At 35.3% G+C, this 72,089-nt stretch overlaps 3 protein-coding genes across 5 annotated transcripts; all 3 read right to left on the bottom strand.

The window, feature by feature from the left end:
- Nucleotides 1-30,576: 30,576 nt before the first annotated feature.
- Nucleotides 30,577-36,927, bottom strand: LOC141719455 (uncharacterized). 2 transcript variants are annotated; one of them, XM_074521838.1, is made up of 3 exons: nt 36,253-36,927; nt 32,842-32,878; nt 30,577-31,022 (listed from the first exon to the last, which is right to left on the bottom strand). In XM_074521838.1, the coding sequence occupies exons 1-3, from the start codon at nt 36,841-36,843 to the stop codon at nt 30,787-30,789; spliced, it is 864 nt and encodes a 287-aa protein (XP_074377939.1). In that variant the 5' UTR covers nt 36,844-36,927; the 3' UTR covers nt 30,577-30,786. The 2 variants fall into 2 exon arrangements, with proteins under 2 accessions (XP_074377939.1, XP_074377943.1); XM_074521842.1 differs by lacking the exon at nt 30,577-31,022 and adding an exon at nt 31,990-32,401.
- A 7,027-nt stretch (nt 36,928-43,954) lies between these two features.
- LOC141719445 (uncharacterized) lies at nt 43,955-50,291 on the bottom strand. Of its 2 annotated transcripts, XM_074521830.1 has the most exons (4): nt 49,618-50,291; nt 46,195-46,231; nt 45,651-45,755; nt 43,955-44,376 (listed from the first exon to the last, which is right to left on the bottom strand). In XM_074521830.1, the coding sequence occupies exons 1-3, from the start codon at nt 50,206-50,208 to the stop codon at nt 45,685-45,687; spliced, it is 699 nt and encodes a 232-aa protein (XP_074377931.1). In that variant the 5' UTR covers nt 50,209-50,291; the 3' UTR covers nt 43,955-44,376; nt 45,651-45,684. The 2 variants fall into 2 exon arrangements, with proteins under 2 accessions (XP_074377931.1, XP_074377926.1); XM_074521825.1 differs by lacking the exon at nt 45,651-45,755.
- A 3,165-nt stretch (nt 50,292-53,456) lies between these two features.
- On the bottom strand, nt 53,457-62,546 carry LOC141661399 (glutamine--fructose-6-phosphate aminotransferase [isomerizing] 1). The gene is made up of 11 exons (XM_074468403.1): nt 62,169-62,546; nt 59,912-60,084; nt 58,931-59,036; nt 58,258-58,403; nt 57,464-57,628; nt 55,981-56,341; nt 55,655-55,905; nt 55,456-55,570; nt 55,093-55,348; nt 54,852-55,020; nt 53,457-53,782 (listed from the first exon to the last, which is right to left on the bottom strand). The coding sequence occupies exons 1-11, from the start codon at nt 62,383-62,385 to the stop codon at nt 53,699-53,701; spliced, it is 2,043 nt and encodes a 680-aa protein (XP_074324504.1). The 5' UTR covers nt 62,386-62,546; the 3' UTR covers nt 53,457-53,698.
- Nucleotides 62,547-72,089: the final 9,543 nt, after the last annotated feature.

Below are 72,089 nucleotides of genomic sequence, written 5' to 3'. Positions count from 1 at the left end.
CCTCTAGGTCAGAATCATCAAAAGCCAATGTTACTTCTGTCCTGGCCCTCTTCGGGGCTTCTCCAACAATATGCATAACCTCTCTAGTATATGCCTTTCTTGAATTTTTGGACAATCCAGCAGCAGTCGGACCTCCAAATATCGTGTTTATCACAGGTCCTCGAGGGCGTCGTGGTTCTCCAAAAATTGCATTTATAACCGGCCCTCTAGGTTGGGGATTCCGCCCCTGATCGTCTTGGTCCCTCCTACGATCTTCAAAATTCTTCCTTCCACTATTATTTATGTCCCCTCCATCTCCAGTATACTTGTTCAATCTTCCTTTTCGAATCAAAAACTCAATTTCATCTTTCAATTGCCTACACTCATCGGTGTCATGGCCAACATCCTTGTGAAACCTGCAATACTTGCTCTTATCTAGCTTGGCGGGATCAGCCTTCAAGGGCTTAGGCCAGCGAATATCTCTAACTTTCTCAATCTCCATCAAAATTTGACTTCTAGGAGCATTCAGCTTAGCGTATTCAGTGAACTTTTGCCCAGGTCCTCCCTTCTTGGGGGTTGAATCAGGTTTTGTTCGGTTCTAGGATATTTGTCCTTTGCAATATATTCTAGATCAGTTTTCCGCTTCTTGCCTCCAGTGGGCTCATTACTTATGACGGTCTTCCTCATACTTTCTTCAATCTTGATATACTTCCCTGCCCTCTGTTGGAGCTGCAACATGCTTTCAGGGGGATGTTTGGCCAAGGACATCTTGAAAAACTCGTCCCTAGTTCCTTGTTGCAGTGTTATCATGGCTACCTTATCATCAAGGTCCGGGACTTTTAAAGCCTCTTTTGTGAAATGATTCAGGTAATCTCTCAAGGATTCCTTAGCTCCCTGCACAATACTCATAAGAGATGCTGAACTTTTCTCATGGACTCTCCCGCTGATGAATTGCTTAATAAAAGCCTGACTTAACTCTCTGAACGATCCAATAGAGTTTGGGGGTAAGCGACTGTACCATCTTTGAGCCATACCCGACAGGGTTTGAGGGAAGGCCCGACACTTAATAGCGTCATTCACGGGTTGCAGCAGCAGTGCATTAGAGAATGTCCTGACATGGTTAGCGGGGTCTCTGGTGCCATCGTAGGCTTTGATAGTGGGCATCTTGAATTTCCTTGAGATATGGGCATTCATTATTTCTTCTGTGAAGGGTGGAGTTGGATCATCAGGATCTCCAAGGGGAAGGAGATTGCTTGGATCAGTTCTTGGGAAGACAGCCCTTCTTCGTACCGGACCATCCAGGTCTATGACAGGAGGAGGATTTCTCCCCCTAGGAGGTATCTGGGGTCTGGTGGCCTGGTGAGCTTCCAAGTCATGCCTCAGCCTTTGGATCTCAGCCTCATGAGCCCTTATCCTTTCCTGCACTTCCTGGGGATTCGCCCCTTGGGTGCTTCGAGGGCGTTGCCTTCCATCGGCCATCGGCTCCTTGCCTGGACGTCTCCTTCTTGGGGCCACTTCATCATCCGAAGATTCGGAATCTCTCTCAGTGTAAGGACCAGAAAATTCCCGATCCTCGGGGATAGGAGCCAAACCTCGTATATAAGGGGGCGATTGCCCTCGTACTTCACTTCGCCCAGCATATCCACTTCCTCCAACCTCGGGGTAAAGGGGCATCCCATAAGGGGGGTTAGTAGTAACAACAGTTGAATATTCATACCCGACGGGTCGAGAATTCACAGGTATATGTACTTGTTGAACTTGAGGATTCATACCTTGAATAGTCGGGGGAGTCGTCCCTTGTGGTTGAGGTTGAGTTGCCCCTATCTGGATTTCCGCTTGAGTAGACGCATAAGTTGAGTGGGGAGGAATCTCCACGATTGACGAAATCACCTGAGTTGTCTCTGATGGTGTTCCCTCCTCCAGAGCGCTAGTTGTTCTCCGTGTTCTCGCCATGGTTGTTGTTCACTTCCCGCAGACGGCGCCAAATGTTATGGATAAAAAACTAAGGTTATTATTTGCTGTATTTATTACTAAAATTCGGGAGCTCAAGGCCTTTAATGGCTGCTCTCGTGTTTTGTAGCTTAATTCTGCCTTTACGAGATGTCTACGTATCTCTGTGAATTAGAGAATCAAGCCAAAAAATGTAGTTCTGATTTGTGGGGCGAGACCCCTTATATAGATGTTGAGAGTCCTTGAATTGGACTTGGTATAGGAGACTTGGTGGGCAAGTCTCATAATTAGAATGGACTTTGGAGTCCTAGATAGTAGGAAACTGATTCCTTATCCTTTTAGGTCCCCTTGAGGCCAATCTACAAGGATTTATATCCCCACTAGGACTTATCTTAATAGCTGTTTTCCTCCTTTATTTATTAATTACGAAATTAATAAATAATTAGGGCTTTTGGGCCTTCTTTGTTCCATCAGGCCTGATCTGGTCCATCAGGCCTGATCAATGTGTTGACCTTCTTGGTCTGAATGTCATACATCTTCTTATCGGGCCTAGCAGCCCTACACCTTGCGATATTTAATTATACAATCAGGATTTATTTATCCCTATCAGGTATGTCGAGTGGCTGAAGCAATCCGCTTGGCCTTTGATGTTCCGCTTTAACTCTTTGGCACGTGTAACATTTACTTATCCATTCCGCAATTTCCTTTTTCATATTTGGCCACCAATAACTTTCTTTTAAATCCTGGTACATCTTCGTACTCCCAGGGTGAATTGCAAATCTCGAGTTATGCGCTTCTTACAAAATCTCGTGCTTTAGTTCCACGACATTAGGTATCCAAATACGTGAGTTAACATGGTATATCCCTTTTCTATCCTTTTGAGCTTTAATTTCTTCTCCCGTCAACTTATCCTTTTCACGATTCATCACTTGGTCTTGACAACATTGAATCTTTTCCAAAATTTCAAGTTGAAATGACATTGCATATATAGCTTCACCTCCACATTCTGGAGTCTACACCTCTATTTCCATCTTTTCAAAGTCCTTGATTAATCCTTCCGATGACATTAACAGATTCAATCTTTCTTTTTGACTAAAAGCATCGGCTACCACATTCGCCTTTCCAGGATGATAGTTTATCGCACAATCATAATCTTTGATCAATTCCAACCACCTTGTTTGTCACATATTCAATTCTTTCTGAGTAAAGATATACTTTAAACTTTTATGATCCGTATAAATCTCACACTTTTCCCCGTACAAATAATGCCTCCAAATCTTAAGGGCAAACACAATTGCTGCCAATTCCAAATCATGCGTTGGATACTTTTGCTCGTGCGGCTTGAGTTGCCTTGACGCGTATGCTATTACCTTCCCGTGTTACATTAACACGCATCCAAGTCCTTTATACGAAGCATCACTGAATATCACAAATTCCCCTTTATCATCTGGTAATACCAACACTGGGGCGGTTACCAATCTCTTCTTTAACTCTTGAAAACTTTCCTCGCACTTTTCTGTCCAAACAAACTTTTCGTTCTTTCTTGTCAATTTTGTCAATGGAACGGCAATCTTAGAGAAATCTTGCACAAATCTTCTATAATATCCGGCTAATCCCAGAAAACTTCTTACCTCCGTTGGATTCTTGGGTCTTTCCCAATTCATTACAGCTTCTATCTTGGCTGGGTCCACTTTAATTCCTTCTTTATTAACTACATGACCAAGAAATTGCACTTCCTTTAGCCAAAATTCGCACTTTGAAAACTTAGCATACAGTTTCTCTTTTCGCAGAATTTCCAAGGAAATCCTCAGATGCTCCTTATGATCTTCTTTCGTTTTGGAGTAAATCAGTATATCGTCGATAAACACAATCACAAACTTATCCAAATACTGCTTGGATACTCTGTTCATAAGATCCATAAATGCAGCTGGCACATTCGTCAAGCCAAATGTCGTTACCAAAAACTCATAATGTCTGTATCTCGTTCGGAATGCTATCTTGGGTATATCTTCTGCTTTGATCTTTAATTGATGATACCCAGACCTTAAATCAATCTTTGAGAAACACGAAGCTCCTTTTAACTGGTCAAACAAGTCATCGATCCGCGGTAGAGGGTACTTATTTTTTATCGTCAACTTATTCAGTTCGCGGTAATCTATGCACAACCTCATACTTCCATCCTTTTTCTTTACAAATAACACCGGTGCGCCCCACGGGGATTCACTCGGTCGAATCACTCCTTTGTCCAACAATTCTTGCAACTGAGTTGCCAATTCCTTCATCTCGATCGGTGCCATACGATAGGGAGCTTTTGACACTGGTTCCGTACCAGGAGCCAAATCAATCGAAAACTCGATCTCTCTGTCTGGAGGTAGTCCAGGCAATTCATCAGGAAACACATCCGGGAAATCTCTTACTACCGAAATATCCTCGACCTTCACAGATTCTTTCTCGACGTCCACGACATGAGCCAAATAAACTTCACATCCTTGACGTATTAATCTTCTTGCCTCAATAGCCGTTAGAAATTTCTTCTCTTGCCTCTTTCCTTTAAATATCACTTCTTTACCATCCTTGATTCTTAACTTCACCTTTTTACTTTTACATTCTATTTGTGCTTCATGGTTTGACAACCAATCCATTCCTAGTATGACCTCAAATTCTCCTAACTTAAAAGGAATTAAGTCAGCAGAAAAGTGCCGACCTTCTATAGACACATCACAATCAGGACAAATCTTACTAACAACAACTTTCTCTTGATTTTCTACCTCTATAATCATATTAGGCTCTAGAGGGTACGCAATACAATTTAACTTATCGAGAATACTTTCAGAGATAAAAGATCTAGTTGCTCCAAAATCCATCAAAACTTTTACTTCTACTGAGTTTCTAACAAGCATACCTGCTACCATATCCACATCTTGCACCACGTCTTTCATTGTCATGTTAAAGGTTCTAGATCTGGGTTGAGCTGAGGGTGCTGGAAGAGACGGCGGTCCAGCAATTCTGAGAACATTAGCCTTCTGAACAGGCTCCTTGCAATTTCTAGCCATATGGCCCACTTTGCCACACTTGAAACATGCCGAATCAGGCTTCCTTACTCCACTTGGGCATTCTGAAGAATAATGCCCCTTCTGGTTACACTTAAAACACGTTATATCCAGCTTATTACACCTCCCCGGGTGTCTTTTTCCACAATTCCTGCATTCTTAAATCTGGGGTCTGCTATCCTTCCCCGGTTGTCCAGCTTTCTGGAAACGGTTCTTCTGAGCTCCATTACCGGGTCTAAACTTCTGGAACTTTTGGTTCTGACCTCCACCATTCTTCCCAAACTTTCCTTGGAACTTTAGGCTTCCTTGTTCTTGCTCAGAGTTTTCAAACTTCCTCTTTCTTCCTTCATTTTCTCTTCGGGCAGCTTCCGGCTCACCTTCCACTATCAATGCATTTTGAACCAAAGCAGCATAATTCTTGATCTCCAACATTACTATTTGACTCCTAATCCACGGCTTAAGTCCCTGTTGGAACCTCTTAGCCTTCTTCACCTCTGTATTCATGTACTCAGGTACGAATCTAGACAATTCCAAAAACTTCACTTCATATTCCGCTACTGACATTTCCTCATGTCTAAGATCCAGAAATTTCATCTCCAATTGATCTTGCATATAGTTTGGAAAATATTTCCCCAGAAACATCTCAGTGAACTTCTCCCATGTCAAGTCTTTGCCTTCCAACAACGTCTTAGAAGACTCCCACCAGAAACTTGCTTCATCTTTCAGGTAATAACTTGCATACTGAGCTTACTTATCGTCTTTAACTTCAACTAACTCAAAAGCTTTTTTCATTTCTCTCAACCACGACTGCGCTTTAATCGGGTCTGGCAAACCTAAGAACTCTGGGGGATGAACAGATTGAAAGTGCTTAAAGTTTCCAACTTTAGGGGCCACAGGTTATTGCAAAAGCTGAGCAAGTCTACTCATCATGGTGGTTTCTGGGTTTATTTCTAGGTCTTGGGTGGGAATTTCTTCTTCTTGGTGATCTAGTGAGTTGGCCATTTCTTACAAACCTGATTGAGCAATTATTTAGCAATACGATGGCGTGGCATATATATATAACAACAGTTTCTATGAAACCTCTTTTGTGGGTTTTAAGTTTTACCCAATTTGCACATGTAATCCTATTACTACATAATTCTCATATCAGTGTTGTTTTATCATGGCACAGAATAGGGTTTTATGATCCTTAAACATGGTTGTACGAAAACATGGTTGTATTAAAACATGGTATTGAGAACAGTTTATGAGTTATTCAAGTGCACAATGGAAAGCAAGATAATGGATTTATTTAAACAAGGGTACATAAAGATAATTCTGGATATCAAAAGTTCTGAGATAAGGTACAATAAATAGCAGGGTTAAACAGAGGAAAAACTGGAAAACATCCCCCTATCTACCCTTAACTTCCAACTACTACTACTACAACACTGATCTAAAATACAACAAAATAAATGAAAAGGGATCCCGACATCTGACCAAGTATCCTAAAGCCTACCGGCGTTGAAAATTAACAATCTATGGGCTCAACCAACTGTCTCATCTTATCATCTAGAATCTCTCTCAACACAACCAACATCCAGCGAATGATCTTATGCAGCCTCCGGGCCTCAGCATCAGCATCACTAGTGGATGGTCCCTCATCCAATATCCTCCTGGCAACCTGCTCCACCATCTTCACCCGAACTCGCCACTCATAATCCATAACAGAAGCACTCTGCCTAGAATCTCTGGCTAGCCTATCCACCAAAGCTCCCAACTCAGGAATACGGGAGTACACAAAGTCTCGATCCTGGGCTAACTTGCCACCAACACTGACAGGAACAGTCTTAGGCATTTCGGACTCTGGCTCAGGGGCAGGGGTCTCTGAATCTGGCCTCAAGGGTGAAATCTGCATGGGGATCTCACTACTCTCAGAAGGGTCCCCCTCTGGGTCTGAACTAACATACACAGGCTCCTCTGGAGAGGGTGGAATGGGGTCCACAGGGGTACTAGGATCCTGAGAGAAAACACAAAACAACAACCAAGAAACAATGTTAGGGTTAAATAAAGCTTCCATCTAACTCACACCCTAACTCTAGTTTCCGCTCTACCAATAAACACTTTCGTTAGACTATACCTAATAGTCTAACTCAACTCTATATGAGTCGAACTCTCTCCCGATATACATATACCCAAAATACCCCTTTTTAATCCTAACTTGTCTCAGGGACTAGATCTTGTAGCTCTGATACCAACTTGTGACGCCCTCAATCTCGGGGTTAGGAAATGAGGACTCACACACCTCTAATCTAATAATTAAATATGCATAAACCCCGATTAACTCCTAACAGGATCAACAGGATAAAGTATGAGATAAGATTACAACTACCAACCATAAAATATATTACAAACCCAAAATATCATTAAATAAACAATATTGATTTCGGTTGGGAACTGACAGATAACCCATTGTATCTTTAAACATTTCCTTCTAGGCGCGAGCTCACTCTTAATTACCACTACCTGCTTTGGCAACCGGAAGCCCTCAACACGGTAGGGACCACCAGGTACGCTCTTACGAGCAGTGCACCTAAGCCTGGCCATCTTTTTGCTTAACTGCCATGGTTAGATTAAAATAAAACAAATGAGTATAAAACTCAGCAAGTAACTATATAGCAGTTCTACAATATCAATTCACAATCTGATTTACCAAACTCAGGGCATTCTACTTTGTTTGATCTAGGTGGCAGATTTCCAGCTTTTGGGTTAAGGAAAGGTTTTTGAAGGAACAATATGGAGCTTTTAAGGAACAAGGCTCAACGTGGTTCGAAAGCCAACATTCATCACAAATCAATAAAGGATCAGAATAGACCTTTCAATAGAGGAAAGCAACAGTATTTCAATATATGGACTCAATCATATGATCAACAGATTTAAGAATCAGGGTTCTCGAGCTTTAAGCTTCACATCATAATCAACTCTTTTCAAAGCAATATAAACCATTTTTATTTTCAAAAAAATCAATTTACTGAACAGAAAGTTTCAGTTCCCTTTTTAAATAATCATTTATAACCCTTGATTGGATCACTTTATCTTTCCATTTCATATTAATACGGGTGATCAGCCCGTACCAACCTCCATCCGGTCTTTAAGGTACCAATCGGCATAATTTCAGCCTTAAGTTGGACTAGCCCCGCTAGCCTCTTACCATGACTGGACTAGTCCCACTAGCCTCTTACGTCCCAATCCAATCCATCAGGAATTCATTTGGAAAACCTTGAGTTGGAGAAACAAATAGGTTTTCTAAAATTTATTTTATCATTACCAAGCATTTGAACAACATTCTCTTTATAACCATTTACACAAGTAATCAGAGTTACTTTCCTGAATTTGCTTTCCTGAAGGTTGAACTACTGCCACCTAGTAAATCCTTTCCTTTCCTAGCCTGAATGCTCTCACGCTCCGAATCTACAATAAAACCAAAACCTTAATCAGATTCTCAACTCTCGTTCCCGGAACGATTACTATTTACGCTAATCCTATCAAACGATTGACCTTAACTATACGAGTATAGTAACACAAATACACATATCATATAATATACTTCATTCTTACCCTTTCCAAGTATTCAACGAACAACTTATATCTTAAAACACACTTTTAATTCAGCTTTAAACCAAATCAAGCAACCACAACTCACATGAGTACACATTTCATTCAAAACTCAATTCCATAATCATAACACTACTTATAACCGTTTAGAATCAAAGCGACTAATTCTTCCTTTTTAAAATTCTATAATTCGAACCAATAAAGCAAATAAGCAAATATTTTCTAAAATTTTCACATGCAATCACCTAGTTATCTTCTATAATCAAATCCATCACTTAACTTGAATTTGACTTCTTAAAAATCATGGTCCATTCGGCCTTATTATAAATACCAATCAAAATCAATCAATTTTTCATACCAAATCCACATAAACTCATAAACAATTATTTAGTCATGTAATCCAACTTGATATTCTTATGAAATAACTATACCATTCGAATTTCTCAAGAAATACAACATACATCTTTAATTTGATCTTACAAATGACATGCAAGAGTATTTACATGGTTTAAACCTAAATCCTAGTTGATTCAAGCAAGGATAACACACCAAGTTTCTATCTTTTTCTTTATTAAGCAAGAATTCGGACCAAACATAACACAATCCTGCATGCATACTCGATTTTAACCTTTAATTCAATTTAGGCCCTTAGTTGATCCAACAATTTAAAAAACAACTATCAAACAATCATTTTTATCAACCAAAAACAATTTATTCTTTGATAACCCAAAACCCTATTCGGCTTTTTACACTAATCAACACATACATGGACAATTTTGACCCTTTACACTACCAATCTCTCTAATCAAACAATAATTTCTAAGATTAAACATTAACAACTCATTTTCATCAACTAACATCAACTTAATTCTCTTAAAAATCAAAACCCATTCGGGTATTTTCAAGATTAACACATGCAACAATCAAAAGAACAAGTTTTGGTGTAATAGAGCTCAGTGTTTACATCATCACTCACCGCCGGTTTACCGGAGTTCATCACCAGTGGCAGTGGCTTTACGGTGGTGCCCTCATTCGAGGGTGTCCAACCACGAAACCCCCGTTTTCCATCAATTACTCAAAATAACTAACATGCACATCTTCTATATCATTCATTTACAAGGAATCATGCTTAAACAAGATGATATCAATAAGAACAACAAGAACCAAGTGGTTCTCGGGTGAACACACACACATCGAGCACACACAACACACATACATCTACATGCAAGTGGATATACACACATGTACATTCTTCTACCTACATATAGGTGTTTATCAAGAAGATTTAGGGATGATTGGTGAGATTAAACAAGGAAAAGAGAGGTATACCGAGAGAGATAGAAGAAAGCCGAGAGAGAGAGAGAGTGAGAGTGTTCGAGAGAGAAAGAGAGAAAAGAGAGAAGAGAAAGTGAGTGCACGGGAGGAAGAGAAAGAAAAAGAAAAGGGAAGTGGGTTTATATACCACTTAGAAACAAGGGCAAATTTGTATTCTACTAATTCCCTTTTTATTCTTATTTGTCCCTTCTTTTTACTAAAATGAAACAAGGATTAAATATAAAATATATCTCTCTCGGAAAGTCAAGAATTATTGAAAATGACAATTTTAATACGTAGGCCTCGAAATTAGCTTTTTAACCATTACTCATAATAAGATTTTGAGCGGACGATTGATTTTATATGAATTTCACAATCTTGCCTTAATAATATCATTTTCCACATAAAATCAATTTAAAAATGCAAAGACCAACAAATAAATCCACTCATCATTTTTAAAAAGTCTCTAGGACCACTATGAAGATATCAGAACAAATCCCATGTTTTTATCTTACTCGAATGATTTTATAAAAATGCGCGAAGGTTAATTAAACCTTTATTTCACTCACATAACCCCTTTAAAATTTATAAAATTGTCACAGAACACATAGTCATGCACACAGGAAACAATCTCACATATATAATCACGTAACGACTCAGGTCTGATCATAGAATTTATCCCTCTTTAATCTTTATCCTCTTTTACGCGTACCGGGTCACGTTCAGCTTGACGACCCGACGCTCGGTGTTTCGATTACGCTTCTCATTATCTTTACCAATCAACACGTCACTTAGGACGAAATACTTTATTTACATATTCATTTCATTTAATCACGCAAAATTCACATTTTATATTCTTTAACTCCTTTATTAGGACGGGTTCCGTTCTACCTGGCGGCCCGACACCACAGCTTAACTTCTAAGCTAACTCTTTAAATTGGAACATTTTTATCTACACTCCTATATTCTAATATACAGAAAAGACAATTAATCAGCACTTAGTCACATAATTATAATCACATCTCATAACACATACTTTATTGACTTAATTACGTCACAAAATCCTCAGTCGTCACATTTATCACCTGTCATATGTTTGGAACACCCACTGTCAATGATCCATATGACTTTTTTACTTTACCCTGCAGACAATGAGTTTTAAGTGTGTTTAGCAACCCAAGCAGTGTTGGGTACCTACTTTTTGTTAATTGATTTAGCAGAAGTAGAATGAGTTGTTTCAGATAAAATAGAATTTAATGACTGTTGTGTATTTTCCCTATCTGCTGTAGACCCAATTTTTGTTTCCTTGAGGTCTACTCTCAGTTTGTGACAACTTTTCATCACTTTCAAGTTGCAAGGGATGCAATCAAACTTATCACATAATGAGTAGGGATCATTTGCATCTGCTTCATTATATTTACATACTGCTTCAGCTGGCTTGCTAACAATCTTTTTACAAAGGTGAGTTAGATGATTACAGAGCCATATTTTTCACACTTCTTTCTTGGAGCATCTGCAACATAAGCAAAATTATTGCTTTTATTTATCCCAATTTTCCCATTTCTATTTTTCTTCTTCTTTCTTGTATCTTCAGTCTTGGTTTATTTGACAGGTGTCTTGGAGCTTTGATTATCCATGAGCTTCTCTTCAGTTTTGAAGGATTGAGTTGCTTCTACATCTTTCTTCTCATTGTCTTCATCAGTAATTTCTTGCTTGATAATTAACTCTTCTTCACTGAAGTTGACCTCATATGCCTTGAACATAGGTGAATCAACCTTTTTCAGGATAGTTGGAACATTTTCAGTATCTGTTGCTTTCCCTTTGTCACCTATATTCTTCTTCTTCTTGTTCAAGGCATCATAGTCAAGGCCAATGGCAATGTTTGCACATGGCTTGTTTTTCTCATGGTACTGTCCAATTAACTGAGATGCATTCTTGAAGGATTTCAATTTAACTTCATTCTTTTCCAGCTTCTCCCTTACCACTGCTTCAATTTCACTTGCACACTTGAGCTTGTTCTTCAGATATGCATTTTCATGTCTTATAGTTTCAAGCTCCACCAACAACAATTCAGTTTCTTATTTCTCACTTTCAAGCTTCTCATTTATATTTGTCAATCTGTTAACTTCTTCATTAGCAGCAACCATACTTGTATGAATGTGAAACATTTCTGTGCTCATCTTCTCTACAGTTTCCTTATATTGACTCATATTTAAATCAATGGTAGTGAGAGTTGGTACATGTGATTTTGATGAGGATGATTCTCCTTGCTCCAAGGCCATTAAAGCATAATTTCCAACTTTCTCATCTTCATCATTATTAGAATCATCCCAACTTTTTCCCTCTGCAATATAAGCTTTGCTTTGCTGTTTCTTCAGAAGAGCTTCATACTTTGCTTCCAGTTCAAGATAAGCTTTATCTTTCTTTACTTTCTTGGGTTTCCTGAATTCTGTAGCAAAATGGCCTAGTTCATCACAGTTGAAGCACCTTAACTTTGATCTGTGAACAGGTCCAGTTTTGTAACCATTTTTGCTATCAGATGTGTATTTCCCTTTTCCTTTCCAGCTGCTGTCTTTGTTGAAAGACTGTCCTTTACCCTTGAAGAATCTTGGCTTCTTTACTCTAATGTTAGAGAACTTCCTTGCCAGATAGGTCATTGACTGATCAAGCTCATCAAGTTCATCCAAGGTGTACTTCTTTGATGTTAGAGAATCTTGGCTTCTTTACTCTAATGTTAGAGAACTTCTTTGATTAGATCTAACTTCCTCAGTTGCCTCACAGATTATATCAATCTTTTCCCAGATTTGCTTAGCAGTGTCACAGTTGACAATGTTGTTGTACATTACATTATCAAGTGACTCTATCAATATTAGTTGCAAGCCACTATCCAGGAAAACTTTCTCCTTTTTAGGCTCAGCATACTTAGAAGGGTCTTTTGGAGAATAATAAGTTGGAATGACCATATCACCATCTGTTGATTCTTCAACTCTAACCATAGGAGTAAAGGGCCCATTTTTGAGAATCTGAATATAGAGTGGATTGGCCATTTTGATAAACAACAACATTTTCTTTTTCCAAAGAATGTGGTTAGCTTTGTCAAAGGTAGGAATTTTGATCCTGCTGATCTTCTGTGTATTCATTCTTCCAAGATCTTGAATCTGTTTACTTTCAGATTTTGCTTTGATACCACTTGTTAGGGAATGAATAACACACAGAGGGGGGTGAATGTGTTTTACTATTTTTATGCTTTTCTTGAGCTTTTTATGGTTGAACAAAGAAAATTAAATCTTGTAGTGAAATGTGTTACTGCAAAAATTAAACATGCAATAATAAAGAACACAGATCTTTCAAAACTCACTTAATTTTATATTAAAATTAAGAATGTTTTGCTACAAAATTTCTAGGCTCTTTGTTAATAAAGAGCTTAGCTTCTCCCTGAGAGTGTTACAAGATTTTCTTTCTAAATTGTTACAACTGACTGAAGGACCAATGTTAACTTTATAATTTAATTAACTCATGGTTTACACAGTGTATAATAAGACATGCTATTAATTTTAGTAAACTGTCACTTGTCATTTCCAGTTTAGGAAAAGTATATCTTCCATTTCTGGCTTAGCATATCTTAGCACCCTGTGTTTACTTTGATCTTCTTTTGTGAGTTAATCTTCACCCTTGATCTTGCACACTCTTCAAGCTGCTTTTTGTAAACTTGTTAATCCAGCTGGATGGATTGTTTGTTGATTGTAAATATTGGATATTGAACTGGTCTATGAATTGTACTTTGAGATTTTACCTAGAGGTCTCCATTTGGTCTATAGAGAACTTGACATCTCGATAAGTAAATTGGCTTATCGAGATGTCTAATACTCCATAGTTAATTTTACTTATAGAGGTCTCTGAGTTCTCTATAAGAGAATTTGGCTTGTCGAGATCTCTAGTCTTTATATCTTCACTTTGACTTATCGATATCTCTGAGTTCTCTAGTGGCTTATTGACTTATCGATAACTCAGAGTTCTCTAGTCAAATTTGACTTGTCGATAACTCAGAGTTCTCTAGTGAATTTTGGCTTATCGATATCTCTGAGTTCTCTGGTGGAATTTTGACTTATCGATAATTCAGAGTTCTCTAATGAATGTTGACTTGTTGATAACTCTGAGTTCTCTAGTGAAGAAATGACTTGTCGATATCTCCAATCTTCATGTCTTCAATTTGGTTGTCGATATCTCTGTGAGTTCTCTATAAGCTTTTCTGACTTCTCGATAAGTCATTTGGAGTTCTCGAGTGACTTTTCTATAACACTAAATCCGTGACTTGTAGAGATCTTTGACTCGGAATATTTTTATCTAAATAGGTTTATTCAACTCCAAGCTTCTTCATAATTATTCTGAGGCATGATCTTCTTAATCTTCTTCCAAATAGAATCCTTAGGCTTGATATTGTTTAAACAAAAAGACTCAAGTCTGCTCTTTTACATTTTTACAGACTTTAAATGTTACAAGTACAAATGCAAACTAAGATTATAATATAACTTACTTAGGGTTGTCAATTTGACTTAGTCTTGTAAAAGTACAGGCATGTCATGCACAACACTTTCTCTTTTATACTTATTTGACTTTGCATTTTTTCGTGCAAGCTACGATGCTCCCAATAAGATAAACAAAAATGTAAAGAAATAGAAAAAGAGGACATACTCGATTAGTTTCTCAATTTCCATGTTTCCACATTTAAAGAGAATGTAACGATGAGCATTAATCCATACTTATCTGCCAAGTCAACTAATTTTCCATCCTTATTTCTCCTTGCCCTAATGGGATATCCAACAGTTGAATTCTTCTATTCCCCTGTCTTTTTCTTCGCTTCATCACTTAAGAATCTTGAACAAAATATTAGGCATTCTCCAACTAAATACCCTTCATCCATGCACCCCTCTGGTTTACTTCGGTTTCGAACATAGCCTTTAAATGTAGCCAAATATCGTCCAATGTCGAACATTTATCTAAGGTGCACTGGTCCTCCAATTTGAATTTCCTTACACAAGTGCAACGTCAGGTTAACCATGAAATTAAAAAATGTCGGTGGGAAGATCGTTTCAAGTTGGCATAGTATTTCAATAATATCATCTTGTAGCTTTTGCACATCCTCCAACTCAATTACTTTGCAATAAATTCCCCTTAAAAATGCACACATCCTTATCAAGGGTACTGCGACCTCTAGTTTTAAGGTCTTGATAACTCCAAATTATAACAAATACTGGAGAATAAAATGTGTGTCATGGCTTTTGTAACTGAATATTTTCCTTTCATCCAAGTGCACACACCGACTAATATTAGAAGTACATATGTACGACAATCTGACATTCATCAAGACTGCGCAGGAGTTCTCCTTTTCTTTTTTTTGTCATGTCAAAACTAGCTGGATCGATTTCATAGTAAATGTTATCAACAGATTTTACAGGATGAAGGATATTACGAATTCCCATTTCTTGCAAATCTAGGCGAGCGTTTAGATTATCTTTCGTCTTTCCACCCATATTTAATATATTTTTCTCAATGTGCATTACATCAAGATTGTGTCTAATTAAGTTACCACTTTAGTATGGTAATTCAAATAAAATGCATTTCTTTTTCTATGGACAATCAATAGCCTTTTACTTTTATTCTTAGCTTCCCAAAATTGTTCTCATACCCGCGTAACAGTTATTCACAGTCCTTTCCCATTAATAGTGGTGGACAAATATTTGTTTCCACTTCACCATTGAATCTATTTTTATTAGACCTAAGTTTGTTGTCAGGTGAAAGGAATTTTATATGGTTTATAGAATAAACTTTACGACTATGTTTCAAGTAGGATGAAGAGGTACAATAGTGATATACAGGACAACCAAGTTTACCCTTTGTGCTCCACCCCGATAAAACGGCGTACCCTGGGAAATCGCTAATCGTCCACATGAGACTGGCGTGTAATGTAAATGTTTTGTCATGAAAAGCATCATAGGTTTCTGTACCTACATCCCATAATTCTTTTAACTCAATAATTAGGGGTTGTATATAAACATCTATCTCGTCACCGGGGTATGCAGATCCAGGAATTATCATTGACAATATTAAATTATCTGGTTTCATAATCAGTCAAGGGGGAAGATTATAATTGACCAGAACAGTTCTCTAAGTGCTATGTGATAGACCCATGGTTCGATAAGGATTAAATCCATCTGTGGAAAAACCTAACCTAACATTTCGAGGTTCTGCAGCGAAATTTGGATATCTATTATCCATTAACTTCCAACCCTCGGCATCGACTGGATGTCTTAACTTCTCGTCTTTTATTTATCTCTCTGAATTCCATGCCATGTGTTCGTAATATTCCTTGCACATGAACAAGTGTTGCAGCCTTAGTTTCAATGGGAAGTATCTCATTACTTTTGCAGGGATTTTACGATCACCTTTTGGGTTCATGTCAACAGAATTAGGAGCACTAGTTTGTGGTGTTTTCCATCTTGAAACTTCATAAACTTTTATTTTCGTTTTCATTTTCAGACCAATATAACATGCAATCATTAGGGCATGCATGTATCTTTTAGTAATCTAGACCAAACTCCTTGATCATACTTTTAGATATACGTTAATAGATGGAGGCAAATTGACATCCATGAAGACCTCCTTTATCAAATCTAGAATACCAGTAAAGGCGGCCTCAATAAAGTCATGCGTGCACTTCAATCCGTAAATCTTAAAAAAACTTAAACGAGTAAATTTTATAGATCCCAGATATAAAGGTTTTTTTCCCTCCTCCAAAAGCCGATAAAATTTTTCAGCATCAGTATTCATTCTAGTTTTATCATTATTACGGATCACTTCATCAAACTCATCGCCTAAGCCAAACCCCATACTATAATCATCACTATGTTTTTGGTACTTGGGTTTTACAATTTCATATATCCAGTTGACAAATTCTGGATATGGACCCTTAAGTAGTAGATGATCGTATACATCATCTACCGAGTGCCAAAAATGATTAATACAATTCAGACAATGGCATTTTAGTTCGTCATCCACCCCAAAATTCACAAACGCATTCAAAATAAAATCTTGTACCCCTGACGATACTCATCAGTACACTTAGGACGTGGAACCCAAATCATCTCGACAATTCTACACAAAATTGCAAAAAAACAAAATGTACACAAATTAAAAAACAAAAGTACACTAATAAGAAGAGCACAAAGCAAACAACAAGCTTAGTAATAAACAGGAAAAAATAGAGCAAAACAAACTATAAATCTATCTCTTTTATATATAATAGGAGAACAATGGGATAATTAGTGAGATTAAAAAGTCTCATTGAAAAGACTAAATTACCCCTGTTTTTATATATAATATATGTTTTGTGAGAAACGAACTCCAGATATTTCATTCATCTATACAACCTCATACCACTAAACCATAATGTCACATGTGCTTTTATCATACACATAATATGTAAGTGTGCTAAATGAATATTTTAAAGATAGTTACTTGAATTCCGCAAGAAAAAGATAGTTTTACTTAAATATTTGTACAATTAATTTTAAAGAATTAAATTTCGGATATAAAATTAGACATAGTACATAAATGAATTATTATCTTATTTATTAATCTTTTTTAGTTTGAAAATGTATCTCATATATTTTTAACATATTTTATTATTATAGAAAGTAATAAAAATGTACATATATAATTTTTAAAGAAAATATTAAAAATAGAATCGCTTATATATAAATAATCTATAATGGCATTACATATTTAGATGAATTCGAATTATAATGAGTCAAAACATTTTATTTTTTTCAAATTTGAAATCAGAACTTAGCTCATTCTTCAAAAAATACTTGATATTTGACAACATGACCCGGCCGAAAAATATCGACACATTTTACGTTTAGTAAATTTAAATTACAAGTTCGACGAGAATATCTTACCAATAATGTGAATTTTTTTGATATCTTATGTTAATATATATTAATGTGTTTGAGGAGTTTATAAGATCAAGTCAATTGATTATTTATATTAAAATTACTATCTTCACTGGTAGCGCATTATTATTTTTGGGACTTGTCCCGATTTTAAAAATATTCAAAATTTGATAAGAGATCTCACGAGATTTTTTAAAACTACGATGATATATTAAATCGGTTTATTTTTTATTTTCACTTTAAAAAACTAGTTTTTTAAAAAGAATTCTTCTAGATAAATAATATTCATTGATCAAGATAATATTGTATAAATATTTTGAATTATTCAAATAAAAGTTATATATATACTATATTGTAACATTTGATTCAATTCATTTTATACTATTTAAAGAAAATATATATATTGTTCAATAACCTGAATGAATTAACTAGTTCAACTGATATTTATAAAATTTTATCAAATTGAAAGATATTTAATTTTAGAAGAATAGTATACAATGTTATCAAATTATTATATGAAGAAATATTAGAGTAGTAATGAAAAGAACTTAATAACGGTTTAAATAACGATATAATTATAATTTTCCTTCGAATCCTTGAAAAAGAATTCATGAAAATCAATAATAAGTCTTTATAATATATAATTTATATTTATGTTATAACCATGATTGATACTCAGTTGCGTAAAAACTAGATATAGATTGTTTGTCGGTGATAATATGAATACCATATATAAATTATTGTAATCTATTTATTACATAATTTTTATTTTTGAATAATTATAAATACATGTTATTTAAGTAATCATTTGTCTCACTAGATGTTAATAGTGATTATACATGTACATAAATTAGATATTTAGCATTTAAATAATTGAAACCATCGTAATTTACTAAGAAATGTAACATACGACAATTTACATGCTGACACACACACATATAACTTAATGTTACTTTGGTAACCGTGGTGTAAATAAAAGACTAATATTTTTCCATGCATACATACATTGAATTTCAAAAACTAACTTTTTTCATTAAAATGAACTTTTATATTAACAATAATGTAAATTTTACATTATTGTATATTATGATTGCAAGTCATCTTAACTTCAGTTATGCATTTTTTATCTTTTTAAATTGAGTAAGTTAATTGTAAGTTAGTAGTGAACTCGATATTAATATAAACCAGTACATATAGTTTCTTTAAATAAAATTTAAAATTTTTGGTTAACTCTGTATTCAACATAAATGTTATTTTTTAACTTTTTATTTGTAAACATACTAACGATATTCTCCAGATTAAGTATAATCATTTCGTTTTAAACGTACACTGATTACCCTATTTATTTTATTCATTAAATACAAATTATACAAAACAAACAAGAATATATATATATATATATATATTTTTTCTTAATGAGTTATATTTGAAATGTTATGTAATTTGGTATTGTCTTTTATGAAAATAATACACATTGATAAACAATCAACTTGTATTTGATATACGTTAGACATTGTACAAAATTTATAAATAAGAAAATAATTAAGAACATTATAATTGCATGATATATAAAAAAATTCTAAAAAATGACTCGTGCCTCGCACGGGTTATTATGCTAGTTATCTTTATAATACTAGTTGTTGTTGATAGGAATCGTGAAAGAGATATGTCCTAAGTCCAATCATGTATGAGGATTTAGGAATAACTTTTATGTAATCTATTTTGATTTCATTGATATTAATAAAAGACTTGTTTTGTTTTTATTGTGGGCTCTATCTATTTAAATGTTTAAATAAGATATACCACAGTTTAGAGTAAAGCTTTTTATGGATTGTGATGAGATCATAATAATGAGACCTAAAAGATGATAACTCTAAACTTAAATAGTTCCTGGTCGTAGGATTACTAACTGGTAATTAATAATCCGCAAAGATCGGTACATACTATGCTTGCTTCATTATGAAGGATGTCTATTATCATAGACATTTGTGTGGTGACACTATAGCTAGTATGTAGGTGCTTATTATAGAATAAGTTCACTGAACATGACTCACACAGCTGAACAACTGATGGAGTTCACTCACGTGTCAGCAATTGTTCACATAGTGATAGTTGTACAAGTATCCTTAGATTGAGGTCATCATAGTCATCTTGTGTACACTGAACTATGCTTTGGTTTAGTTCTTAGTCTCAAGGGACAATTATAAGGGCTCTACTGGGTATAGAAATTTGTACACGAAGATAGTGTATGATTAATAAAGGATCTACCCCTTCCAGTAAAGGAAAAGAATGTTCAATGATGATCCACTTATGCTAGTTCAGGAATCTCTGGCCAGAGTGAATGAAATTAGAAAGGAGTTTCTAATTTACATTAAATAGAACTAAGCATAGTGAATGGGAAAGCAAGTGATTAAATAAGATAGGGTTGACATAAGTTCCATGCCTTGTATTTAATCGTGACATTGCAGGATAGAAGTAATTGATTGTACGGTAACTACTCACTGAATAGGTTCTTGGTATTCTAAGCAGTGAATTCGTATTATCCGGATAGTCGCGATATGCTGAGAAGTATCCCTCACGATGTAGAATAAATATGATTAATTAATTAATCATATTTAATGAATTAGAGAATTTATATAAATAATGATAAAATAGTTTTATTATTATTTATTTCTACAACCGGCTTAATATTGAACCTACAGGGTCACACCATAAAAGAGAATGGTTTAATGGTGAAGGATTTAATTAATAATGGCTGATAATTATTTATTTATGAAATAAATAATTAATTGGCAAATTTAATAATTGATTAAATGAGATTTAATTGATTATAAATTAATTAAGAAAAGGTTCTTAATATTATTAATTAAGAATTTAATTTTTGGAAATTAAATCAAGTGAGAGATTATTTCTAAAGAGTTTAGAAAAAGGATTAATACTAAAAGGTGTCTTAATTATTAGTGAGAATAATAAAGGGTTAATAATAATAATATTTTATGAGAAAATTTTCAGCTGAAAATTTTGCCTATAAATATACTATTATAGATCCTATTTTTGCCTAAACCAAAAAGGTTTACAAAACCCTAATTCTCTCCATCTCCTCCTCCTTCATTACATCGTTTTCTTGGTGGATACCGGTGGAGTGCTTCACACTTGAGGAGCAGCTGCTAAGGATCTCCCTTCATCATTTTTGGATCGCCATTAAAGACCTCCATCTTTCCATTACCGTAAAGCTTCTTAAGGTAAACATATTGAACTACGAATTAAATATTATTTTTCGTATGGATCCTGCGGAGGGTTTCGGTTTTTTAAGATTTAAATTTACGTTTTCACTGCATTTATGTGCTAAAAACCCTTCAATGGCATCAGAGCTACTTGCGAAAAGTTTTTTATTCGTTTACGTGTTTAACTGTTTTCGATATATGAGCATGTACATGATTCGCCATGATTTGATGTTGATATAATATGCTTATATATATATGGTTTTGAATATATGATATTCATGTGAGTTGTATAATCATAAGATGATTATGTAATATGTATATATACTGATATATACATGATTTATGTTTATTCTAATTATGAGAATCATATTAGATATGGATTCTAAATTGGCTGCTGCAGATTTGCTGAAATCTGGGTCTGGTGTCTGATTTACGCAAACGAATACCCTATTCCATAGGTAAACGAGCGTCTGAACAAAACTGATAGTTAAAGCTATCAACGACTCGTCTGTAAGGCGTTTGACATCGTTTACTGCCCGTAAACATTGATTCTTGTTTTTCTGATTTGATTCTGATTTTTTTCATATTTTCTTTTTATGATTAGATCATGGATAATATGATATGTTAAGATCAGATTATGTGTTTTAACATGCTTTTATGTGTTGTATGAGCATGGTGGATGGTTATGGCCTTTCAACCTTAGTGTAATGGTTTTGGTTTTGGTTTTAAATAAGACTTGCATGTCGTCAATCTTTGTAATCATAAATCTCGAATGTAACTCGAGTTATTCTTGTAAGTTCATTAGATTAGTTTTACTTTCAATCATGTAATGTAATTGAAGACTCAAGAAGGTTATCCAATGGAGGTGATACAAAGAAGAAAACGAGGCATACAAGAAGTCTAAACAAAGAAGAAGACTTATGTAATAAGTAGTTGTATTTATTTCCATCACCCTATTAGATTGACTTTGATCTTTATCATGAGCTTGATAAAGATCACATAGGATGGGGCCATAACCAAACATATTTACTTTATTGCACTTTACATTTATTTGTTTATTTAATTTTATATATGAGATATATGCCTATGTTTACCATGCGATGATAGATTTAGGTGAACTTAAATCAATATAAGGCGTGCTCTAGAAAATCTAGAATAGGAATCGTTTCTTGCCTTAACAATAAATATTATGAATACGATCATGAGATTCTTGTGTTTCTGAAACACGTAATTGAATATGAATTTTCAATATTGAGAGAAAGGATGATTCTGTCAACAACATATTTCTATTTGTAAGAAAGGGTTATTAAGTGACGCCTCTTGACAATGCTCCACCCGATCTGGGAATCATCTAATTATCGATTATTGATTTAAAATATTTAATTTAAAAGGAAGAATCTCTTTATAATATGATTATGATTGTAACGTAATATAATCCCTCTAAAATTAAATAATATCAAGTAGTAATTGGCCAATGACACAATGGGCTTGTGTCGGTCATAGCCTTCCAACATGGTAGAAAGTGGTTCTTATTTTTAAATCATTGTCGTTTCGTGCTACAGCCGAGGGCTTTGATTTCGAAATAAGAAATACTTGTCTATTACATAGAGATGTGTACATTGAATTAGAATCTAAAGGTCGGTACATGCTACAGCCGTGGGCCGTTGGAGACTGATTCAATTGTACGAAATGTTGGGTTAGACTTGACTTAGAATATTAAGTTTGTCGTGCCACAACCGTGACTCAATTATTCAAGAGGCTAAACTTATATTAGGGAATAACATAAGATGTAATTGACAAGAGTTGTCTGCCTATTGAACATCACATGACATTTTGTGCCACAGTCGAGGTTGTGTGATAAAATGTAGGATCCCTATTCCCACTAGCATTATGAATGCTTAATTTTCACTTAGGGGGTTGAAAAAATTAGATAAACTAGTGGGAGACACTTATGAATAAAGACCCGATTCATATAGTGTTTTAAAATGAAATTGAATATTTGCTAAGTGTTGTTATGTGTTTATCATTTACAGATTTACTATATTCGTCATGTCTTCTGCACTATCACTCCGGAGCATACTAGATGCTCACAAGTTGACTGGTCCTAATTTAGCTGTTTGTTTTCACTGTAACAAGTTGGGGCATTGGAAGAGGAACTGCAAGGTTTACCTTGCAGAATTGAAGAAAAAGAAGGGTAGTGAGACTACCGCTTCTGATTCAGGCATGTTCATGATAAAAAGTTAATATGTCACTAGGACAAATTTCTACTTGGGTATTAGATACCGCCTGTGGTTCTCATATTTGCAATTCGTTGCAAGGACTAAAGGGAAGTAGGACTCTTGAAAAAGATGAGGTGATTCTACGTATGGGCAATGGAGCAAGGGTTGCGGCCATATCTGTAGGATCATTTAGTTTATATATGCCTACGGGCAAGACTATTATTTTGAATAATTGTTATTACGCTCCCTATATTGTGAGGAATATTGTTTCTATTCCTATGTTGGATGTGGATGGTTTTTCATTTATTATTAAGAATAATGAATGTTCTATCCTTAGAGATAATGTTCTTTTTGGACGTGGCATTTTAAATAATGGTCTGTATGTATGTGACGTAGAGCATGATTTACTTCAGATTGAACAAACTAATAAAAGAAAACGAGATGTGAAAATCTGACCTATTTATGGCACTGTAGGCTAGGTCATATTAGTGAAAATAGACTGCGGACATTGCATAAGGAGGGGTTACTTGACCCCTTTGATTTTGAATCATATCCTACATGTAAGTCTTGTCTATTGGGTAAAATGACCAAATCTCCATTTAGTGGACATGGAGAGAGGGCTGCAGATTTTCTAGGATTGGTACACACAGATGTATGTGGACCAATGTCTACGCAAGCCATGGGTGGATTTTCGTACTTCATTACTTTCATAGATGATAGATCTAGATTCGGATATGTGTATTTGATGAAACACAAGTCTGAAGCCTATGAAAAGTTCAAAGAATATAAACATGAAGTGGAGAAACAAACCAAACAAAGTATTATAACTCTTCGATCAGATCGAGGTGGTGAATACTTGAATGGAGAGTTTTTATATTATATCAAAGAAAATGGTATAGTCTCCCAGTGGACTCCTCCATATATTCCACAGTTAAATGGGGTATCTGAAAGGAGAAATCGAACTTTGTTAGACATGGTTCGGTCCATGATGAGCTATGCGAATCTTCCAGTATTCCTATGGGGTTATGCATTGGAAACCTCAGCATATTTACTGAATAAGGTGCCTTCCAAATATGTTCCTCAAACACCATATGAGATATGGAAAGAAAGGAAACCGAGTCTTAAACACGTTAAGATTTGGGGATGCCAGCTTATGTCAAGAAAGTTGACCCAGATAAGCTGGAATCTCGATCCGTAAAATGTAATTTTGTGGGATATCCTAAAGAGACTTTGGGGTATTACTTTTACACCGATCATCGGGTGTTTGTCTCCAGACATGGTACCTTCTTGGAAAAGGAGTTTAACCTTGAAGGAAACAGTGGGAGCAAAATTGAACTTGATGAAGTTCAAGAAGCACAAATACTACGGATCAAGTGGAAACACCTGTTCAGACTGAACAACCTTCTGTGGAACAGCCCATTCGTAGGATAGGGAGAGTGTCTCGCCAACCTGAGAGGAATTATGGCCTTGTCATTGAGAATGACAATGAGTTGTCAATCATTGATGATGACAACACTGTGACCTATAATGAGGCTATGAGTAGTGTTGACTCATAGAAATGGCATAGTGCCATGAAATCCGAAATGGAATCTATGTATACCAACCAAGTATGGACTCTGGTTGAGGCGCCTGAAGGTGTTAAGCCTATTGGGTGCAAGTGGGTATACAAAAGAAAGATTGGAGCAGATGGCCAGGTGGAGACCTATAAGGCCAGGCTCGTGGCAAAAGGATTCAAACAAAGGCAAGGGATTGACTTTGATGAAACTTTTTCGCCTGTAGCCCTGTTAAAATCAATTCGGATTTTGCTTGCGATTGCTGCTTACTACGACTATGAGATCTGGCAAATGGACGTGAAAACGGCCTTCCTCAATGGGGAACTTGAGGAGGAAGTGTAGATGACACAGCCAGAGGGTTTTCTTTCCAAGGGAAATGAACACCTAGTGTGTAAGCTGCTGCGAACCATATATGGTTTAAGGAAAGCTTCTCGTAGATGGAACATCCGTTTTGATGAGACAATCAAAGAGTTTGGTTTTATTAAAAACATAGATGAACCATGTGTCTACAAGAAGGTTAGTGGGAGCGCGGTAACATTTCTTGTATTGTATGTGGATGACATACTTCTTATAGGAAATGATATACCGATGCTACAATCAGTCAAAGTATGGCTATCAAAGAACTTTACCATGAAGGACTTGGGAGAAGCATCCTACATTCTCGGTATGAAGATCTATAGAGATAGATCTAGAAGAATGATAGGTCTTACCCAGGGTACATACATCCAGAAAGTGCTTAAAAGGTTTAGCATGGAAAACTCCAAAAGAGGTCTCATACCGATGAGCCATGGAGTGTCCCTTTCCGAAAAATGTCTCCTAAGACACCTGAGGAAAGAGAGCGTATGAGTAATATTCCTTATGCTTCAGCAATAGGATCTATCATGTACGCGATGTTGTGTACAAGGCCTGATATTGCTTATTCAATTAGTGTGACGAGCAGATATCAGTCCAATCCAGGTGAAGACCACTGGAAAGTAGTGAAAAACATCCTTAAGTACTTGTGAAGGACTCAGGACATTTTTCTTATTTTTGGTGGTGAATCTGAGTTGAAAATAGAGGAGATGTCAACGTCGAGAGAGTTGACACACATAACAACGTAGCAGGCCCACTCACAAAGCCACTTTCTCAGAGTCACTTTGATCGTCATAAAGACAAGATGGGTATTAGATACCAGAGTGATTGGCTTTAGTACAAGTGGGAGATTGAAAGAGATATGTCCTAAGTCCAATCATGTATGAGGATTTAGGAATAACTTTTATGTAATCTGTTTTGATTTCATTGATATTAATAAAAGACTTGTTTTATTTTTATTGCGGGCTTTATCTATTTAAATGTTTAAATAAGATATACCACAATTTAGAGTAAAGCTTTTTATGAATTTTGATGAGATCATAATAATGAGACCTAAAAGATGATAACTCTAAACTTAAATAGTTCCTGGTCGTAGAATTACTAACTGGTAATTAATAATCCGCAAAGATCGGTACATATTATGCTTGCTTCATTATGAAGGATGTCTGTTCTCATAGACATTTGTGTGGTGACACTATAGCTAATATGTAGGTGCTTATTATAGAATAAGTTCACTGAACATGACTTACACAGCTGAACAACTGATAGAGTTCACTCACGTGTCAGCAGTTGTTCACATAGTGATAGTTGTACAAGTATCCTTAGACTTGAGGTCATCATAGTCATCTTGTGTACACTGAACTATGCTTTAGTTTAGTTTTTAGTCTCAAGGGACAATTATAAGGGCTCTACTGGGTATAGGAATTTGTACACGAAGATAGTGTATGATCAATAAAGGATCTACTCCTTCCAGTGAAGGAAGAGAATGTTCAATACTGATCCACTTATGCTAGTTCAGGAATCTCTGGCCAGAGTGAATGAAATTAGAAAGGAGTTTCTAATTTACATTAAATAGAACTAAACATAGTGAATGGGAAAGCAAGTGATTAAATAAGATAGGCTTGGCACAAGTTCCATGCCTTGTATTTAATCATGACATTGCAGGGTAGAAGGAATTGTTGTACAGTAACTACTCACTGAATAGGTTCTTGGTATTCTAAGCAGTGAATTCGTATTATCCGGATAGTCGCGATATGCTGAGAAGTATACATCACGATGTAGAATAAATATGATTAATTAATTAATCATATTTAACGAATTAGAGAATTTATATAAATAATGATAAAATAGTTTTACTATTATTTATTTCTACTACCGGCTTAATGTTGAACCTACAGGGTCACACCATAAAAGAGAATGATTTAATGGTGGAGGAATTAATTAATAATGGCTGATAATTATTTATTTATGAAATAAATAAATAATTGGCAAATTTAATAATTGATTAAATGAGATTTAATTGATTATAAATTAATTAAGAAAAGGTTCTTAATATTATTAATTAAGAATTTAATTTTTGGAGATTAAATCAAGTGAGAGAATTATTTCTAAAGAGTTTAGAAAAAGGATTAATAATTAAAAGGTGTTTTAATTATTAGTGAAAATAATAAAGGGTTAATAATAATAATATTTTATAGGAAAATTTTCAGCTGAAAATTTTGCCTATAAATATACTATTATAGACCATATTTTTGCGTAAACCAAAAAGATTTACAAAACCCTAATTCTCTCCATCTCCTCCTCCTTTATTACATCGTTTTCTTGGTGGATACCGGTGGAGTGCTTCACACTTGAGGAGCAGCTGCTAAGGATCTCCGTTCATCATTTTTGGATCACCATTAAAGACCTCCATCTTTCCATTAACGTAAAGCTTCTTAAGGTAAACATACTGAATTACGAATTAAATATTATTTTTCGCATGGATCCTGCGGAGGGTTTCGGGTTTTTTAAGATTTTAATTTACGTTTTCGTTGCGTTTATGTGCTAAAAACCTTTCAAATCGAACCTATGTCAACTATTTGCAAATTAAACACATCAACACTTGAGATAGAGACACTTTGGTTAAACTTTTATAACATTGAGTATTGAGATATAACTTATTATTTACACGAGGTGTCTTACCTTACATTAAATTTTATATTTATTTTAATATTTATATAAAATTTGTTTTTTATTATAATCTGTAGCATCAAGTTTTTGGGGAAAATATTTGTTGCTGATAGGAATCGAACCTATGCCAACTATTTTCAAATTAAACACATCAACCACTTGAGTTATAGACACTTTTGGTTAAACTTTATAACATTAAATATTGAGTTAAAACTTATTTATTTACACGAGGTGTCGTGCCTTATATTAAATTTTATATTTATTTTAATATTTATATAAAACATAATGATTTGAGACTTGATTGAATAACTCATTTCGATATGCTAACTTTACACTTATAACAAACATATGACTTCAACCAATTGAGTTAGAAGCTCATTTGGTTAAATTTTGATAAAATCAAGTATTGAGTTACATACTTCTTTCTTTATTTTTGGTGACTAAACCTATATAATTCAATATTTATATAGAATAAAATTATTCTAAGACTTGGGTAATTAGCTGATTACAATATAATAACTTTACACTCATTTGCAACAACGGTATTATAATTTTTTTAATTTATACATTCAATAAATAACTTATTGTTGATAATATATTATCATATTAACTTGTTGATAATATCTTACCATATAATAATAATTTATTAATTATCGAAAATCGGATAATTAACTCACATCGATATACTAACTTTATACTCGTATAACAACTAAGGGTATAATTAATCCGAGTCGAGTCGAAAATTGTCAGGCTCGTACTCGATTAAAAATGTCTGTGTTCGAGCACGAACTCGAGTTCAACCGAACTTTAAATTTCAAACTCGAAATTCATGTTGTAAAAAGTTCGATAGGTTCAAATTTTTTAGGGAAAACATATAATTCAAAATTAATATTTTGCGCCCTTATTTGAATAAATATGAAAAAATATTATTGGCTTTGAGAATTGAACCTGTGACACCTATATCCAAACATGTGACTTCAATCGATTGAGCTAGAGGCTCATTTGATTATATTTTGATAACATCAAGTACCGAGTTATATATTTGTTTCTTTATATTGGATGGGTAAACCTATATAATCTAATACTGATATATAATAAAATTATTCTAAGATTTGAATAATTAGCTCACTACAATATACTAACTTTATACTCATGTACAACCACGTGATTTTAATTATTTTTTTATTTATAAAAAATTTACAAATATTAAATAAATAACTTGTTGATATTATATTACCATATTAACTTATTGATAATATATTATCATTTAATAATAGTCTATTAAATATTGAGAATTGGGTAATTAAGTCACTTTGAAATACCAATTTTCAACAACTAAAGGTATAATTAAACCGAGCCGAGTCGAAAACTTTCAGACTTGAACTCGATTAAAAATGTTCGGGTTCGAGCACGAGCTCGGTTTTTCCCGAATCTTAAATCAAGCATGAAACTCGGGTCGTAAATAGTCTGGTAGCCTCAAGTTCAGCTCGAAAACTTGAATCAATTTTACCAAATATTGACAAAAACTCGAAACATGATAGGTTATGCTCGAATTCGATTCTAATTAATATATAAAATATTAATAAAATATTAAATATTTAGATAAAAATATATTTCTATTAAAAAATAATATCGGCTCGATAAGACTCGTGAACCTTATGAGCCAAGTAATTTGAAGTTCGAGTTCGACCGTGCAAAAAAAATTACTATTTTGCCCCCATATTTTGATAAACATGACACCTAAACATTATAATATTTTTGGTATCTCCAGTTGAAAAAATCATTGAGACTTGATAGAAAACCATTATTTTTAATGGTAAGAGTGTACTCTAAACTTTACATTCGCGACACAATATAAATTTAAGGATGTCCGTCGTTACATTAGTCTTTTAACATGAACCACGCAATATGGTATGAAACAACACGCAAATATCGTAAAAGTACACAAAAAATAGCAATTTTTTATAAATAAAGCTAGCCCGTGCCTTACACGGGTAATAAAGCTAGTTTACACTAATTAACAAACACATACACTCTAATTAACTCAAACATTCAGTGAATACTCCTAATTAACAGAATATAAACATATAAGAAAAAAGCCCTAATAAACTCAAACATAAGAACCCTAATTATACAAAACCCCCCAAATCGAAATAGTAACTTATTGTTGAACATAAACCCTAATTAACATAAAATACAAAATTTTAAACTTATAAAAGAAAACAAAACCCCAAATTGAATTGGACATACCTCGATCTTCAATAGTATTCGAGCTTGAAAAGTTAACTCTTGTCGCCAAAAGTCTTCGAGTTTTAATCTTCAATCGAACTTCGGTAGTCTTGAGTCTCTTGTCGCCAACCTCGTCTCTCTCATGTGTGTCTCTCATCGCCAATCTCTCTCTCTCACACACTTTATCTCTCACTCTATCTATGTCTGTGTCTGAATTAAGTTTTTAGTTTTTGTTTTATGTTAGTTTGTCTGAATTATTGCAAGTTAGATTTACTTTTCAATTTTGACTTGTTGAGCTGCAAAAAGATTTGGAAGTCTCGCTTCTATTTTGGAGCCCGCCAAAGATTTGGAGCCCAAATTGGGTAATCTGTAGCAACTAACTTATCACCGTCTTCAATTTTTGTCACCATTCACACTCAACTGTAACAAACTTGGAAAGCATTGCAATACATCTAACATTGTGTAAAATTTACTAAAAAGGCAGTTTATTGCAACAATTTTTTAACAGTCTCGTTCCGATATCGAATATATGGTGTAGTGATACAATATTGAAGAAATTAAAAATATAATTCTCAAATCTACAACATTATCAACTCAAGTGGGAGATAAAAACAACGTTAAGAATGCAGAGAGCTCCTCTATTGGAACCATTTTGCTTTTCACTAGTCTTTGATTCTCCTGTAAATGTTAATCAACTGATGCTACAAATTCTCCATTGAATGCAAATCATCGTTGAGTTTTGATTTTAAAGATCCACGCGTTAGCTTCTTCCGAAAATCGGAAGACGGGGTAATAGTTGCAGAAAATACAAGTGTCTGCCTTTTTTTTCTCTGGAAGCTTAACACAATAACACAACTTTGTGCATGAGAAGAGTGCCCTTCAACAGATTTCTTAACCCCTGTCAACATCTCTATCATGGACTGCAACTCATGAAACACTGTTCAATAACATAGTATCAAGTTAATATCTGTAATAAAAAAAGACTTAATTGCATGAAGATGGCCTCAGTTATAATTATTTTGCACAAAACTAGCTGAGTTTTAATAATAGGCACCCGCATGACTCTTTTTTAATTTTTTAACACACGATTGCATTCCGTCAACTGCATTTAACGGACGTTATATATTTTAATTTTTTAAATTAAGTAGAAGGCTAAATTGGTAAAATCATATTGTTTACACACAACCCCTGTATATATATGCAGACTAGAGGGCATTTAAGAAAATTAAGTATGGTTAGTGAATCCAAAGTTATGGCTGCGATTGGCAAATACTGATGACCTTGAATTCATAATTGTTGTTGTCACTGCAACCGAAGAATCAAACCCGTATGCAGGTACTTTTCTAGACGGAGAGGATGCGTTGTGGGATGTGTAACTCGCCCTAAGTTGTTGATTCATGTTTTGGCTACGCAACTGATGATTAGTTGGAGATTACATTTGCGGTGACAAAAACCTCAAGATTAGTCCATTTCATTTTCCTAAACTGATTGTTATTCCATATTGGTTTAGCAGACAAACTAGATAAGTTGCCAATCATATGTTGTCTATGTTGCTGGTTGCGAACACTCTCAAGTCGAAACAAACTCCCTTTCTAAGTCCATTTCTCTAGCAATTGAACCCGTTTTCAACATGTTACCTTGAAGTTGCATCTTAGATGGTGAAATTGTTCTACTCTTTTGCAATTAAGTCTTTTTTAAAATCTTATAGGAATGTCACTATCTACACAAACTTGTGAATTCAAATGGGATACAGCAAGGCAGTTTGACAAACAAGAAGTTCACAGCCTGGAGGAGCTTCAAGTTAACTTCTAATTAACATGTAGATACATCATACTGTAATTAAAGACAAGGTAACCAAAGTCCAAACTATCATTCATTTCAAGAGTCGAAAAGAAAATAAACTGCAAAAAAGACTTCTCATACAAGAAGGGACAAAGAGAACAAGAAGTATTACTGACTCGAGACCTAATCAAATACTCGAATCTAGACATTAAAACTCGAAATCCTTTAATACTTCTACTCTTTCTTCAGAAATCAGTACTCTCCCATCTAATTCCTTTCTCACTAGTAGCTAATATATGCTACATTATAGATCATATCCTTATAGCACATCTCTTTATACAAAAGAACAATTGAACAAATGAAATTTAGCCGAAACTAGTGAAATAAGATGAGAGTAACCATTGCAGACATGAGAAAGATTAGACTAACCAAAACCCATTGCCTGCATGCATTCCTTCCCTGCTTACATGTACTCGAATGAAGCATTTGGGATCATTTCTGGCTCAGAACTCGCATTCATGAACTTACAATCCCCTGGAATCACATCACAAGCCCTAATAGTTGTTAGGACTGATGAGTACTTATTTCTTGCTAGGCCTGATGTCTACCCATAAAAGCGTGTGAAAATATTGGATATTGGAGAAAATTTTTATTTTCTCAGATTCTTCTAGTGAAATGTCAGTAAAATGTGCAGGAAAGAAGATCAACGACTGAAATTATTTGGTTATAGAGATACACTGTATATGAGGATAATAGGAGTTAAAAATAGGCATTTCCTAATTTACCCTTCTGATTTAACGTCTGTTAGATGAAACTGACGGAATGCAATCGCGTGTTAAAAAAATTAAAAAAGAGTCATGCAGATGCCTATTATTAAAACTCGGTCAGTTTTGTGCAAAAAAAATTATAACTGGGGTCATATTCGTGCAATTAAATCATAAAAAACTATCGTCGATAAATAAATGAAGACATACCAGTTTCATATTCCAAGGCTTCAAGTATCATTTCCACCTGAATCAAACATGAGTCAGTGATATCCATTAAATTATATAAACCATTCAGTTAACTTTAAAAGTACAACTAAGTCATAAAAAGAGCCCAGTGACTTTAAATTTTTTCCAAAGTAAATAAAATCCCAAGATGAAGAAAGAAAGAACTAGAATGATCCTCAAAGTCCTACTGTTATTGCGTACGTATATTGTTGAGGAAGGGAGAATAGTTAGTGAGTAGATCTGTGAGATGATCTGCAAAACAAAGAAATTGTCCATACTAGACTAAACACAAGTTACATGTCATGATCTTGACAACTTAGAACAAGCAATTTAAGCTACTAACATAAAAAGAAAGTACGGGAAAGGAAAGTGCAGAAAATAAAAGATAAAAATAACTCATTCATTCATTTCTTAATGATCCCAATACAGAGAAGACATTATATATGGATCTTAAACCTAAGCACATATTTTTCTATCGGACTTGCAACCTATTCTTGATATCTAGCTAGTCACGGCCCAACAGTACACTGGCCCATTAGACATCTAAAAATCCAAACTGGTCCAATTCGTGACAATGCCTCCCTCTTGTAGTTTAAATACCCCTGGTACTTGAAATTTTTATTTGCAAGCCTTATAAGTGAGAGAGAAATTGAACTTAGACTCTTGACTCCATTTTTCTAATTTCGTTCAACCAGCGAAGCTCTTGGCAAGACGACATCTTCGGTCTAGTTAGCAACTTGGTTATAGAAGTTTGAGGCCTTGGCGTGAGTCCAAATTGATTAATTACATCTACCATAATTTGTTCAATCATCTCAGGCTTCTCATCATAATTTAGAAAATCATCTAAAGGACTAAACTTCCGAGAACATATTTCTTTAGCTGGTCCACACAGTTTTGGAATCATTTCTCATGGATTTTGACAACGACGACTCGTAGCCGTGGCTCGCTTGACAATGCCTTGTAGCAAAGGAAACTGATATGAAGAGATGCCAGAATTCTCGTAAAGGTAAGGAAGAACCATATCGCCATATAAAACGCTTATACCTTCTGTTTCCTCGCTAACATTCCCAGGAGTATACTTCTTGGCAACGTTTCCATCAAAAAGAGTAATGACTCTATCATCGGAGATAAGCTCAGCATACCAAGAAGTCACATCCAGTAGAGTGATTGAGCTGTACTAACTCCCTAAACGCCATATTTTTTTAAACAATTCTACGCATTTAAAAGCCATCAATTTCCAATCCTCAAATTCAATTTGATATGTTTCTTCAATCAACTTCTCCACAAGAGCTACAAGCCCAAACTTACAGTATATTGATATTTTATGCCCCTGCTTCATGTTACCCTTCGACAAGCTTGTTGTTATCATGACAGAGTTCATACTCTTTTCTATATTCTTGTTCACAACTTCCACTATACTTGTATCTGCTGCAATTGCAGAGAATGAATCAAAGCACTGCTTCGCCAAATTTTTGCGAATGACCTTAAGGATTTTGTTTTGCTGCAACATCTCCCTAGAGATGTTCAGCGGGAGATCCTCGGAATCAACAGTATCTTTACTAAAGCTCAAGTATTTCGGGATCAACTCCTCATAGTTGTCCACGATGAAAACACGATGGTAATACAACTTGATGTTATTATGCTTTTTCTTCATGTCAAATAGATCAGGGGGTTCCCTCTTAGGATCAAGTAGAACAACTTTAATTTTAGGATGGCCTTCAACAGAGAAGTGCTTTACATTTAAGTGCTCATCCCAGTCAAAGTCATTAGTGAGGTTCTTGTAGAAGGCAGCGTACTCCTTCTTTTTCTTCCTAAGCTCGCTCATTTCTTTTACAACATCGTTTTCAAGTGCCCAATCAGTAGAAAATATTTCCATGAAATCCTGATGGAGATAATGAGTAATCGGACCAGATCCCTGCATATTCTCAAAAGCATGCCCGAACAATAACACATTTTCCCACAAAATACCAGGTCTCTGCATTTCCTCGAACACAGATTCCACCTTCTGATTCTGAAAAGCACACATTCCCATATAATTGAAAGCTCGCGCGGATGCTTGATTCTTCACAATGAAAATCGGCTCCAAAAGACTAAGTTTCACTTGCAGTGTATAATAAAACCTTGCACCTTCGATGTCAAGGTGAAGCACCTTCTTCTCTCCTGATATTATGCTATTGAAATCAGCATATAGGAACTTTGTAGTTGAGTGTCCACCCTTCAATAGCTCTTTATTATATCCAACTAATTGTTCGCTAGGGATTAATTTTGGATAAGAATCATTTATGACACCTAGAATTACAATCTTAGCTCCCTCTGATCTACAGAAGCAGAGTTCGAGATTTTGGTTTTGCAATTGAATAGATCCATCCTCCTCAGCTTCAGCACACAACTGGCCATCACAATCACAAACCAAATTTGACAATGAAACTGTACTTAAATATGGCGCAAGTTTTTTAATGTCCACGGTACACGCATACCAGAATTTACTAGTTTCAAGAGACACCACAGTACTAAGATCTTTACTGACAATTATACTCTTGAAAAGTGGCTCCATGAATACTAGACAAACTTTGATTGACAGAATAATGATCACATATTTTCTCTCACAATTACAAGCATTTAGATCTAATGTCACTCGACAAGCTAAATAATTGGCATTCCGGAATTCGGCTTCACGTTCCCTCTCCCATGAGTTATCACTCAATTGAAAAAACATGCTCATCATGACACCCACCGCAAAACTGTTAAACAAGAAATCAGGTGGTATAAAATGACATTGAATTTGTTTTTCAAACAGAGGAGTTCCTACAATTCCACCTGCTCATCTTAGGACCTTTTCACCCCATCCTCGTGAAGCTTATAACACATTATTTCACCTTCGCCATCCCAGCCCATTAAATTCCTACAAGACTGTTTGCTAAACCTTTTATATCCTCTTACATTACTGAATCTATTTCCCAACCTCAACAAATTCATCATCCAAATAACCTCTTCTTTAGCAGGACTCTTAATTCCATCGTCTCGACCTTTATCCATTTCCTTATATCTCCCTTTCATACGATACTTACCACGCTTGTCTTCCTGAAGCTTATAACACAAGTTTGTATCACATTTTGTCTCGAAACTTATGGCAAACACATTAGTTGCATTTAATACATTCTTCTTACATGACTGAGAAGCTAAAATAATTGATTCACTAGCCATAAGTATTGATACTAAATATTTTACTTTTTCAGCACTAGCATCAAACACTTTGGAGGCAACTTTAGTAGTTTGTGACATATACGATTCGTTTGTATCCTTGCAATCAATACTCTCTATTTTCTCAAAATTACTTAAACTATCTAGATTATTAATATTTTAACAAAGAACACGAGTAGAAGGTTGTTTTACCAAATTTGGGAGAATCGACTTTGACTGGGTATTATCATCATTGGCATCTTCCTTTACCGATTTTGACATATCAGTGAGGAGCTTTCCCATATTCTCAAGTATCTCTAACATTCGATTGACTTTATCCGACCCCTCCTCTTCTGCTTTAACTTCCACATTTTCTTTGCAAGCTTCCCCACTTACCTCAAACTGATCTTCCTGAGCAATATCACAGCGATTTGCCACTATATTTTTCTTCTCAAATAACAGGCGGATTTGACCCATTTTTGCATCTAATTGACTAACATTATCATCCAAATAGTGTAAGTAATTCTTCGTAATATCAGTTATAAGCATCGAAGTCAGTGAAAAGTCAGGTGTGTAAGTAGTGGTATAACATTGATATGGTGGTGGTTGAACGTCGTGATAGAAATATGAAGGTGTTGGGGCAGGTGTATACTGATATGCAGGGGTTGGGGGTGAGTTGTATTGGTTAGGATGAAAGAAATTAGGGTTTTGAAAAGGGTTTGGTGAATATGAAACAATAGGAAAATTGATAGTGAGGGAGTTCGCCATGTCCGAGAAATCGAGAGCTCTGATACCAATTGTCATTATCTTGACAACTTAGAATAAGCAATTTAAGCTACTAACATAAAAAGAAAGTACGGGAAAGGAAAGTACAGAAAATAAAAGATAAAAATAACTCCTTCATTCATTTCTTAATGATCCCAATATATAGAAGACATTATATATGGATCTTAAACCTAAGCACATGTTTTTCTATTGGACTTGCAACCTATTCTTCATATCTAGCTAGTCACGGCCCAACAATACACTGGCCCATTAAACATTTAAAAATCCAAATTGGTCCAATTCGTGACATTACACTACGTAAATCTTTATTATTCTACAATGTAATAGTTGGACAAACATTGCTTGCATACTTAGAAGTGAACCAGGAAAAGTCCCTTCTTTAGCTCTTCATTTAATTATATAGCCACCATATTCACCACATTAAAACAAAAACAAAATATATGTATGGAAACCACATATTCGACATCTTCCTAGAACAAAAATAAACACTTAGCACCGGCAATTTAAAAATACAAACACTAAAGAACATCAATAGAAATATAGCATAAAGACAAAAATTGAAGAACACCACACACTAATTTGAACAGATTCGAGCTACATAACAGAGAGAATTAACCGTATGAACTTTCTTTGCGCCTAATTAAAACAGATTGACCGATTTAATTGAAAGCAAAAGCTAGGTTTCTTGTAATTAAAAGTTACGGTTTGAATAAGGTGAAAGTTATGGTTTGAAAAAAGGATTTAGAGCAAATCCAGGAGTTTAGTGCTTCTATCCTCAAAAAAAAAATTATTAAATGGGCTCCTTATTACTTATGATAAAAATTTGTCTTCTCACGCCAACAATCCTTCTCAAATTTATCTCCATTTATTTTTTAAACTATATTTTGAACATAGATATTTTCATATAAAGAACGTGCACACGTTATCTATAATTGCACACTTCTCTTGCATGTTTTTTTTATCGTAGGTAACCCCGTTACCCTTCGGGTGCGCACTGGATAAACCATACAGGCTCACACAATAGCCTGCAAATCACGTGAATCAAGGTAAACCGCACTGGATCATCGGGTGTTTGTCTCCAGACATGCTACCTTCTTGGAAAAGGAGTTTAACCTTGAAGGAAACAGTGGGAGCAAAATTGAACTTGATGAAGTTCAAGAAGCACAAATACTACGGATCAAGTGGAAACACCTGTTCAGACTGAACAACCTTCTGTGGAACAGACCATTCGTAGGATAGGGAGAGTGTCTCGCCAACCTGAGAGGAATTATGGCCTTGTCATTGAGAATGACAATGAGTTGTCAATCATTGATGATGACAACACTGTGACCTATAATGAGGCTATGAGTAGTGTTGACTCATAGAAATGGCATAGTGCCATGAAATCCGAAATGGAATCTATGTATACCAACCAAGTATGGACTCTGGTTGAGGCGCCTGAAGGTGTTAAGCCTATTGGGTGCAAGTGGGTATACAAAAGAAAGATTGGAGCAGATGGCCAGGTGGAGACCTCTAAGGCCAGGCTCGTGGCAAAAGGATTCAAACAAAGGCAAGGGATTGACTTTGATGAAACTTTTTCGCCTGTAGCCCTGTTAAAATCAATTCGGATTTTGCTTGCGATTGCTGCTTACTACGACTATGAGATCTGGCAAATGGACGTGAAAACGGCCTTCCTCAATGGGGAACTTGAGGAGGAAGTGTAGATGACACAGCCAGAGGGTTTTCTTTCCAAGGGAAATGAACACCTAGTGTGTAAGCTGCTGCGAACCATATATGGTTTAAGGAAAGCTTCTCGTAGATGGAACATCCGTTTTGATGAGACAATCAAAGAGTTTGGTTTTATTAAAAACATAGATGAACCATGTGTCTACAAGAAGGTTAGTGGGAGCGCGGTAACATTTCTTGTATTGTATGTGGATGACATACTTCTTATAGGAAATGATATACCGATGCTACAATCAGTCAAAGTATGGCTATCAAAGAACTTTACCATGAAGGACTTGGGAGAAGCATCCTACATTCTCGGTATGAAGATCTATAGAGATAGATCTAGAAGAATGATAGGTCTTACCCAGGGTACATACATCCAGAAAGTGCTTAAAAGGTTTAGCATGGAAAACTCCAAAAGAGGTCTCATACCGATGAGCCATGGAGTGTCCCTTTCCGAAAAATGTCTCCTAAGACACCTGAGGAAAGAGAGCGTATGAGTAATATTCCTTATGCTTCAGCAATAGGATCTATCATGTACGCGATGTTGTGTACAAGGCCTGATATTGCTTATTCAATTAGTGTGACGAGCAGATATCAGTCCAATCCAGGTGAAGACCACTGGAAAGTAGTGAAAAACATCATTAAGTACTTGCGAAGGACTCAGGACATTTTTCTTATTTTTGGTGGTGAATCTGAGTTGAAAATAGAGGAGATGTCAACGTCGAGAAAGTTGACACACATAACAACGTAGCAGACCCACTCACAAAGCCACTTTCTCAGAGTCACTTTGATCGTCATAAAGACAAGATGGGTATTAGATACCAGAGTGATTGGCTTTAGTACAAGTGGGAGATTGAAAGAGATATGTCCTAAGTCCAATCATGTATGAGGATTTAGGAATAACTTTTATGTAATCTGTTTTGATTTCATTGATATTAATAAAAGACTTGTTTTATTTTTATTGCGGGCTTTATCTATTTAAATGTTTAAATAAGATATACCACAGTTTAGAGTAAAGCTTTTTATGGATTTTGATGAGATCATAATAATGAGACCTAAAAGATGATAACTCTAAACTTAAATAGTTCCTGGTCGTAGAATTACTAACTGGTAATTAATAATCCGCAAAGATCGGTACATATTATGCTTGCTTCATTATGAAGGATGTCTGTTCTCATAGACATTTGTGTGGTGACACTATAGCTAGTATGTAGGTGCTTATTATAGAATAAGTTCACTGAACATGACTTACACAGCTGAACAACTGATAGAGTTCACTCACGTGTCAGCAGTTGTTCACATAGTGATAGTTGTACAAGTATCCTTAGACTTGAGGTCATCATAGTCATCTTGTGTACACTGAACTATGCTTTAGTTTAGTTTTTAGTCTCAAGGGACAATTATAAGGGCTCTACTGGGTATAGGAATTTGTACACGAAGATAGTGTATGATCAATAAAGGATCTACTCCTTCCAGTGAAGGAAGAGAATGTTCAATACTGATCCACTTATGCTAGTTCAGGAATCTCTGGCCAGAGTGAATGAAATTAGAAAGGAGTTTCTAATTTACATTAAATAGAACTAAACATAGTGAATGGGAAAGCAAGTGATTAAATAAGATAGGCTTGGCACAAGTTCCATGCCTTGTATTTAATCATGACATTGCAGGGTAGAAGGAATTGATTGTACAGTAACTACTCACTGAATAGGTTCTTGGTATTCTAAGCAGTGAATTCGTATTATCCGGATAGTCGCGATATGCTGAGAAGTATACATCACGATGTAGAATAAATATGATTAATTAATTAATCATATTTAACGAATTAGAGAATTTATATAAATAATGATAAAATAGTTTTACTATTATTTATTTCTACTACCGGCTTAATGTTGAACCTACAGGGTCACACCATAAAAGAGAATGATTTAATGGTGGAGGAATTAATTAATAATGGCTGATAATTATTTATTTATGAAATAAATAAATAATTGGCAAATTTAATAATTGATTAAATGAGATTTAATTGATTATAAATTAATTAAGAAAAGGTTCTTAATATTATTAATTAAGAATTTAATTTTTGGAGATTAAATCAAGTGAGAGAATTATTTCTAAAGAGTTTAGAAAAAGGATTAATAATTAAAAGGTGTTTTAATTATTAGTGAAAATAATAAAGGGTTAATAATAATAATATTTTATAGGAAAATTTTCAGCTGAAAATTTTGCCTATAAATATACTATTATAGACCATATTTTTGCGGTAAACCAAAAAGATTTACAAAACCCTAATTCTCTCCATCTCCTCCTCCTTTATTACATCGTTTTCTTGGTGGATACCGGTGGAGTGCTTCACACTTGAGGAGCAGCTGCTAAGGATCTCCGTTCATCATTTTTGGATCACCATTAAAGACCTCCATCTTTCCATTAACGTAAAGCTTCTTAAGGTAAACATACTGAATTACGAATTAAATATTATTTTTCGCATGGATCCTGCGGAGGGTTTCGGGTTTTTTAAGATTTTAATTTACGTTTTCGTTGCGTTTATGTGCTAAAAACCTTTCAAATCGAACCTATGTCAACTATTTGCAAATTAAACACATCAACACTTGAGATAGAGACACTTTGGTTAAACTTTTATAACATTGAGTATTGAGATATAACTTATTTATTTACACGAGGTGTCTTACCTTACATTAAATTTTATATTTATTTTAATATTTATATAAAATTTGTTTTTTATTATAATCTGTAGCATCAAGTTTTTGGGGAAAATATTTGTTGCTGATAGGAATCGAACCTATGCCAACTATTTTCAAATTAAACACATCAACCACTTGAGTTATAGACACTTTTGGTTAAACTTTATAACATTAAATATTGAGTTAAAACTTATTTATTTACACGAGGTGTCGTGCCTTATATTAAATTTTATATTTATTTTAATATTTATATAAAACATAATGATTTGAGACTTGATTGAATAACTCATTTCGATATGCTAACTTTACACTTATAACAAACATATGACTTCAACCAATTGAGTTAGAAGCTCATTTGGTTAAATTTTGATAAAATCAAGTATTGAGTTACATACTTCTTTCTTTATTTTTGGTGACTAAACCTATATAATTCAATATTTATATAGAATAAAATTATTCTAAGACTTGGGTAATTAGCTGATTACAATATAATAACTTTACACTCATTTGCAACAACGGTATTATAATTTTTTTAATTTATACATTCAATAAATAACTTATTGTTGATAATATATTATCATATTAACTTGTTGATAATATCTTACCATATAATAATAATTTATTAATTATCGAAAATCGGATAATTAACTCACATCGATATACTAACTTTATACTCGTATAACAACTAAGGGTATAATCAATCCGAGTCGAGTCGAAAATTGTCAGGCTCGTACTCGATTAAAAATGTCTGTGTTCGAGCACGAACTCGAGTTCAACCGAACTTTAAATTTCAAACTCGAAATTCATGTTGTAAAAAGTTCGATAGGTTCAAATTTTTTAGGGAAAACATATAATTCAAAATTAATATTTTGCGCCCTTATTTGAATAAATATGAAAAAATATTATTGGCTTTGAGAATTGAACCTGTGACACCTATATCCAAACATGTGACTTCAATCGATTGAGCTAGAGGCTCATTTGATTATATTTTGATAACATCAAGTACCGAGTTATATATTTGTTTCTTTATATTGGATGGGTAAACCTATATAATCTAATACTGATATATAATAAAATTATTCTAAGATTTGAATAATTAGCTCACTACAATATACTAACTTTATACTCATGTACAACCACGTGATTTTAATTATTTTTTTATTTATAAAAAATTTACAAATATTAAATAAATAACTTGTTGATATTATATTACCATATTAACTTATTGATAATATATTATCATTTAATAATAGTCTATTAAATATTGAGAATTGGGTAATTAAGTCACTTTGAAATACCAATTTTCAACAACTAAAGGTATAATTAAACCGAGCCGAGTCGAAAACTTTCAGACTTGAACTCGATTAAAAATGTTCGGGTTCGAGCACGAGCTCGGTTTTTCCCGAATCTTAAATCAAGCATGAAACTCGGGTCGTAAATAGTCTGGTAGCCTCAAGTTCAGCTCGAAAACTTGAATCAATTTTACCAAATATTGACAAAAACTCGAAACATGATAGGTTATGCTCGAATTCGATTCTAATTAATATATAAAATATTAATAAAATATTAAATATTTAGATAAAAATATATTTCTATTAAAAAATAATATCGGCTCGATAAGACTCGTGAACCTTATGAGCCAAGTAATTTGAAGTTCGAGTTCGACCGTGCAAAAAAAATTACTATTTTGCCCCCATATTTTGATAAACATGACACCTAAACATTATAATATTTTTGGTATCTCCAGTTGAAAAAATCATTGAGACTTGATAGAAAACCATTATTTTTAATGGTAAGAGTGTACTCTAAACTTTACATTCGCGACACAATATAAATTTAAGGATGTCCGTCGTTACATTAGTCTTTTAACATGAACCACGCAATATGGTATGAAACAACACGCAAATATCGTAAAAGTACACAAAAAATAGCAATTTTTTATAAATAAAGCTAGCCCGTGCCTTACACGGGTAATAAAGCTAGTTTACACTAATTAACAAACACATACACTCTAATTAACTCAAACATTCAGTGAATACTCCTAATTAACAGAATATAAACATATAAGAAAAAAGCCCTAATAAACTCAAACATAAGAACCCTAATTATACAAAACCCCCCAAATCGAAATAGTAACTTATTGTTGAACATAAACCCTAATTAACATAAAATACAAAATTTTAAACTTATAAAAGAAAACAAAACCCCAAATTGAATTGGACATACCTCGATCTTCAATAGTATTCGAGCTTGAAAAGTTAACTCTTGTCGCCAAAAGTCTTCGAGTTTTAATCTTCAATCGAACTTCGGTAGTCTTGAGTCTCTTGTCGCCAACCTCGTCTCTCTCATGTGTGTCTCTCATCGCCAATCTCTCTCTCACACACACTTTATCTCTCACTCTATCTATGTCTGTGTCTGAATTAAGTTTTTAGTTTTTGTTTTATGTTAGTTTGTCTGAATTATTGCAAGTTAGATTTACTTTTCAATTTTGACTTGTTGAGCTGCAAAAAGATTTGGAAGTCTCGCTTCTATTTTGGAGCCCGCCAAAGATTTGGAGCCCAAATTGGGTAATCTGTAGCAACTAACTTATCACCGTCTTCAATTTTTGTCACCATTCACACTCAACTGTAACAAACTTGGAAAGCATTGCAATACATCTAACATTGTGTAAAATTTACTAAAAAGGCAGTTTATTGCAACAATTTTTTAACAGTCTCGTTCCGATATCGAATATATGGTGTAGTGATACAATATTGAAGAAATTAAAAATATAATTCTCAAATCTACAACATTATCAACTCAAGTGGGAGATAAAAACAACGTTAAGAATGCAGAGAGCTCCTCTATTGGAACCATTTTGCTTTTCACTAGTCTTTGATTCTCCTGTAAATGTTAATCAACTGATGCTACAAATGTTCCATTGAATGCAAATCATCGTTGAGTTTTGATTTTAAAGATCCACGCGTTAGCTTCTTCCGAAAATCGGAAGACGGGGTAATAGTTGCAGAAAATACAAGTGTCTGCCTTTTTTTTCTCTGGAAGCTTAACACAATAACACAACTTTGTGCATGAGAAGAGTGCCCTTCAACAGATTTCTTAACCCCTGTCAACATCTCTATCATGGACTGCAACTCATGAAACACTGTTCAATAACATAGTATCAAGTTAATATCTGTAATAAAAAAAGACTTAATTGCATGAAGATGGCCTCAGTTATAATTATTTTGCACAAAACTGGCTGAGTTTTAATAATAGGCACCCGCATGACTCTTTTTTAATTTTTTAACACACGATTGCATTCCGTCAACTGCATTTAACGGACGTTATATATTTTAATTTTTTAAATTAAGTAGAAGGCTAAATTGGTAAAATCATATTGTTTACACACAACCCCTGTATATATATGCAGACTAGAGGGCATTTAAGAAAATTAAGTATGGTTAGTGAATCCAAAGTTATGGTTGCGATTGGCAAATACTGATGACCTTGAATTCATAATTGTTGTTGTCACTGCAACCGAAGAATCAAACCCGTATGCAGGTACTTTTCTAGACGGAGAGGATGCGTTGTGGGATGTGTAACTCGCCCTAAGTTGTTGATTCATGTTTTGGCTACGCAACTGATGATTAGTTGGAGATTACATTTGCGGTGACAAAAACCTCAAGATTAGTCCATTTCATTTTCCTAAACTGATTGTTATTCCATATTGGTTTAGCAGACAAACTAGATAAGTTGCCAATCATATGTTGTCTATGCTGCTGGTTGCGAACACTCTCAAGTCGAAACAAACTCCCTTTCTAAGTCCATTTCTCTAGCAATTGAACCCGTTTTCAACATGTTACCTTGAAGTTGCATCTTAGATGGTGAAATTGTTCTACTCTTTTGCAATTAAGTCTTTTTTAAAATCTTATAGGAATGTCACTATCTACACAAACTTGTGAATTCAAATGGGATACAGCAAGGCAGTTTGACAAACAAGAAGTTCACAGCCTGGAGGAGCTTCAAGTTAACTTCTAATTAACATGTAGATACATCATACTGTAATTAAAGACAAGGTAACCAAAGTCCAAACTATCATTCATTTCAAGAGTCGAAAAGAAAATAAACTGCAAAAAAGACTTCTCATACAAGAAGGGACAAAGAGAACAAGAAGTATTACTGACTCGAGACCTAATCAAATACTCGAATCTAGACATTAAAACTCGAAATCCTTTAATACTTCTACTCTTTCTTCAGAAATCAGTACTCTCCCATCTAATTCCTTTCTCACTAGTAGCTAATATATGCTACATTATAGATCATATCCTTATAGCACATCTCTTTATACAAAAGAACAATTGAACAAATGAAATTTAGCCGAAACTAGTGAAATAAGATGAGAGTAACCATTGCAGACATGAGAAAGATTAGACTAACCAAAACCCATTGCCTGCATGCATTCCTTCCCTGCTCACATGTACTCGAATGAAGCATTTGGGATCATTTCTGGCTCAGAACTCGCATTCATGAACTTACAATCCCCTGGAATCACATCACAAGCCCTAATAGTTGTTAGGACTGATGAGTACTTATTTCTTGCTAGGCCTGATGTCTACCCATAAAAGCGTGTGAAAATATTGGATATTGGAGAAAATTTTTATTTTCTCAGATTCTTCTAGTGAAATGTCAGTAAAATGTGCAGGAAAGAAGATCAACGACTGAAATTATTTGGTTATAGAGATACACTGTATATGAGGATAATAGGAGTTAAAAATAGGCATTTCCTAATTTACCCTTCTGATTTAACGTCTGTTAGATGAAACTGACGGAATGCAATCGCGTGTTAAAAAAATTAAAAAAGAGTCATGCAGATGCCTATTATTAAAACTCGGCCAGTTTTGTGCAAAAAAATTATAACTGGGGTCATATTCGTGCAATTAAATCATAAAAAACTATCGTCGATAAATAAATGAAGACATACCAGTTTCATATTCCAAGGCTTCAAGTATCATTTCCACCTGAATCAAACATGAGTCAGTGATATCCATTAAATTATATAAACCATTCAGTTAACTTTAAAAGTACAACTAAGTCATAAAAAGAGCCCAGTGACTTTAAATTTTTTCCAAAGTAAATAAAATCCCAAGATGAAGAAAGAAAGAACTAGAATGATCCTCAAAGTCCTACTGTTATTGCGTACGTATATTGTTGAGGAAGGGAGAATAGTTAGTGAGTAGATCTGTGAGATGATCTGCAAAACAAAGAAATTGTCCATACTAGACTAAACACAAGTTACATGTCATGATCTTGACAACTTAGAACAAGCAATTTAAGCTACTAACATAAAAAGAAAGTACGGGAAAGGAAAGTGCAGAAAATAAAAGATAAAAATAACTCATTCATTCATTTCTTAATGATCCCAATACAGAGAAGACATTATATATGGATCTTAAACCTAAGCACATATTTTTCTATCGGACTTGCAACCTATTCTTGATATCTAGCTAGTCACGGCCCAACAGTACACTGGCCCATTAGACATCTAAAAATCCAAACTGGTCCAATTCGTGACAATGCCTCCCTCTTGTAGTTTAAATACCCCTGGTACTTGAAATTTTTATTTGCAAGCCTTATAAGTGAGAGAGAAATTGAACTTAGACTCTTGACTCCATTTTTCTAATTTCGTTCAACCAGCGAAGCTCTTGGCAAGACGACATCTTCGGTCTAGTTAGCAACTTGGTTATAGAAGTTTGAGGCCTTGGCGTGAGTCCAAATTGATTAATTACATCTACCATAATTTGTTCAATCATCTCAGGCTTCTCATCATAATTTAGAAAATCATCTAAAGGACTAAACTTCCGAGAACATATTTCTTTAGCTGGTCCACACAGTTTTGGAATCATTTCTCATGGATTTTGACAACGACGACTCGTAGCCGTGGCTCGCTTGACAATGCCTTGTAGCAAAGGAAACTGATATGAAGAGATGCCAGAATTCTCGTAAAGGTAAGGAAGAACCATATCGCCATATAAAACGCTTATACCTTCTGTTTCCTCGCTAACATTCCCAGGAGTATACTTCTTGGCAACGTTTCCATCAAAAAGAGTAATGACTCTATCATCGGAGATAAGCTCAGCATACCAAGAAGTCACATCCAGTAGAGTGATTGAGCTGTACTAACTCCCTAAACGCCATATTTTTTTAAACAATTCTACGCATTTAAAAGCCATCAATTTCCAATCCTCAAATTCAATTTGATATGTTTCTTCAATCAACTTCTCCACAAGAGCTACAAGCCCAAACTTACAGTATATTGATATTTTATGCCCCTGCTTCATGTTACCCTTCGACAAGCTTGTTGTTATCATGACAGAGTTCATACTCTTTTCTATATTCTTGTTCACAACTTCCACTATACTTGTATCTGCTGCAATTGCAGAGAATGAATCAAAGCACTGCTTCGCCAAATTTTTGCGAATGACCTTAAGGATTTTGTTTTGCTGCAACATCTCCCTAGAGATGTTCAGCGGGAGATCCTCGGAATCAACAGTATCTTTACTAAAGCTCAAGTATTTCGGGATCAACTCCTCATAGTTGTCCACGATGAAAACACGATGGTAATACAACTTGATGTTATTATGCTTTTTCTTCATGTCAAATAGATCAGGGGGTTCCCTCTTAGGATCAAGTAGAACAACTTTAATTTTAGGATGGCCTTCAACAGAGAAGTGCTTTACATTTAAGTGCTCATCCCAGTCAAAGTCATTAGTGAGGTTCTTGTAGAAGGCAGCGTACTCCTTCTTTTTCTTCCTAAGCTCGCTCATTTCTTTTACAACATCGTTTTCAAGTGCCCAATCAGTAGAAAATATTTCCATGAAATCCTGATGGAGATAATGAGTAATCGGACCAGATCCCTGCATATTCTCAAAAGCATGCCCGAACAATAACATATTTTCCCACAAAATACCAGGTCTCTGCATTTCCTCGAACACAGATTCCACCTTCTGATTCTGAAAAGCACACATTCCCATATAATTGAAAGCTCGCGCGGATGCTTGATTCTTCACAATGAAAACCGGCTCCAAAAGACTAAGTTTCACTTGCAGTGTATAATAAAACCTTGCACCTTCGATGTCAAGGTGAAGCACCTTCTTCTCTCCTGATATTATGCTATTGAAATCAGCATATAGGAACTTTGTAGTTGAGTGTCCACCCTTCAATAGCTCTTTATTATATCCAACTAATTGTTCGCTAGGGATTAATTTTGGATAAGAATCATTTATGACACCTAGAATTACAATCTTAGCTCCCTCTGATCTACAGAAGCAGAGTTCGAGATTTTGGTTTTGCAATTGAATAGATCCATCCTCCTCAGCTTCAGCACACAACTGGCCATCACAATCACAAACCAAATTTGACAATGAAACTGTACTTAAATATGGCGCAAGTTTTTTAATGTCCACGGTACACGCATACCAGAATTTACTAGTTTCAAGAGACACCACAGTACTAAGATCTTTACTGACAATTATACTCTTGAAAAGTGGCTCCATGAATACTAGACAAACTTTGATTGACAGAATAATGATCACATATATTTCACAGTGTTTTCTCTCACAATTACAAGCATTTAGATCTAATGTCACTCGACAAGCTAAATAATTGGCATTCCGGAATTCGGCTTCACGTTCCCTCTCCCATGAGTTATCACTCAATTGAAAAAACATGCTCATCATGACACCCACCGCAAAACTGTTAAACAAGAAATCAGGTGGTATAAAATGACATTGAATTTGTTTTTCAAACAGAGGAGTTCCTACAATTCCACCTGCTCGTCTTAGGACTTTTTCACCCCATCCTCGTGAAGCTTATAACACATTATTTCACCTTCGCCATCCCAGCCCATTAAATTCCTACAAGACTGTTTGCTAAACCTTTTATATCCTCTTACATTACTGAATCTATTTCCCAACCTCAACAAATTCATCATCCAAATAACCTCTTCTTTAGCAGGACTCTTAATTCCATCGTCTCGACCTTTATCCATTTCCTTATATCTCCCTTTCATACGATACTTACCACGCTTGTCTTCCTGAAGCTTATAACACAAGTTTGTATCACATTTTGTCTCGAAACTTATGGCAAACACATTAGTTGCATTTAATACATTCTTCTTACATGACTGAGAAGCTAAAATAATTGATTCACTAGCCATAAGTATTGATACTAAATATTTTACTTTTTCAGCACTAGCATCAAACACTTTGGAGGCAACTTTAGTAGTTTGTGACATATACGATTCGTTTGTATCCTTGCAATCAATACTCTCTATTTTCTCAAAATTACTTAAACTATCTAGATTATTAACATTTGAACAAAGAACACGAGTAGAAGGTTGTTTTACCAAATTTGGGAGAATCGACTTTGACTGGGTATTATCATCATTGGCATCTTCCTTTACCGATTTTGACATATCAGTGAGGAGCTTTCCCATATTCTCAAGTATCTCTAACATTCGATTGACTTTATCCGACCCCTCCTCTTCTGCTTTAACTTCCACATTTTCTTTGCAAGCTTCCCCACTTACCTCAAACTGATCTTCCTGAGCAATATCACAGCGATTTGCCACTATATTTTTCTTCTCAAATAACAGGCGGATTTGACCCATTTTTGCATCTAATTGACTAACATTATCATCCAAATAGTGTAAGTAATTCTTCGTAATATCAGTTATAAGCATCGAAGTCAGTGAAAAGTCAGGTGTGTAAGTAGTGGTATAACATTGATATGGTGGTGGTTGAACATCGTGATAGAAATATGAAGGTGTTGGGGCAGGTGTATACTGATATGCAGGGGTTGGGGGTGAGTTGTATTGGTTAGGATGAAAGAAATTAGGGTTTTGAAAAGAGTTTGGTGAATATGAAACAATAGGAAAATTGATAGTGAGGGAGTTCGCCATGTCCGAGAAATCGAGAGCTCTGATACCAATTGTCATTATCTTGACAACTTAGAATAAGCAATTTAAGCTACTAACATAAAAAGAAAGTACGGGAAAGGAAAGTACAGAAAATAAAAGATAAAAATAACTCCTTCATTCATTTCTTAATGATCCCAATACATAGAAGACATTATATATGGATCTTAAACCTAAGCACATGTTTTTCTATTGGACTTGCAACCTATTCTTCATATCTAGCTAGTCACGGCCCAACAATACACTGGCCCATTAAACATTTAAAAATCCAAACTGGTCCAATTCGTGACATTACACTACGTAAATCTTTATTATTCTACAATGTAATAGCTGGACAAACATTGCTTGCATACTTAGAAGTGAACCAGGAAAAGTCCCTTCTTTAGCTCTTCATTTAATTATATAGCCACCATATTCACCACATTAAAACAAAAACAAAATATATGTATGGAAACCACATATTCGACATCTTCCTAGAACAAAAATAAACACTTAGCACCGGCAATTTAAAAATACAAACACTAAAGAACATCAATAGAAATATAGCATAAAGACAAAAATTGAAGAACACCACACACTAATTTGAACAGATTCGAGCTACATAACAGAGAGAATTAACCGTATGAACTTTCTTTGCGCCTAATTAAAACAGATTGACCGATTTAATTGAAAGCAAAAGCTAGGTTTCTTGTAATTAAAAGTTACGGTTTGAATAAGGTGAAAGTTATGGTTTGAAAAAAGGATTTAGAGCAAATCCAGGAGTTCAGTGCTTCTATCCTCAAAAAAAAAATTATTAAATGGGCTCCTTATTACTTATGATAAAAATTTGTCTTCTCACGCCAACAATCCTTCTCAAATTTATTTCCATTTATTTTTTAAACTATATTTTGAACATAGATATTTTCATATAAAGAACGTGCACACATTATCTATAATTGCACACTTCTCTTGCATGTTTTTTTTATCGTAGGTAACCCCGTTACCCTTCGGGTGCGCACTGGATAAACCATACAGGCTCATACAATAGCCTGCAAATCACGTGAATCAAGGTAAACCGCAATTAAGCGACAGACTCTAACTCAAGAGAGTAGAGAGAATCCTAAAATTGAGAAGGAAATAGTGACTAAAAAAATTTTGAGGATAACTTAGGAGTTTGTTCTAATTAATTTTCAGTATATTCTCTCTAAATTTTGACTTAGAAGGTGATTTAGGAGTCTTTTGGAGTTAAATTTTTATATTGTATCGGAATTTTCAGTATTGGAATTCAAAATTTTTTTATATTGGATTATTTTGAATATTGTTCAGATTTTTTATAAATATTTCTCAATAATTTAATTGTATAAATGTCAAGATATATACTTTAGTAATCTAGAAAAAGTTTCAGATAAAAAAAATTATTTAATTTAATATTTTAATAATTAACAAATGATTAGACTACTACTTGTAACTAGTATTTATTCTCATATTAGTATTTCGATTTTTTTAAACTATTTATGAATGATCCAACCGTACAGATTTCAAGATCTATATATTTGAGTGATATAGAAAAAATAAATATTTTTGATTATCTATTTTAACAGTTAACAACCAAGGTAAACCGGCTCTGACTCAGGATGCATAATGCATAATCATAAATTCTCCTCCCGTGGGATTCGAACCTGTGACCAAGAGGATAATTATCCCCTCTTTAAACAACTGAGCCAACCCTTGCGGGCATGTACTTTTTACTAGTATTTAGTCTCATATTGATATTTCAATTTTTTAAAAAAAAATATTTATAAATGATCGAACCGTACGGATGTCAAGATCTATAGAATTTAGTGATAATACAAATATTTCAGAAAAAAATAAATTAATTTTATTTGTTATTTTAACAATCAAACTATAGTTTGAATATTACTTATAACTAGTATTCAGTCCCATATTTATGTTTCGATTTTTTTAAAAATATTTTTGAATGATACAACCATACGGATGTTTAAATCTACATATTTTAGTGATATAATAAAACTTTTAGAAAAAAATAATTGTATTTAGTTTGTTATTTTAACTATTAACGCATAATGTGACAAATACTTATTACTTGTTTAGTCTCGTATCGATGTTCGATTTGTTTAAATATATTTATGAATGATCCAAGTCGTATGGTCAAGATCTATATATTTTAGTTATATAATAAAATCTTTAGAAAAAAAAATAAATGTACTTAGTTTGTTATTTTAACTGTCAACCAGTAGTTTGACCAGTACTTCCTACTACTGTTTAGTCTTATATTAATGTTTCGATTTGTTTAAAAATAGTTATGAATGATTCAACTGTTATATATTTTAGTGATATGACAAAACTTTCATAAATAATAAATTTATTTGGTTTGCTATTTAACAGTCAACCAATAGTTTGACCAGAATTTTTTACTTCAGTTCGGCTCGGCTCAGCTCGGCTCGGTTCATTTTGATGGAGAAACCTCGTGCTCGTCTTGTGTTCAGCTCGGTTCGACTCGGCTCGATTGTGTTCGATAAAAGCTCGTGTTCTCGTTAGTTAACGAGTTCAAGCTCGAACACAATTTTTTCTTCGTTAAGAAAGTTCGGCTCGGTTCGATTAGTCAAAAAATGAATTAAAATTTGGCTCGTTCGATCAAAACTCGGCGGCGCGGACCGGTTCGTGAACAACACTAGTAATAGTTACCTGGGATTGTATTTTTATGATTTAATCAAAACATTTTTGTTCCAAATTAACATCGTTTTCTTTGTTTTAAATGTATAAATTTATAGCATCTATAAATTGATTATTTAATTTTTACCGAACTTTGTGAGTGAAATATATGTACAACCGTTATCAATAGGAGTAATATCTAATATCTAGCCTTAAATTTTGCACTCTGCTTGATTGTTTCCATGACGAAGATGTGTTAATTGTCACTCTAAAATTTAAATCCATCACTGGTAATCATCGTTAATACTCGCTGTTTAAATCCACAATTTGTACGAAGAATTTCTTGATAGTTATACTGATCTGTTAAACCGGTTGAACCCAACTATGCACTTCCTTGAATACCATTGACCCTTTCTTGTTTCTTTTTCTCTTAAATATATCCTGAATTACAGTGCGATGGAATTGAACAATAACATATACATAAATAGATAATGAGAAGTAACGGATTGGAATTTATACACACGCACAAGTCAGACGAGTATTAATATTTGACAGCTATTAAACATCAGAATCCATTAGTGATAAGTTGGGAGAATATGTATCAAGAAAGTCCAAGATAATCACCAATGACGATATTGAAAGGACTAATATACATGTAACATTCACTAAATCTTGAATTAGTCTCTGCGGAAATTTTGATAAGGGTTAATTCCCGAAATATGCCTAAGCTGCACTATGTCAGCAATAGTTGTACCAGACAAGCCATGAAAGTACACGAAAGATATCTAGGTTCAGATGTCTTACCCTTTATGTATAAATAACCAAAGAAATATGCTAGTCTGTTAATAATCTATCATCTTCATTCAGTTGTCACACTTTTTGCAAGATTCCGAGGCTGGTCAACATTGTGACCCCGTAAAACAGTAAGATGGTATGCTAAAAGCTGCAACAACAAAAAACAGAAATGATTGTGTATTAATTGCAATAAAAATAGGAACAGTTCAGGTATAATCATGATGTATCAATACAGATGGACAGTGGCTGGCATAGAAAATAAATTGAGGGGTCCGAATTCTTTTAGGGTAAAAATATATTAAAATTATATACCATGTGATATAATAATAGGGTATTACCTCATAAAATTTTCAACCGATCTTTTGTTGCAAGAGTATTTAAAACAATTTTGAAAACAAATTATATTTAAACTTGATTATGTATTTTTAAAAATTCAAATGACACAATTTATATATATTATAACTACCTCTTTCAAAAGAATATTATAACTACAACTCTAATAATATTTATTCAGATACTTTCAAATTTTGAATTATTTCGGATTTCAATAATGGACCACAAATATTGGAACTGCAGGCCTACATCCCAAAGTCAGTGCAGAAATTAATACTATAAACCAGATACCAGAGAATCAGCGGCGGCCCGAAACAAGTAAAACACCATCATACTTTCAGAGAGGATAAGAGTTTACATGATATAAAATTAAACAGCAAACATAAAATAGATTGAATAAACATACAACATATGCACTGACACTCTCCCTCAGGTGAGTCTAACATTGCAGGAAAGCCATTGCTAAGAATGTGTCCATTACTAATTTTTCAAGACATAGGGATTATAATCTATGTTACTCGGACTCTTCATTTTACCATCAAGAACCCGTGTCGGACACTTGATACCCCAACATGGACACTCGAACTTGGACACTTATTTTAGGGAAAAAACATGTATATTTTCTATGTTACTCAGGACTCTTCATTTTACCATCAAGTATCCAAGTCGGACACTTGACACCCTGATATGGACACTCGGACATGGACACTTATTTTAGGGCAAAACATGTGTATGTTTTTTCGAAATGTTGCCGAGTCTGATATTTGGACATGTATCCATGTTGAACACTTTTACCGGAGGCTGAGTAACATAGATTAAGAATGCAAATAAATATGAGCAGAGACTTTCGAATTAAAATTTCTAAAGAGCAAAATTTAACCAACCTGAAGAGGGACGATGTTAATTACAGGTTGCAGACAGTCTTCCACGTGAGGAACTTCGATCACTCGAACATATTTACCAACATTCATAGAGGCAGCATCTTCTTTTGAACACATCACTATTAGTCGACCTTTACGAGCATGCAATTGTTGAATTACAGATTGCTGTTTGCTGTCAAAAGTGAAAAACGTAAGTTACGGGTAGCACTACATATTTCCAAGCACGCAGAGTTTGTATACTAACCTGAAGCATGAATCATGGGTGGCAATAACAAAAATTGGAAGGTTTTCATCAACTAAAGCCAGTGGACCATGTTTCATTTCACCAGCAAGTATTCCTTCACTGTGCATAAGGGCCACCTCTTTCACCTTCAAAGCACCCTCTAGTGCTGTTGCATAATTGTATCCTCTTCCAAACACAAGAAGTGATTGCTCAGCAATTAGTAATTTTGCAAGATCTTTCATCTCGTTATCAAGCTTCAATACTTCTCTTACTTTACCTGAATTCAGAAAAGATTTCCCAAAAATATTTAATTTACATCGAAATATAAAAAAGATAGAAGGAACTTTCCTGTATAAGATTGCAGGAGGACCAAACTATACATACTCGGTAAATCAACAAGACCATCAACAATAGACTCCCTTCTTGCTTCACTTGAAATTGAATCACTCCCAATTGCTAGAGCCAACATAGTCATTGCCACAATTTGACTTGTATAAGCCTGCCGGTCATTTTTCATTACATTAAATAATCAACCAGCAAGTCTACAATCTGTCAACTAAAGATTTGCAACACAAGTAATTACCTTTGTACTTGCCACACCAATCTCGGAGCCTGCATTTATATGTACACCACAGTGTGTTTTCCTTGCAATTGCACTACCTACAGTGTTCGTAATACCTACACATAATGCACCATTCTCTAGGGCATAGTTCAATGCATTCAGTGTATCAGCAGTTTCACCAGATTGACTAACAAAAGCAACAGTATCTTCTCTGTATATTGGTCCCTGTCGATCTAATAAATCACTAGCTATCTCCAACGTCACGGGTATACCTATACAGTAGATATAAAAAAATGAACAAATAAAACTATATCATTTATAGTACAATGCTAAGATTGAACACTGACCAGAAAGTTCTTCTAAAATAGGTCTTGAAGCCAAAGCAGCATTGTAGCTAGTACCACAACCGATAAAGACCATCCTTCTACTTCTTCTGATCGTCTTAAGGTGATCCTTTAGTCCACCTAAAAGGACAGTATTGGCTTTGCTTGAGCCTCCATGTATCAGTCTCCCCCGCATTGTTGTTGTCAAAGATTCTGGTTGCTCATGAATTTCCTTTTGCATATAATGCTCATATTTCCCTTTATTTATTTGCTCCACTTCCATCTCAAGAATGGATAATGCACGTTGCACAGCAGCAGGCCTAGAAATAGGACCATTAAGAGTTCCCTTGCCATCATCAAACTTGAGAATTGACACACTGCCATTCTGAGGCACAGAATATTAGCAAGTAATTAAGCTTTATCTAATATGTTATACGTACAAATATACACAATTATGTATCAGGATCGACATTCAAAACTAAGAGATTTACTTAGTTTCTTGAGAAGCTGATTATGATACGTTACGCTTGATAGTATAGAATTATATAACTATTTTACTTCCACTCCTTATTAAGTAATGTCAGTCCTTGTAATACCCTTAAATTGTAAACACGAATACACCTATAATTATTATACTATCCTAGAGCACTAAAACCATAAAGATTTTTGAGTTTCATGCATAAAGTTGAAACCAATTCATTACGGATCCAAGGATAACAGGGTCCATAAAACTGCATACTAATGCTCTAAATCTCTGATCAAGAACAGTAGTGAAAACAAAACATATAGCTGAACTGTATAAAGTAAACAAACTAAAATAATCATATGAAAAAAATAATGCTTGTTTAGATGCACCTTTTTAATCATTCAGCTTTGCTTCACCATAAAATTCAAACTATCAAATTGTTTCTACTATTTTTTATAACAAACCAAATGCCATGATTTGGCTCATGTAATCAGAATTCTGAACCAACCGTTTCAATCAAGTTTGATGGAAGGACATATTCTAATGACTTTGGTGTGTGGCACAGCATGAACAGAAAATTAAACACCGTATTCACTCATCTATAATAATGAACAGGAGGGGACAATCGAGATGAATATAGATATATCATATATATCTAACAATGGACGAAACAGATATGGCAACAAAGTCCGGATATAAAATTGAGTATCCGGAAAATACACGGACCCTAATACACATTACAATCAGCGGAAACTGCTGGAAATATGCAAAACTGAGCAAACAAATTGACCGGGAGTGGCACATTTGACTATAAAGCCTCAACATTCTATTTTAGAGCAGTACATATTTTGCACAGGATCTTAAAGTACACAAAGTGCAGCATCAAAAGTTAAGGTGCACAAAGTGCATAATGTGCAAACTTAGGGAATACATTATCCATTTTACTCTTAACTGAACGAATCACGAAGAGAGCCATTCCCATACATTTATAAATTTCAGAGCAAAAGGTTTTATTATGGATTATTGATGCAAGATGAATACCTTAAGGTGAACAACTTCACCATCCTCAATCACCAAGACCTTCTTTGTGTGTTCGACTAGTGCATGAGCATCACTTGAAAAATATAATTCTTTCGGTTGATCATTTGTTGAAAGAAATCTAGCATCGTTAAATGAAGCAGGGGTTTCTCCATCTCCTGGATATTCCTGCAGTGAGAATTTCTTTTTATGGAACAGTAAGAACTATTTTACTTACAGTATATTACAAGGAATGAAAATAAATTACAAGCACAGAAATAATTACAAATTATAAGATACATCAGTAAAGAGGAAAATTATGTTATGTTAACCGAACATGTCGACAAGGTTTACAATCAAAGCATCAGTCAGATTTTCAAGCTCGAATATATTTTGTTCTTGGACATAAATCCGAAATTAGTGTGGTTACTGACATGCTAGTGCGGTACATAGAAATATATATATATATATATATATATATATATATTCTTTGTTTCTAAAATTAATGCCAAATACTAATAAATTTGTTGCCTTTAATCATTTATAAGTATTCAATAACACAAAATGAAAGGATAATGTATAATACAAGTTCTCTAGAGATCATGGACCTTGGATTCTAACTTTTAATTGGACTACTAAAGTGTAAAATGTCTTGTCTGGTTGTAAGTATAACATGAAAGGATCCAACTCTAATCCCCTCACCACAACCATGTCATGCTGAATCTGAAACATGTATGACGGGAAGAGTGTCCAGCAGAGATACTCATCATAAGAAAAAATTTGCTATATCATAATAGAAAACTGTACACATAACCTACTTTCACACCAAGAAGCAGTGGACTTCCACGCTTGCAAGCAATCAATTCATTTGGATAATGCCGGCTTTTAAAAATTAGGGCATATGCCCCTTCAAGGTGCCTCATAACTTCAAGTACAACCTGACTAAATGTAACAGCCTGATCACCTGCACATAACATATTAAAATAACATTACAACCTCATTATTTAACGACTTTGCACAATATATGTATTTCATAAGAATATCTAAATTAACATCTTGTTTTTGAAGAAGCAATAACATTTCCATCAAGAAGCATTTGAAATATAAAGATTTAAACAGGTTTATTTTACAATATAAAAGACAAAAACACTCTAAGAAGGCTTTGAGAAAATAAGTAACCAAGTAGAGTAGAAAATTAGGAGACCTCCATATAGCATTGAATAATTTATAAATAAATATGTTCAATATACAATTTGACAAACACAAAAATATAACAAGAGACACTGAAGAAATAATATAAAAAGAAGGCACTCTGTTATGGCTAAAGGTACGCACAGCTAAAGCCAAGGGCTCGCATATTTAGTGAAGAAAAATATTGCACCACATGTTCCAAAAAGTTGGTAAACAATGTCAGATTACCTACTTTTACTTATTAAATAAAGATATATAGTATTTTAAAGGAAAAAAAATAATAAAGCAAGAAAAAGAAACCTTCATTTGCTTGGTCAAATACAAACTTTGCAAGCTTTGGAATCACTTCTGTATCTGTTTCAGATTCAAACTTAAACCGATGACGGATTAGTGTTTGTTTTAACACCTGCAGGGCGTAGACAGGATCAATATTGGTAAGGTCAAAACTCAAACAATTCATTATTTGAATTTCAATAATATTGAACATGCATCAATGGACATATCGATCCATCCAAAGCTGCAATCGCTCAATAAAAGAAGTCACATATAGCTGAAGGAGAAAGAAATGAATATTATATATATTCTAAAAACTTCTGACATGGCAGAATGTGGATTGTGGACCACACATCTGAATAGTTGATATTGTTAATGCAACGTCCTCGTGGTCTTAAAGAGGAGTGCACTAGACTTCACTACAAGGCATGTCAATGGTAGAGTAATACACAAACGCTTGGCATCTACTTTAAAAACCAGATAGTCTTTTATAAAAAACTTGTTTTCAAAAAATGTGCTTGATTTAATTTTATTGAGGAATAAAATCCTCTGGTCTGAAGAGGAAAAACCAGTGTCGTGGAGATCCCTTGTTCAAATTGTCGTGATACACTAGGCATCATGCACTATAACCAGACTTCTGAAATTCTGTGCATATGAACTATCAATATGTAATTTCACCAACTTAATCTATGCTGTTTAAGGTTTTCAGTGCCTTTTTAAACAGAAAACTAGCCAGTAATCTACCTACACCAGCAGTCTCTAGTGGCAAATAAAACCAACCAGTGATCTCCCTTCCGCATAATTATCTCAACGGACATATTCTAGCTCAGTCAAGAAAAAAAAACATAGAGCTCTTGGAAGTTTAAATTTAAGTGGCAGCAGAGGAGGAAAGCTTGATCATTAACAACACCAAAATGTTGAATAATCCCATCTTTTAGCAGATCAATCATGACAGAACAAAAAATAAAAAGAAGTAATATTTGAGACTTTTAAAGATCCCAATTGAACCTCATAATTAGTGATGACACCATTGTGAACAACCAAGAAGTCGTTTCCACTACCAGAAGACTGAGGATGGCTGTTTCTTGGAGCTGGTTCGCCATGTGTTGCCCAGCGAGTGTGTGCAATTCCAGCGTGAACAGAATATGCTTCTTCCAAATTTAAATATGTAGAGGCGACCTCTGAGACAAAATATATTGATATTAGTTCTGAATAATCAGATCATCATCAATTAAGCAACATGCCAGTGTAGATGGATAAATGCAGCAGAAATAACCATCAAATATGAAGTCTCCATTACATGAACCACTTCGAGAATACCAATATTATTAAGACCAAGGGCTACAAGATTAACGCGTTGGGACTTGGGGACGTAAAATTTGTTCCCTTAATGCATTTCTGCCTTAAAGTAGGAATTTTATTTTATTTGAATTTTTAAAGTTAACACCTTCATTAGCTATGATATCACAACTGATTTGATTAATAAATAACTAAATAAATATCTCCAACAAAATAATGTCAAGTGGCAACACCACATATTTCTGATGCATAATTTAGTTAAATTGATTTTTTTAAAACAAAAAAGAGTACCGATACAGGCCCAAACTTAACGCACAAAGCTATAATTTAGAATGCGAAGAATAAGATTCATTTCTCTTTGACAAGGAAAAGTTAAATAACAGCATGTCAAAGAAAAATTTCCAAAATTGTTCATTAAAAATATCACAGATGAGGATATGGATTGGTGATTTTTAGTAAAAATAGTATCTAAGTACAACTTAATATTGTTAAAAACTGCGGCGTACATAGACTTGAGATAAAGGGGATCATAATGAACATAAATAAAGATACTCATTCCGATTTTGTGACTGTCGTAGTTGCCCAATTATCTTTTGTCTCTTTTTCATTTTGTCATTTTTCTAATAAACAAGGAATTAAAGTTTATATTTAACTCCCAAGCGAAGTGGGAGAAGTTAAGCAATCATATATTTTACTACAATGTCTAGTTTTACAAGACATCCTCCACAACACGACATATCTCTGACAAACTACCACATCGTTGTCACCTTGTAAATACTAATTCTTGTCCAATTCTATGACTACATAGACTCATCAAACTGAAACAATTGTCTGCAACTAAACATTCCGAATTGGATAGACCATGTATCTCCAATGCTATGTAATCCAAAGACTACTTTAAAATTTCGACATACATGTATCCAAAAGTAAGCACATAACTCCACATCAAAATACGAACGATTTCCTTCTCTTTATGGACAAAAATCTTCCTTCCCACATTTAAAAATAGAAATTTATAAAACATTTATTATCCTACACAATTTAAAACTTGCATTTAATACGAATTCTTGAACCTATATAAACAACAAGAAAAAGGAAGCGCCCTGCTCTTTCCCAGTCTCCCTTTTCTATTATACACTGCCCGGAAAAATGACACTTTAAACTAAAATTGCAATAAATTTTATTAACTTTACACAAACACGTAGTTTAGTAGTGACAAAAGCCCTAGATATCAGAGATCGCGTAGTTAGTAGTGACAAAAGCCCTAGAGATCAGACATTAGACTAAAAAAGCCATCTTTACTTCCGAATAACTAATGAAAGGTTCTTGATTTCCCACACACAAAATAGCAATGACAATAAAAAGTAGAGGTCACGTACTAGACTAAAACCGCCACAATTACTTACTTCCGATATAAGAATTAAGAGTTAATAATTTCTCACGCTCACCGCCAATGATTAAAAAACCTAGAGATCACACATTACTCTAAAACCACCACAATTACATATATAACATAATATTAGTTATACTTCAAATCTCATTTCACTCATCCCAAACAAACACAACATTAGTTTCAATTTACAAGTGAGAAGTCCTTAATTTCACACACACATAAATACATACTCCATATAACAGCATTGACAAAGACGGCAGCAGTAGAGAGAGATAAGGCAGAGAGGCAGAGAGAGAGAAGGAGGGGGAGAGACAGAAGGAGGGAGGGAGAGAGGTCCTTAATTTCATACACATAATTACGTATGTAAACAGAAATGACAAAAGAGAGCGAGAGAGGGGGAGGGGGGGGAAGGAGGGAGAGAGAGAGGTCCTTATTTTCGCACACACACAATTAACAATTACATATATAACAGAAATGAGAGAGAGAGAGAGAGAGAGGTCCTCAATTTACACAAATAATTACATATGTAACAGAAATGACAAAGGAGAGAGAGAGAGAGAGAGAGAGCAGTACCTTGATAAACAGATTTAACAAGAGATTCAATATTTCCAGCTTGTCGAAAAACGAGAGGAGACATAGAGAGATTGAAATCATTAACAGAATCAATTGAAATTCCAGCAGAATCATAACCTCTATACTCCAATCGACGAAGTCCATTAAAAAGTACTTGCAAAATGTAACCTCTCTCTCTACTCACTCCATAATTCAAGTACGCAAATATCCCACACATTTCCAAATCTCTCTCTCTCTCTACTATCTATTCTGTGTGTCTATGTGTATGTATTGCTCGGTGATCATGATCCAACGAGAGCTACAGTTTATATATACACTGCGGAAGGGAGGGAGAAAAAAGAAAGAAACAAGGGTTTTTTAGATTTTGACTTGTTGACTTTTTTGTGGGTTTTATTTTTATTTAATTTATTTTTAATTTTGGTGCGGAGACTTGAGTCGATTTGTTTCGATTTAATGTTTTTTATTTCATTTTAAGTGAGAGGGGTGACACGTGTGAACGCTTGATTGGAGGGGTTTTGTCACGTTTATGCATTCAAGGGGGTCATGTCATGTGCATTTTTGGCACGCGTTAAAAGGCTACACAAGGCCCAGACTGCTCACTGTTATTAGAAAGTCTAACAAATGTGAATCCGTTTTTATAATTATCGATTGATTTTTTCACACATTTTCCACAGTTTTCTACCGTATAAATGAAAAAAAGTTGAACCATTTTTGTAAATTTAATTATTATTATATATTTTATTTACAAATTAAAATTACAAGTATATTTTAATTATATAATCAAAATACTTTGATATATAAATAAATAAATTCAAATAAAAAATATAATAGGTATCGAACTAATTAATTTATTCTATAAGTTCGTTTCTACTAGCGTTTGGACTTCTAAGCTCTTGTTCAACTTTTGATTTCCACCAGCTTACGGCTCGTGTGATGCACGGGTCTTTCTTAATATTTTTATATTTTTATTTTTATTTTATATAATTTTATTAAAATTACATATAAATAATTAAATACTAAATACTAATTTTATTCATTGTGTATAATTTTAAGTTAAGTTCAAATAGTATAAATAGTATATAATTGATGAGATCTTATTCATAAATAATTATGTAAATGTTTGTTATTTTTGAGATTCAAACTTGAAAATTTATATATATCTTTATAAATAATAATTTTCATACTTGTTGTTAACGGGATTCGAACATGAGAACCTATATGTATCTTTACAAATAATAATATAAATGTTTGTTGTTGACGAGATTCGAACCTGAGAACTTGTGGAGTGTATATTTTTAGTATTTGGATCTAACGGCTCTGATTATATGATAAAGAAGATTCGACGGTCGTGATGAAAAAGGATAACCAAAATGAGGGGTTAACCAAACTACAAATTCTGCCTCATTCCGGTTATTACAATATAGTATATATTTGAGCATCTCCAGCTGGGAGAACCATCAGTAACAGTAATAATATCCTTAAATCAAGTTGAACTCTTTCTTATAAGTTATAAATTATAAATATTATAAAATAATAATTCTTAATAAGTGATAGGGGGTAAATAAATCCTGATTACATAATTAAATATTGCATTGATTACACATGATTTGGGGTACAAGGCCCAATAAAAAATGTATGACATTCAGACCAAAAAGGTTAACACATTGATCAGGCATGCTGGACCAGATCAGGCCTGATGGAACAAAGAAGACCCAAAACCCTGAATATTAATTAATTTCGTAATTAATTAATAAGGGAAAAATCAGCTATTAAGAAGAGTCCCAATAAGGACATAAATTCTTGTAGATTAGTCTCCAATGGACCTAGAAAGATAAGGAATCAGTTTCCTACTACTTAGGACTCCAAAGTCTATTCTAACTCTGAGACTTACCTACCAAGTCTCCTAACCCAAGTCCAATTCAAGGACTCCCAACATCTATATAAGGGGTCTCACCCCACAAATCAGAACTACGTTTTTTGACTTGATCCTTAGCAATCAGCAAGGTACGTAGGCATCTTGTTAAGGCAGATTGAGTCACGAAACACAAGAGCAGTCAAATCGAGTATCGAAGCTCACGTTCCTTAGTAATAAATACAGCAGTTATTATACTTTAGTTTTTGATCCATAACATTTGACGCCGTCTGTGGGAAAGCACAACAACAACCATGACGAGAACACGGAGAACGGTTAGAGCCCTTAAAGGAGGAACACCAACGGGGACAACCCCAAGTGATTTCGTCAACCGTGGAGGTACCTCCTCATTCAACTTATGCAGCCACGCAAGGAGAAGCCCGGATAGGGGCAACTGAACCTCAGCCAAAAGGGACGATTCCCTCGGCTACTCAAGGTACGAATCCCCAAGTTCAACAACTACATGCACCTGTGAATTCTCGACCCATTGGGTATGAGTATTCAACTATTGTGACTACTAACCCCCCATATGGGATGCCCCTTTACCCCGAGGTTGGAGGAAGCAGACATGCTGGGCGGAGTGAAGCACGAGGGCGATCGCCCCCTATATACAAGGTTTGGCTCCAATCCCTGAGGATCAGGAATTTTATGGTCCTTACACTGAGAGAGACTCCGAATCTTCAGATGATGAAGTGGCCCCAAGAAGGAGGCGTGCTGGCAAAAAGCCGATGGCTGATGGTCGCCAACGTCCTAGGAGCACCCAAGGGACGAATTCCCAAGAAGTGCAGGAACGGATCAGGTCTCATGAGGCTGAGATTCAAAGGCTGAAGCGCGACTTGGAGTCACACCAGAACACCAGACCCCCATTACCCCCAAGGGGGAGGAATCCTCCCCCTATCATAGACCTGGATGGTCCGATACAGAGAAGGGTTGTTGTCCCAATGGCTGATCCAAGCAATCTTCTTCCCCTTGGAGATCCTGATGATCCTACTCCACCATTCACTGAAGAAATAATGAATGCCCATATCTCAAGGAAGTTCAAGATGCCCACTATTAAAGCTTATGATGGCACTGGAGATCCCGCCAGTCATGTCAGGATATACTCCAATGCACTGTTGTTATAGCCCGTGAATGATGCTATTAAGTGTCGGGTCTTTCCTCAAACCCTGTCGGGTATGGTTCAAAAGTGGTATAGTCGGTTACCCCCAAACTCTATTGGGTCCTTCAGAGAATTAAGTCAGGCTCTTATTAAGCAATTTATCAGTGGGAGAGTGCATGAGAAAAGTTCAGCATCCCTCATGAGCATTGTGCAGGGGGCAAAGGAATCCTTAAGAGACTACCTGAATCGTTTCACAAAGGAAGCTTTAAAAGTCCCGGACCTTGATGACAAGGTAGCCATGATAGCACTGCGACAAGGAACTAAGGATGAGTTTTTCAAGATGTCCTTGACCAAACGCCCCCTGGAAAGCATTCTGCAACTCCAAGATAGGGCAGGGAAGTATATCAAGGTGGAAGAGAGTATGAGGAAGACAGTCGTGAGCAACGAGCCCGCTGGAGGCAAGAAGCGGAAGATCGATCTGGAATACATCGCTAAGGACAAGTATCCTAGAACTGAGCAGAATCCTGAATCAACTCCCAAGAGAGGAGGACGTGGACAAAAATTTACTGAGTATGCTCAGTTGAATGCTCCAAGGAGCCAAATTTTAATGGAAATCGAGAAAGATCGAGATATTCGCTGGCCTAAGCCCTTGAAGGCCGATCCTGCCAAGTTAGATAAGAGCAAGTATTATAGATTTCACAAGGATATTGGTCATGACACTGATGAGTGTAGGCAACTGAAAGATGAAATTGAGTTCCTTATTAGAAAAGGGAGATTGAACAAGTATACTGGAGATGGAGGAGACAGGAGCAACAACGTGAGAAAAAACTTTGACGATCGAAGAAGAGATCAAGAAGATCAGGGGCGAAATCCCCAACCTAGGGGACCAGTGATAAATACAATCTTCGGAGGACCGCGACCCCGAGGGCCTGTGATAAACACAATTTTTGGAGGACCAACTGCTGCTGGGTTATCCAAGAACTTCAGGAAAGCGTATGCTCGAGAATTATGCTTATTGTTGAGGAAGCCCCGAAGAGGGCCAGGACAGGAGTAACAATGTCTTTTGCTGATTCTGATCTGGAGGGTGTGAAATTTCCCCATGACGATCCGTTGGTCATAACCCCGATAATAGGGAACAACCCGGTAAGAAGGGTCATTGTGGATAATGGTGCTTCAGTGGATATCTTGCTCTATGACACCTTTTTAAGGATGGGATATAACGACTCCCAATTGACCCCAACCAACATGCCGATATATGGATTTGCGGGAATGGAGTGCCCCGTAGAAGGGATAATCAAGTTGCCAACAACCATAGGACAGGAACCAAGGCAAGCAACTCAGATGTTGAACTTTGTAGTGGTGAAGGCTAGTTCGACTTACAAAGCTACTATGGGAAGAACAGGGATACACACCTTCAAGGCAGTCCCTTCTTCCTACCATTCAGTTATGAAGTTTCCAACCCGGGATGGGATCAGAGAAGAGAGAGGAGATCAAAAAATGGATAGAAGTTGTTATGTGGCCTCTTTGAGGGGCAGATGGAGTTGGGGGGAAGGTTCTTCCTATTGAAGATCTGGATATCTGAGAGAATGATGAGAAAAGAGGAAAGCCAGCATAAAACTTAGTTTCAATTCCTTTAGCCCCCGAAGATCCTGAGAAGGTGACTTTTATTGGAGCCATGCTCGAGGAGCCCCTTAGAGGGAAGTTGGTGAAATTTTTGCAAGAAAATAGTGACGTATTTGCATGGTCAGCAGCTGATATGCCAGGTATAGACCCGGAACTGATTACTCACAAGCTGAATGTGGACCCAAATCGGAAGACGGTGAAGCAAAAGAAAAGAAGTTTTGCTCCAGAGAGGCAAGAAGCTATAAAACAGGAAGTAGAGAAGCTCTTAGAGGCTGGTTTCATCGAGGAGATTCAATTTCCGGAATGGTTAGCAAACCCTGTAATGGTAAAGAAGGCCAATGGAAAATGGAGGATGTGTGTGGACTTCACTGATTTGAATGATGCATGTCCTAAGGACTGTTTCCCGTTACCAAGGATCGATACTTTGATAGATGCCACTGATGGGCATGAGATGTTGAGCTTTATGGATGGGTTTAGTGGATACAATCAGATCAAGATGCACACGGATGACATTCCAAAGGTATCATTTAACACTAACTTTGGTGTTTATTATTATCTTGTTATGGCATTTGGTCTTAAGAATGCAGGAGCCACCTATCAAAGGTTGGTAAATAAAATTTTTAAGGATCTTATTGGAAAGACCATGGAAGTCTATGTTGATGACATGTTAGTCAAGAGTCTAGTAAAGACTGACCATATAACCCATTTGAGGGAAGCTTTTGAGGTCCTGAGATATCATAAGATGATGTTAAATCCCACAAAGTGTGCTTTCGGAGTAGGGTCTGGAAAGTTTTTAGGATTAATGGTTTCCAAGAGAGGAATCGTGGACATGGAGCCACCAAAAATAAAGGCAATTCTGGACATGGAGCCACCAAAAACTATCAAAGATGTTTAGAAGCTCACAGGAAGGGTTGTTGCGCTGGGACGATTCATCTCCAAGTCAGGGGACAAGTGCTTGTCGTTCTTCAAGTCCTTAAAGAAAGTCAAAGATTTTGAATGGAGTGAGGAAAGCCAGAAGGCATTTGAGGAATTAAAGAAATATATGGCTCAGGCGCCGTTGTTGGCCAAGCCAACTTTTAATGAAGTTTTATACTTATACTTGGCCGTTTCAGAGAATGCCTTGAGCGCTGTATTAGTTAAGTAAGAACTGAAAATCCAGAAACCCGTGTACTATGTCAGTAAAATTTTGCATGGAGCTGAGTTGAATTATTCAACTATTGAGAAGTTTGCTTTAGCCTTGGTAATGGCTTCGAGAAAGTTGCGTCCTTACTTCCAGGCTCACAAGATTGAGGTGCTAACAAATCAACCCCTGAGAAATATCATTCATAGTCCCAAGGCTAGTGGGAGGCTGTTTAAGTGGGCAATAGAGTTGGGAGAATTCGACATCAAGTATAAGCCACGAACGGCGATAAAAGCCCAGACATTGGCTGACTTCGTGGTGGAATGTACCATACCCAACCAAGAAGTCGGGGGGTAGGAAGATACCATACCTCAAGACAAGGAAGTTGATAAGGAGGACAAAGAAGAGGTTGATAAGGAGAAAGAATACTGGGTTCTCTATTTTGATGGAGCATCAAAAATAAATTCAAGTGGAGCAGGTTTGGTTTTACAAAGCCCTGATGGGTTCTTAATTGAGTATGCCATGAAGTTAGACTTCCCGACCACAAATAATGAGGCAGAATATGAAGCTCTGATAGCTGGTCTTGGCTTAGTAGGGACACTTAGAGTCAAGAACCTAAAAGTCTGTGGAGACTCGAAGCTGGTCATATCCCAGGTAAAGGGAGAGTTTGAGGCAAGGGATGATACGATGGCTAAATATGTTCGCCTAGTAAGGGCTGTGATGACCCAATTCGATGAATGTCGTGTTGAGCATATTCCGAGGGAGGAAAATGCTAAGGCAGATGCATTATCAAAGTTTGCTTCATCGGAGATAGAGGAAAGTTCAGGAAGTGTGTACTTCCGCATTATGAAGACACGGAGCATTGATGTTAAGCTTGTAGCTCCTATAGGTCTGGGGACGTCATGGATAGATCCCATTAAGACTCATATTCAAACCGGTTGGTTGCCGAACGATGCTACTGAAGCATGAAAATTGGTTGTTCGAGCACTAAGATACTTTTTGATAGATGGGATTCTGTACAAAAGATCCTTCGTGGTTACTTACTTAGGGTGTCTTAGGCCTGATGAGGCACACTTGGATCTTGAAGAACATGAAGGTATCTGTGGGCAACACTTGGGGGTCAGGGCCTTAGCTCATAAGATACCCCGTTTAGGCTTCTATTGGCCAAAAATGATGGTTGATGCCAATGTGTGAAAAAGTGTGACCGCTGTCAGAAGCACGCACCAGTCGTTAGATAACCCCCGAGATGCTGACCTCCATCAACTCGCCGATCCCCTTTGCTATGTGGGAAATGGATATACTTGGGCCTTTCCCCATGGCCATGGCACAAAGGGAGTTCCTGATTGTAGCCATTGATTATTTTACTAAGTGGATTGAAGCCAAGTCTTTGGTCAAAATCACAACTAAGCAGGTTGCACAATTCCTGTGGGAAAATATCATGTGCCGGTATGGAATTTCCCGCATCCTAGTGACTGACAATGGAACACAATTCAACAATGAGGAATTCAAGAAGTATTGTGAGGAGAATGAAATTGAGTTACGATTCACCTATGTGGCTCACCTGCAAGCCAATGGGCAAGCGGAAGTGGCGAATCGAATAATCCTGGATGGACTAAAGAAGAGGATCGAGAAGTCGAGGAATAACTGGGTGGATGAAATACTCCCAATACTGTGGGCCTATAGGACTACCTCTAGAGTCACAACTGGAGCAACTCCTTTCATGTTAGCATATGGGGCAAAAGCAGTTGTTCCTGTAGAGATATCACATTCCTCCCCCAGGATTCAAGCTTTCAATGCTGAGGAAAACGAGGAAGGGAAAAGGTTAGCCCTGGATCTAATTGATAAAGTATGAGATGAGGCACATGCGAAGAAGTGGAATATTAGAAAAAGGCTTCATTCTACTATAACCTAAGGGTTAAAGAAAGGTTCTTCAAACAAGGTGACTTAGTCTTGAGGAAGGTGGAAGCTTCTGATGTAGGGCAGAAAGGGAAACTTGCCCCAAATTGGGAAGGGCCGTACAAGGTTAAGAGCGTTCAAGGTAGAGGAACCTACAAGCTGGAGAACTTGGCATGCGCAAAACCTAAAGGTTTACTATGTGTAAAACAGTTAAAGCACGATTCTCACTTGTCAGAGTGATAAGTAGGTTTAAAAGCACCTTGAAGCTTTGCTTGCTTAGGATTTTTTATAGAATATATGTTTAGATTTTATCAGGGTTGAACCCATCTCATGTAAGATATCGAGAATACCAAGTTATAATAAAAAGCGTTTGGCTTATTCTAGCCTGTTAAATTGATGCATTGTGAAGGATAAAACCAAGTTATAAACTTGAGTTCAAAAACTCGGAAAAAACACGATGATACTTGGACAATACAAACGAAAATAGTAAAAGTCAATTATAAAGTTCGATATTGTCTAAAAAAAGAAAAAATACATAAAACTTAGGCATTGGAAGGCTCAGATTCTTCAGAACCACTATCCGAAGTCTCCTCGGACGTCTCTTCAGTCGGTCCCTCGGAAGTCTCTTCGGAAGTCTCCGCAGAGGTTTCCTCGGAACTATCCTTGGACGCTTTGGATGTCGCAGGAGACGCTGGTTTAGGAGATGCTGGTTTTGGAGGCTCTTCTACCCTGGCCTTCTTTATAACAGGTTCGATCTCCTCCTCAGAAGAAGATTCCTCCTCTTCAAAGCTGGATTCAAGCTCCTTCCTTTTTTGGCCTTGGTCCTGGCTTCCTGATGGGTCGTCCTTAATCAGATCGACAAGCTTATCTGCAACGCCCCCAAGTGCTGGGACTTGCATAGGGAAGGGGAAAGAAGATTGTTCAAGAACCTCAGGAAACTCTTCCTGGATAGCCTCCACAGCAGCGTCCCAGCCTTCCTTGTAGCTGACTAGATGTAGGAGGGCATCATGCTCCACCATTAGGTCCTTGAATTCTTGAGTATCCATCCAGCCGTCAAAGGCTTTATATTTTTTAGCCTTGAGAATAACAACCTCAGCCCTGGCCATTTCAAGATCAGAAGTTGAGGAGGCAAGTTGGGCTTCAAGAGCCTCTATGCGTTGGTTAGCCTCCTCCAGCTTCTTGTTTATGTCTTCCAGACCAACTTTCCAAGCCTTGGCTTGGTGAATTTCCCCTTGAAAGTGGACGTTCGCCTGCAAGAAACAAAGGAAAAGTGAGAAACAAGAAAAATTACGGCAGGAAGCCATAGATATCGAAAGAAAAAGACGTACCGTAGCTAAGGCCTGAGCTCCGAAAAGCTCGTTAGCCTCCAAGTCTTGTTGAAGGATAAGAACTTGATAATCCACAGGAGAAATGGAATGCATAGACCATTCCTTGGCAAGTGTTGTGTTGCCAACAATCAAATCCTTTCCCCGGATTCCCCAAGCAGGTTGAAAGAAAGCCCCTGGTTTTTGTTTTGTACGTAAAGGTTGGCTGGGGCCTTCTGAATGAGATATGTCCTAAGTCCAATCATGTATGAGAATTTAGGAATAACTTTTATGTAATCTGTTTTGATTTCATTGATATTAATAAAAGACTTGTTTTGTTTTTATTGCGGGCTCTATCTATTTAAATGTTTAAATAAGATATACCACAGTTTAAAGTAAAGCTTTTTATGGATTGTGATGAGATCATAATAATAAGACCTAAAAGATGATAACTCTAAACTTAAATAGTTCCTGGTCGTAGGATTACTAACTGGTAATTAATAATCCACAAAGATCGGTACATACTATGCTTGCTTCATTATGAAGGATGTCTGTTCTCATAGACATTTGTTTGGTGACACTATAGCTAGTATGTAGGTGCTTATTATAGAATAAGTTCACTGAACATGACTCACACAGCTGAACAACTGATGGAGTTCACTCACGTGTCAGCAGTTGTTCACATAGTGATAGTTGTACAAGTATCCTTAGACTTGAGGTCATCATAGTCATCTTGTATACACTGAACTATACTTTGGTTTAGTTCTTAGTCTCAAAGGACAATTATAAGGGCTCAACTGGGTATAGGAATTTGTACACTGATGTGGATCTCTCCACAAAGAAAGAAAAATAAGAAAAAGAAAAGGGATAAGAGAAGAAGAGGATATTTCAAAAGAACACGATCAATCCAGAAACTTGAAATTTGAATCTCAAATTGCTTAGATCAATCCAGAAACTAAGTAATTCG

The sequence above is a fragment of the Apium graveolens genome, chromosome 1, assembly GCF_009905375.1.
Source record: "Apium graveolens cultivar Ventura chromosome 1, ASM990537v1, whole genome shotgun sequence".
Taxonomy (NCBI): domain Eukaryota; kingdom Viridiplantae; phylum Streptophyta; class Magnoliopsida; order Apiales; family Apiaceae; genus Apium; species Apium graveolens.
Note: the sequence above shows the minus strand (reverse complement) of the source record. Positions and strands in the feature narration are given on the sequence as shown.

What these genes read in the sequence shown, in the direction of transcription:
- LOC141719455 (XM_074521838.1), bottom strand. Translation starts at nt 36,843, where the DNA reads ATGACAATTGGTATCAGAGCTCTCGATTTCTCGGACATGGCGAACTCC. An exon ending in AGTCGATTCTCCCAAATTTG is followed by an intron (nt 32,879 to 36,252) that starts GTAAAACAACCT and finishes TGTTTGATTCAG; the next exon opens with GTGGAAATGATACTTGAAGC. An exon ending in AGCCTTGGAATATGAAACTG is followed by an intron (nt 31,023 to 32,841) that starts GTATGTCTTCAT and finishes GTTATTGAACAG; the next exon opens with TGTTTCATGAGTTGCAGTCC.
- LOC141719445 (XM_074521825.1), bottom strand. Translation starts at nt 50,208, where the DNA reads ATGACAATTGGTATCAGAGCTCTCGATTTCTCGGACATGGCGAACTCC. An exon ending in AGTCGATTCTCCCAAATTTG is followed by an intron (nt 46,232 to 49,617) that starts GTAAAACAACCT and finishes TGTTTGATTCAG; the next exon opens with GTGGAAATGATACTTGAAGC. An exon ending in AGCCTTGGAATATGAAACTG is followed by an intron (nt 44,377 to 46,194) that starts GTATGTCTTCAT and finishes GTTATTGAACAG; the next exon opens with TGTTTCATGAGTTGCAGTCC.
- LOC141661399 (XM_074468403.1), bottom strand. Translation starts at nt 62,385, where the DNA reads ATGTGTGGGATATTTGCGTACTTGAATTATGGAGTGAGTAGAGAGAGA. An exon ending in TGTTAAATCTGTTTATCAAG is followed by an intron (nt 60,085 to 62,168) that starts GTACTGCTCTCT and finishes ATTTTGTCTCAG; the next exon opens with AGGTCGCCTCTACATATTTA. An exon ending in ACCCATGATTCATGCTTCAG is followed by an intron (nt 55,021 to 55,092) that starts GTTAGTATACAA and finishes CACTTTTGACAG; the next exon opens with CAAACAGCAATCTGTAATTC.